Here is a 60,948-nt window from a genome sequence, read left to right on the forward strand (position 1 = left end):
CACCTTCTGCTTTGGATTTTAACATGATTCTACAAACAGTCTGACTAATGGTTGATTCAGTGGAAGCAAAACGGGTGGTAAACTACCCATCAATAACTCTTTAATGTGTGATGAATGAAAACCAAGCTTGTTTACTTGTTCCCTCTGATTCAACCCCAGACTGTGACATATCTCCCCTACAGCCCTGAGTGAGTGAGTTTTCGTTTTACGCCGCTTTTAGTAATATTCCAGCAATAACACGGCGGGAAAGACCAGAATTGGGCTTCAGACATTTTACCCATGTGGGGAATCGAACCCGGGTCTTCGGCGTGACAAGCGACCGCTTTAATCACCAGGCTACCCGACCGCCCCCTTAATGGTTGAGGAAGTGGCAGTAGAACGGGTGGAAAACTTCTCCTCAACAACTCTTTAAGAGGTCATGAATGAACACCACTTTTGTTTACTAGTTCCCACTGATTCAAGCCTACACTCTGAGACCACCTCCTCCACACGCCTGAACTTGATCGAAAGAGTTAATCGCTTGTAGTTCCCCGTGACGTTTATATTCACTATGTCAAGTCATTATATTCTGTAATCTGCTATTTGATGTACATCTAACGGGTCCATGCAGGTAGTAAGTATACCGTTACCCCATGGTCCCTCGTATTGTGATCACCCTTCAGTTGCTGGTGATCTTTTGCCCGTTTTTGTATTGTACTATTGTCTATAGTGATGTCGTGTGATGACAGCTTACTATTTAAGTTAAGATCTGTGATAGTCAAACAATTTATTGTCCGTCGACAACAGGTTTTACAGTTTCTTAATAAATTGTTCATTGCACAATATGGCTGAAATATTGCCGATTTGACGCTATTCATTAACTCACTCACCCACTCTAACGAGATTCCGCTTACTACTGAATTTGGTTTCTTGGCGACTAGACTGCCATCCGTTTCTGGAGTTTGTTTGGTATATTTCCAGGACCAGTGAAGCCGGGACTCCCAATGTAAAGGATGTGAAGTAGATACCGACACAAGTACTCAGTAGATCCGACGGAGAGTTGCTGATTAGTTCCCGATGTTAGAAGAGTGTGGCTAATGGTTGAGCATGTGGCGGTAGAACGGGTGGAAGTCTACCCTTCCCTCTCTCTGACTGAAAATCAGGACAATTCAGTGTTTCGGTCCACCACCCAGTACCCAAACGCCCTGCATAACACTGGAAACACATGTCATGTGACCGGACATATTACTGGGGCCTGTTTCACAAAGCGATCGTAGCACTACGACTGTCGTAAGTGTATGTCTAAGTATTGGAGTTACGATCACCTTAGCGCTACGACTGTCGTAAGTCTACGTCTAAGTATGGGAGTTACGATCACTTTAGCGCTACAATAGTCGTAAGACTATGTCTAAGTATGGGAGTTACGATTACCTTAGTGCTATGACTGTCGTAAGACATTAGAAAGTAATGACAAAATAATGTAGTATTTACTAAATATGTTTGTCACAGCTGGAGATGATTGCAAAACCACTTTGTTCATAGTTTAATTAATTCAATGTCATGCTTAACTGCTTCATATTCAAGAAATTATGTCACTAATCCCATACATAAAAAATGATAAATAAATGATTAAATAAATAAGACAGAATTTAAGAAATAACAATAAATAAAAAAGATAACGTCCACTCTTCAGTGATCGAAAACTGAACCCAAGATCGGGTTACAGCAGTAAAGCTAATCAAAAGTGGGTGTAGTGCACTCTACCTAGTAGTGCACTAACCCTAAGGATTAGAAGGGGTACCTAACATTAAGGATCAGAAAGAGTACCTTATCCTAAACCCTAACCATGAGGATTGTAGACTGGCAGCGAAGGGAGACGGAGCAGGTATAGCCATATAACGAGACAGCGCAGTAGCGTTATAGATTCCAGCGCGATAATTGCTAAGCAGCGTGCCTGCTTCACCTGGTAAATTTCACATTTGCCTCAAAAGCGAAGATGACAATATACATGGAGTTTGGGTGGTGTTTTTTTTAAACCATAAAGAGAACCAATTTTCATTATGCCACTATCAGGATCATTCGGTGGTCATTTTTACGATGTAAATGGATGGATGGCCCTTGATCTCCGGACCGTAGAACTTAGATTCACACAACACCCTATTTGAGCGCGATATAGCGAGGGCCATTTAGAACTTGGAATATACTGACAAGCTCGAATCTTTCCTCTTTCCTGTTACTGAAATTTGCAAATAATGAAACGTTCAGTAACAGGAACAAGGAAAGAGGAACAAGGAAAGAGGAACGAGGAACGAGTCCGTTGATCGATAGTATTTGTAAAAACGAATTGACAACAAAACACTGAAATTCTAACAAGGTTGTAACTGACACAAGATACGGCAATTTTACAAACTGACTGAGTGAATCAGGCAGTTTAGAAATTGTCTGATTTTCACACATTGACTATAAGACATATACGTTTTAGTTTGGCTGAAAGAAGATACCTTTTGAAAGACGGTCGAATCAGGTGCGTGTATATGTGTGAGTATGCGTGCTTTCGTGTCCGTGCGTACGTGCATGCGTGTGTATGTGAGTGTGAGTGTGTGTGTGAGAGAGAGAGAGAGAGATTGGTGATAGGGTACTAATAAGGCTTTCCGATCAGTAAGTTATGGCTTTTATACTTTTTGCTATGGAAATTGCATTACATATTCAATAACTGACCTCTGGTACACTGTTATATACGACATACAAGGCAGGCACTGCTCATTACAAAAAACACACAGACATTTGTATTCACAAAGTCTGGGCGTGAACCGTCAGTTCCGAAATTGTATTACACAATTGTATGAGTTATATGACTGACTATAGCTGCACAAATTTCACTAATTATACTTTCAAAGTATAATTACAATGCATTAGTGGTTCCCGGTGTAAAATACTGTTGTATATTGTAACCATGCACACCCTTGGTATAACCAGACATTCAGAATCCAGACATTATCCCATACGGACATACCCGTGAAGATCCGGGTTAGAATTGATCTTCAGAAACCAATACTTGTCGTGCTTGGATTGGGTGGTGAGGCTAACTGATCTGGTTGACACATGTCATTGTATCCCAATTGCGTAGGTCGTTGCTCATGTTGATATCTGGTTTGTCTGACCCAGACACGATTATTAACAGACCGCCGCCATATAGCTGGAATATTGATGAGTGCGGCGTAAAACAACAAACCAAATCCTAAAAATCCTATAAACATTTTGAAGTTAATTCAAATTCTAATCGTAGTTTAAAGAATAAGACAATGCATTGTCTGCCAAATTATTATTACTACGACCACCCTAGAGGATGTTTCACCTAAAGTTGCTTCTTCAAAGATAAAGAGAGCAATAGAATACGATGCTAGGTATGGCGGTACTACTTCAGATAATAATGCCTTCCGTAAATCTTAATAATCACTAATCGCTGGGTATCTGTACAATTATATGCGTCATGGAGGGGAACTCTTGTCGCTACCTTTCTCAATGATATAAATATATGTATGTAGAGAAAAAATTGCAGATACTTTTAGAAGAAAGTGTTTGCCTTAACTGTAAGAATGGTGTCTCGTGTCTATGACATGGAGATGATGTGACCTGTGGTAAATGGCATGTACTTTTATTCTCATCCGTGTGTGATGATACATATTGTTATCTGATGGTCTTATAGTTGCTAGTTTTATATCTATATCTGTGATAATCTAGTTGTTTTACTGTCCTTCGTCGGCAGAATTTTATAATTTCACTTAAATTGTTGATATATTTATAACTTGCTTTAGTCACGATATGGCTGAAATATTGCCGATGTGACTTAAAATCTTAACTCACTCACTCACTCACTGATGGTCTTAACGGGTTATCAGGTTGATGGTAATATTTAAAGATATCCGGTATTTCTTGTACTGCATTTTACAGTAAAATTCATCAAACCTTCTCCACACATGTCTGTCATTTATTTCATCGCGCGGTACCCCATCTCTACTGGACTGTAACTCGATACTTTAAATGGGTGGAGTTTCTGTGCACTGTGTCTAAGTGAGATCTCTTTAAGAAATGGATGGCCGCACGCTCAAGATCTTGAACCTTCATAAACTGGCAGTCTGGGGATGTTTATCCTTTTTCAGTACTTGTGCTAGAAACAATCATGTTATGTGTATATGGTCTTACAGGAAGGGCGGACTACATAATTCCCAAATGTACCTTGGAATGATGTTTTTTCTGTATGTAAAGTAACAGTTGAATCAGGTTTGTCACTATTGGCAGAGCATGAAATGTCGACGCAAATTTCGGAGGAATGTTAGAAAGACAGTGATACAGTTATCTCCGATGTTGTAGAAAACACTCCACATACTCAGGAAAACAATAACTCATCGATGTATTGCACTCATATCGGAATCGATACTTGGGGCACCTGTCAGATCTTGAACTTTAACACGAGAGGTCGTCTGCATCTTTGGCCGGCTGAAGGTCGACAGGATGTTCAGCAAACCTGGAACGTAGTTAGTCATGCGCCTGCTCCAAACAACGGAATGTATATCCAGTGAGAAGGATTTCTTCGACAGGGAAAACGACTGAGATTCAACATCCCCTTTACTTGTGCGACATTTGCCTTGGCGATCCGAGCTCGTGGATCGTCAATTCAAACGGATTGATAGACAGTCAAGGAATATTTCCAAATGGCACGGGGGTCCAACATTCCTATGATATGCTAAAAGAACGCTTGCCGCCATTTGAGGCATCGTCCTATGACACTCTGTCATAATCGCTGTACGGCATAAAACTCTTTTCGATTTCATGCTTCACAGAATAAGTCATTTGATATGAACTGGTTTTTTGTAAACTTTTGCGTTATTGAAACAAGTGTGGACTACCTTAATGTTAATATATTAAGTTATTACAGAAACAGCTTAGCAGAAGGAAAAATAACATGGTTCAGGCATTATCATAACAATGTAGTGCAAAACATTCCATTTATGTACTTACAGAGATGTACTTTATACAGCAGTGTTGCTCGAACTAAATAGACTATAATATGATAATGATACTTTATTACCCTGAAGGGCATTTGTTTTAAATGTAACAGACAGAGCAACACAATGAACACTCATGGTACACGAATACAACAATATACACCGTGAACATGTGAAAAGAAAAACAACAACAAAAACAAAATAAATACATAAATGAATAAACAAAACATACACACGAATAACTTAAAGGATTAATATAGGTTATGAGAAACTATACATTAAAGGGTTCCAGGTATATGGCATGCAAAAATAATCAAAACTATACACAGTGCTAAGGTAGCTAAAATTAGGCTGAAGAGTCATTTAACAGGGGAAAAAAGAACACTTTGCACGTTTAGTTGTAAGGTTTGGCACTTGATATCTGCGGCCTGATGACAGGAGGACATATGTCATGTTGAGAGCATGTGTTGGATCGGCTACTACTTTGCTAGCAAGGGAGAGGACTCTGTTGTAGTGCATGTCGTCTAGCCTGGCTACTGTTGTCGCGGGAATCTTGCTGCTGATGTTCAGGATCTTGTTCAGCTTGTTCCTGTTTTTCACTGAGAGAACCATACCAGACTTGTATGGAGAATGTCAGGACACTTTGTATGAAACACCTGTAGTATGAGAGCATTATTCTTGTCTCCGCTTGGAAAAATATAAGCTTGCGCATGAGAAACAGTCTCTGCTGGCACTTATTATACAAGGTGTTGGCGTTGGTGTTGGCGTTCCAGTTGAGCTTATTGTCTAAGACAGTGAATAGATACTTATACTCTGTGTTTATTGTCATGGGATGTAATGCCTCTTTCTTCATGCGAAAGTCTATTGCCATCTCTTTGGTTTTAGATATATTCAACTGTAGGTAGTGTCTCTCAACCCTGCGGGGCGCCGGTGTTAGAGGTTAAGATGGATGAGTGGACGTTATTCACGCGTACAACTGCTGGCGTTCTGTTAGGAAGTCCGATATCCACAAGACGGGTTTGGAGTTCACGTCTGTGTCAATAAGGTTCTGGGAGGAGCGTTAGAAGGTAGGGGAGGAGTGATCGCTTAAAGCATTTTCATTGCTAGGCTGGTCAAGGCAACAGGTCCATAGTCGTTTAACTGCATGCACTTTGTCCTCTTTGGCACAGGTATAATTTCGGATAGCTTCCAGAGTTTTGGAATAGTTTGAGTGTTCAGCGATTGTTGGTAGAGCTTACACAAGACAGGAGCAAGTTGATGACTACAACTCTTTAACACTTTACCTTGTATTCCATCAGGTCCACATGACTTCCGAATGTTTATTTTGTTGAACACATTTCTAACAGTGTCCACACTTTTACATATGTTGTCTGTATCACAGGATGGTAGCCTCCCCTTCTCATTCTGTAGTCCAGCAGAAAAGTCATGATTTTCGAAGCGAGGGTAGAAAGTGTTGAATTCATTTGCGAAAGACCTTTTGTACTGACTTGACTCCTTGTCCTCCCGGCACCGACCATGGTATCAACACCCTGTCATGCACCTCTCATGTTATTCCTATGAAACTCCCCTTTTCAACTTTCTCTTTGAAATCCATCTTGCATTTCCGGACATGAGTGTTAATGTCTCTCTGTGCATCTTTGAGCTACTGGATGTCACGTTGCTGGTACGCTATCTTCTTCAGATACGTCTTCATTTCTTTCGTGACCTACAGTGAATTATTCGGGTATATCTTTATGAGCTTTGTGGGTTTCATTGAGTCAACACAGAACTTGACGTATGAACGTAACACGTCTGTTTGAAAATACGAATTGGTGTGTCTCTGGTTTTTGGTTTGCTCCAGGAAAGAGAGGGCTATTCTATAGAGATAAATAGGGTACACATGCAAGGACAAGTTGGCATCATCACGTTTGTTCGCCACTGAAATGTTTAATCCCACAACACAAACACCTCACAATATTTGCCAAAAGTGCACACAAGGCGTAACTGATACTGGTAGCAAGAGCGAATGCAACTAAATAAGACGTCTTAGCTTGCATGATACTGCTTTCTTTGCTAGACTATTTAGGCGATATGACTGAGGTCACATGAACCTTGATTTCAAACGTACTAAAATGTGTAAAATAGAAGTTACAAGAACCAAGTGTTTCACATGGTGGAAACATATGACCATCGGGTTTGAACATAAACATATAAATATCTTTCATATACACAACATTCTTGATAGCCGCATGATGCATAAATATCTAAGCTGTCTAAACTTCAATTAGAAGGAAGGCATTGGAATTCCAATATGGTCACGTATTTGCTGGGGTATCTGGTTTTGTTTTTTTAATTCATGCCTGGAGCAAAAATGAGACAACATTAGATTCTTAATTTAAAATATTTGACATAAATTTATGAAAATTGTTACGCATGTACACAACACATTATTATCATTCACAATCAGTCAGTCCACCATCTCGCTCAAAATACTGTTCAGTCCGACCAGGCATGGAATTTACACGATTGTCTGTCAGTTCATCAGATAGCTCGTACCACGTTTCATGAATCACTCGTTCCACTCTGCAATGTCTTTGGTTCCAAGTTTTACACTTTGTCCTTGATAATTTGCCAAACATTTTCAGTGGGGTTCAGGTCTGGTGAAGTGGCAGGAAAATCCATTACTTGCAAGTGATTCTGACGAAGCCATGTTGTAGTGTGGGCGATGTGTGAACACGGGCATTGTTCTCTTGTATAACAAAGGGAATTCCACTTTGTCCAATATTTGAATCTAACAGTCCCTTTGTAAGAGCTTGCAGTATCAATGCGACCTGTAATTTCGAAGAGCGGCGTCAAGCCCAATTTCCCAATCCCACCCAACGTCATCACAGAAGGCGAGGACTTCGGGCACGTTTCTTCGCATTTTCCTTTTCGACACCACCTTTTCATCGTAATTCTGTAAAATTGGAACTTAGATTCGTCAATAAACATCCAGTTTGAAAAGTCAGTGTATCTATTACTCAAGATGCAGAAAGGAGACACATAAATTCGTCTTCTAGGAGTATGTCTGCCACGGCTCCATTGTTGAGTACTTCAACCCAAAGAGAGCTCAAAACACTGCCATTTTGAACTGAGGGATTGCTTCGATGGACGATTGTTTTTCTTTCCCGAGTGAATTGTCATGTGGTGTGTTCCTTACCACTATTTCTGTATATTTTGATTGTGTTTTGAAGTTTTTGATTGATCAGGAACAGTTGTGTCACAATTGTTGTAAGTATTGCTATACCTTGTATGTAAAATATCCAAGCATCTCAACTATAGTTACTGAAGTATTTTGTCATCAAGCAAAACTATTGAAGCATGCTGCACACACAACATTTCTAGGATGTATTCGAAGACATATAGATTTTGCAAAAGTTTTCAGACGCATTGTTCACTTAAAGAATCTTTGTTGAATAATGATACATTTTTGTTTCAGTATGTGGTAAAATGCAAGTCTATGTATATCATACCTCATGATAGTATTGCTCATTATTAAATAAAAACATAACAACATAAAAATAATAGTAATAATATATTCTATATAATATGTATCTATGCCATAGCATTCTCAAAACGCACAAGCAATCGTATATTTATTGGTCCCTATAACCCAAGCTGACTGTGAGGCGCTAGAAGGTTTATAGTCATATGACTTATACCAACGGGTGCTCAAGGGGTGAGACCACAGCTATCACATGTGCTTCGTTGTGGGGCAGGACTGAAGTCCCAGATACTCTCAGGAGACAAGCTGTCAAACACGGTAACACATCCAAGGACTCTCCTTGCTCAACGATGCTTAACTGCAACTTAATTGTGATTTGAGCTCTGTGCATAGGACCAAACATCACCACTGGGAACTTCGTTGAAAGATCGAAACACAACTACATCCCTCATTTCGATTACTGCTTCATTGTCTGTGTCATATCACTTTGTCTTGGCGTGTGAGTGAGTGAGTATGGTTTTATGCCGCTTTTAGCAATATTCCAGCAATATCACGGCGGGGGACACCAGAAAAGGACTTCACACATTGTACCAATGTGGGGAATCGAGCCCGGGTCTTTGGCGTGACGAGTCAACGCTTTAACGACTAGACTACCCCGCCGCCCCGTCCTGGCGTGTGACGCCACTGGAGCAGGATATGCTGACCTGTTGGATGCCATCATTACCTGTCAGTATTGATTCAGGAGGACATCCTCATGATATAGTCAAAATAGTATAATCGAAGAAAGTCCTCGTATTTATGCAATGCATTTTTATGCTTATATTCTTTTCAACAATTCGAGAGTGAACCCACGCTGTAGGTTTCAAATCAACTCAGCTTTCTGAAATACGAGCGTGCAGTGGATATGATTCGATGCACTTCAGAATTAATGCAATAAATGTATACATTTCAATTTTTAAAAAACCTTTAAATGACAATCCAAAAGCTACGTGATAACTGACACTGATTTACTTCAGACAGATAACAGTTATTGAGTGAATCAAAATATATACATACATTGGCAACAAAGCGACTACAAAAAGCCATAAAGCAATAACAACACATGTATACTGCATGGGAAAAAACAGCCCGAAACGGACAAAAACAACTAAGTAGGCTGCAAATGGTATCGAAACTATATTGTAAGCATTAAAGGCACTACATTCACCGGCAACACACCATACAAACATCGGAAGCTGAAGTTAGATCACAATGCCTTATAGGGACTTCCAGTACGTTTGTTATTTGTTGGTAATTATTTACATACAAAGCCGAACATCAACAGAACGGAAAAGAATTATATTATTAAAAGCGTGAAAGATACTTTAAATGACGTGGTCTTACGTATCTTTTTGACACAGTCATTTTACTCTACTTGAGGACATAGCAAGGGAATATCCACCAATATTCTCAGTTATCAAATTATTTCACCAAAAGGTATTTTGTTTCACGTGAAACAAATCAAACAATTATACAATGTTTCATAGCAGACATAAACCACAGTAGTTTGTGTACACCTGGTATTTAAACGTGTTTACAAATTAAGTAAGATAAATGTTCATGACTCATGAGTAGTTTCTCATCGATGACAACAGGTTACACAATCATAGATTCTCAGTTGGCGTCAAGGAAAATATCACCATCTAAATATATGTGATCAATGGAATACACATCTAGATAGGCTACAATAAATCATATCATGCAATAAATGTCCGTATTTACACTTCACTGTACTGGCTGGTGTCTTGATTCAGTGTTCTGACACAATTTGTAATGAACGAGAAACATATATATTGCCAAAAATTGCCAAGGCTGCTGGGTCTCAATACACGACCTACACGATGCAAAACAAAAAATATCTGTGACTATGAGACCTTAAATATTGATTATAGCGAGGATATAAGATGAAGTAGTTTGTTGACATATGATAATTAAATGTTGCATCTACGGTATCTCAGCCATGTATTGTGACGACAGCAGCTTATGCATTCAGACATGCACATGCAGTTACTCTTCTGGGACATATCACCAACTGTATATATGGTAGATGGAAGGCACACCTGTGTGTGCTGCAAGAGGTTCATGAAGTACAGGTAAATGTCAACAACTCACTGTACAGACCATGTTACTTGTGGTATCAGCTGCAGTGTCAGTCTCGGCGTCACCGTGAACGGATGTCTGGGATAAGGAAAGCCGCCTGCAAGACTGATTCAGTGTTCATGTTTGATAAATGATACTCTGATTTGCTTGCTCTCAGTACACAAGGGCAAATACATGTTCTTGTTTATATTTCACACAGGGCGATTCAATAAGACTGCGTCTGTCTTTGAATTACAAACTTTAACATGCTTCAATGTGGACTCAGTCCATCCCAAATGACGCTGGAGGATCATTGGTTTGAATGACCATAGTGTAGCTCAGTCTGAGGCCATTTCCACCCACTCATCAAATGACAACCTGACAAATGCTTTATAGTGGTTTTGGCCCATGGATTTGTTTTCAATTCTGAAGGACACTGGACATAAGGCATCAGTGAACATACATCCATTGACAGGTCTCATCGCCACCATCAATGATGCCGCGGTCTGTTCCAGTATCATGGATTTCAATCTGAAACACATCTTTTGGCTTTAGTGCAATATTCGAATATCTGTTTTTGAAAACAGCCATTTCTTTCTGCAGCTCTTGTGCAAGCACACTCTGCCATTCCTGTTTTCTTCCTTGCGAGGGAAACGGTACTCCATCCATATCAACTTCGGTGTTTGTACTTGTCTGGCCAACATACACAGATCCACCCTGCTTTCTCTTGGAAACGGATGTGACATATTCAGGTAGAGAACAACCATTGATGATATGATTCACCCATGCGCTTACGGAATATTGAGATGCATGCATGAAATTGTAAACATCATGGGCATCACCATTGTCAAGATAGATCTTTACAACACCAGCTTGGTTCATATGAGGCAATCCTTGCACAGTGGGCTCTGTCATTGATACAGTGCGTGGATATAGCAGAAGTGGCCTTAATTTCTCAAAAGATGCCCATACTTGATTATCTACGCGCCAAGCAGGCATCTTTGTTTTCATGTAGGCAGTCATAAACTTATCGGATTGCAAGACATTTATTTTGTACACATGTCCCTCTCCACTCTCTACACGATGCCATCTGAAGCCATCTGACATTATTTCATCGTCTGTTAACATTGTGCCCAATATTGGGACAACAGCCGATTGCAACAAATCCTTGACTGGTCCGAATCTGGTTCTGCAAGTATGCACAAACAGAGCACCACCATCCGAGTTTCTCATTGAAGAGAAAGCCTTCTTGAACCGATATTCTGTAGATTTATTCATCCTCATTTTTGCATAGACAAACTTCATCCAGTGTAGGTGAATAAGAATACATTACTATTTAGTCGCATGTGATTCTCTTCATCCCCCCAAAGCCGGGTGCTATTCTACAGTCATCTGAAACAATGAAACTGTTTTTTGTCAATACATCTTCGTTTGATATCATTACATTGACACTGCACAGAGCATTTTCCTTTCCACATGTCGTACTGTCTGTTTTGAGTGAATCGATGTTGACCTCACCCAGGCACATAGGAAATACCTAAAGGGATTTTCGACTAAAATCTGATATCTGACTGAATATTATGATACCAAGGATCGAAAGGTTAGAATGTATTAGAATACTTACACAACGGTAATGCAGAGGCCGGCAGTGGATGGAGATAGAGGGCGGCAATAGTCAGATTTATCTGCTAGTACGAAGTGACACAAATACACTTATCCATAAAAGGAGTGTTTTGATCATAACCTCAAGCTCATATAATGTTTCACAAGGTGGAATAATAGCCCTATTTCTCAATAATGTTGATTTATTTAGTGGATATGGCTTTACGCAGTATTTAGCAAAGTGCCAGCAATATCATGGCGGGGGACACCAGAAATGGGTTTCACACATTGTACCCATGTGGTGACTCGAACCCGGGTCTTCGGTGTGACAAGCGAACGCTTTAACCACTAAGCTACGCCACCGCCCCAGTTCTAAATAAATGAACAGCAGCATATATTATTATGATAGTGGATATCTTAACATACCACACAGCTTAGGGGATGCTGATTGCCAGATACACATTTTTTTTAACTCTGACAAAGTTTGTTACACATGACCATACACGGTTGACATCGTCTTCATTCACTGAGGACATATAATTGTCAGAAGCAACACAAAATAAATAAGCAACCTAAACGTCGTGTATACTTAACAGAGCTGCTCTGCACTACAAGCTTGTGAATTTCCCATCAAATGTAACAACTAACTAGTGGTTTTCAAATGAGTGAGTGAAGACATTTTAAAGGATTAAGGCTATACCCAAAATATCCGACGAGAAAGTCTTCCACTGGGCCAATGCGTAAGTGTATCCTCAGTTGTGAGGCCAACAAATGTTGTATGTACATGATTAATACCAAACGTCAAACCTTGGCTCGCTGGAAGAGTTGCGAAAGAAGATGACCAGTCGACATGACATTTTGATGAATCATAATAACATATCACTGTGCAGTTGTTCCACAACAAAGGATCACCGATGGTGTTACGTGAAAACCTCTACACATTCATTGAGATGCTGCAGATTAAGTAAGCTAATACCCCTGTTCATACACTTCACTCTTCATCATTAAAAGGGAGAAGGGACAACTTCTTGTCAAAGAGAAACAAGGGAACCATTATAACAATGCTGTTCTACTTTTGATGTGACTGCGAAAGACACAAAGAAAGTATTCTGTCAAAGAAAGTTGTATGTTTGTGTCACAAGTCGATATATATCCGTGTTTCCATAGTGTTTGTAATGACCACCCCAACTATAGACAAGCACGATGTAGATTTCGACTCGCAAACTGTCGTTCCAAAACAGAATACAAGCTACTTCCAAGTTGCTGCTGTTACTCACAACATAAGACCAAACCAAACATCAACGTGTGCGATGATTTTAGTTTTTGAGGGCGTAACAGAATCTGCAGAACCAGTACACATGGTAGTACATAGACAGCTGCGAAGAATCACATGAAACGTTTAGCCTAGCCTCACTGCGCAAGTACCTTTAGTGCATGCCCCCAAATATGAGAGTTTTGATAGCTGATCATTAAAATTGACCTCATGCAACAAGAAAGATTGTTATTGATTTACTTGCCCTTTAAAAAACCTTTTTAACTACCATTTACGAACAGAATATAACGTTATGATGTTGGTAACGTTATGTTCTGTTCGTAAATGGAATTTTAGTGATCAGCTATCAAAACCCTCATATTTGGGGGCATGCACTAAAGGTACGCTATATCAAACAAATTATTATACTGAATTTAGTTAGTTTTGAATTTAGCCAGTATGGGATATGTTTACTTACCTGAACATGCAAGGCTCTTTAGTGACACGAGGTGCCCCTCTCCCCCTCGTCGCAATAGGTACAACCTGTAATGATTCCAATACATCTGCGTCATAATGTGACTTTATTTATACATTCCCGCCACGATATTCCTGGAATATTGCTAAAAGCGGTGTAAAACCCAATTCACTATTTATACATTATCCGTCGAGCCAACAGCGCGAACAGTGGCTGGAAAGTCATGATGCAAATCTGCAACCCAAGTGAAACCTCATAATTTTTGCAATGAGCTTCATTTTATTTCTGACTTGAAAGTTTGGTTTCAAATTTATATTATGTCACGTGGTTGAAGTGCAATATCAGTGGTTAAAGGGAGGTTACTTGCTCTCATTACATTACACAAGCGAATGTAAATCCTGTACCATTCATATGTGTTGGGATTGTGTGTAAAGTGCATGTTTCAAGGCAGAATTTCTGGTGACATTGGCTAAATATCAAATGAATGGTGAGCTACTAGAAAACTATAACCTGTGAAGTAAAGGGTTTATTGGTCATTTACTTTTGTTCACCAGACCATAAACACGTGGGTAGACAGTCTTAATGGTTTTATCAATATGCCATTTTAGAAAGTGGTCGAATGTAACGTGAATGTTATATTTGGGATTACATTTTCTTAGTAAAGTACAGATCCTAGTACTTAGTGGGTTGAGTCCCATCCGAGATTCGAACCCACACTTTCAGAGTCAGACGCCTAGACCGCTCAGCCACCGCGGCTTCCACAAAATGGAAGTAGGACAACTGGTAGCCAAGACTGCTGGCTTTGTATACCCCTCTGATAAGTTTTGTGGAAGTCGCGGCAGCTGAGCAGGTTAGGCGGCTGAATTTGTGTGCTGCTACTTTTACGTAAACGTTTTCCTGCCTGACACAATTCAGAAATGTAACGACATTCCTAATAATTACAAAGAGGCCTCGACACTCTGTGAATTTAAAAACTTGATAACAAGATCTGACAACAAAATAATACGTCACAATTTAACTCTGACAACCCAAAATTCCAGAAACTCTCCGCACTGTGGCCTTTTGTGACAAAGGATTTTACACAATTATCATGAATATATACTGAGTCAAAATGGAAACTTCACAAAATATAATTTGAAAAATAATGAATAATTTTTTCTCTGATGATACATCTATGTATCCGAAATGGGATCGCTATCTTTCGACTCTAGAAATACGTTAGCAAAACCCACTCAAACCCATCCATTCGTCGTGCAAATGACGTTAGTGCCAAATCAGGTTTTGCACGTGCAGTCGATCACGTGATCTTCGCATCGAAGTTTTCTTCATATCCACGTGTTTGCATTGGCCTCACAAATTGCAAAAAACACTTTTAGACCACAGTTCTAACGGTACTTGAAATTCCACGATTGTCAAATGTGCAACGTGCACGTGCCGTTGACATGTTGCAAGCGGGAAGATCTGTTATTGACGTCGCAAGAGCAATGCGATGCAGCCGTCGTACTGTGTATGACTTGCGAGCTCGTCTACAACAAACTGGCACCACTTCTGATCGCCCAAGGTCGGGTCGTCCTCGTGTGAAGTTTCCATGTCATTTTGTAGATTAGATTATTGCAAATTTTCATGACTTTGTTGTTGTTTAGTCCAAATTGTCAACGTTCAGGAAACAATGGCGTTTAAGCTCTCCAACATGCATACTTATAGTGATGGTTGATCAGTTTCATGTCAATATGAAAAAATCGGGGGTGCTTAATTAGGTTCCATGTGTATAGTTTCGAATTGCATTTTTATGCACTTTCATATCTACGTTTGATTCTAGAGGACTTCTGCCTGTCTCAAACACACAACTTGTTTCTTTCATATTTTGTTTCCTGAAGTTTGTGATGCATTTACTGCAGATTTTGCGGTTTTGGGGGGGTCCAAGATAAGTCAAACAAAACGGGGATCATTCGGCTGGAACATGGCAATAGCAATGTGCTTGAGGTTGACAGATAATATGTAGAAAAATAAACCATAAAAAACAGCTGCATTTGTATAATTTCCTTGGTTAGGACGATAACCTTTGGGACGCCCCTCGTATTGTTCGTGATCGGGACTAGTATCCATGATTGGGGCTTGCATGTAGATTTGTATTACCAGCGGCCGTATGCACATGTCGGGCGTAGCTAACGTCGGGCATAACACACTACGTCGGGCTTAGCAGCGCCCTCCTCTTACACGTCATGCACAACAACGGTTAAGCCTAGGCGTTACTACGCCCGGCTTAACGGATTTACGTCGAGGCGCAGTGTGCTATTTTTAGATTTTCGAACGTTTTTAAACCACCGGTAAAAGGCGCGAAACAACTTCGCGGTACATCCCTTTCAGCCGTAATCATGGAAAGCCAAAGAAAACCGAGAAATCCCAACTTTACCGATGGATCCTGAGGGAGAAATAACATGGACTTTCAAAAAGGCTTCATCAGAAATGTCACCATTTTTCACACATTACAAAATCACGATTCACAGCGTTATTTGGTGTATGTTTTGAAATGGTCAAATCGGATAATTACTATTCAGAAGTATTGAATTTCAAAAATAGCATATTAATGATCACTGATATCAGGTTTTCATGAAATCACTAATGATAATTCTGAAAATACACTTACACGAACGCCGAAGTGCGCTTTCCGTCATAGAATCTATATAAGTGTTTACAAAATCACGTGTCGCGAAGGCCGGAATTGAGACGCCAACTATATCACGTAATCTATATATCATATTCAGCTGCGACAAATGCATCACTGAATTCCCCATACATTTTAGAATCAAATTGCAAATGGTCTTTGTCACCAATATCAACAGTCGTGATAAAATGAAACGAAAGATATTGGGTGTGAAAAGTCCAAACGAACGCTGTGCTCGAAAGGCTGCGCTTGTAAAGAAAGACAAATTCAGATTTTACACTACGTAGCATTCTCTGAAATTTTCCGACTTTCACGTCTGTTCATTGCTTGCAATCGCTCAATATCTTTAGAATATGCATGGAAAGAGTATCGCAGCAAGAAATGGGAAATTAATAACAGATACAGTTTGATTTGATATTTCATAAAAAATTGTAAAATTCCCGTGCAGCGTGACGCCATGACTGACGCAAAATCACGCAGAACGACAAAGGTAATTATCAGCATTTCTGGCTTCTTCTTTTACTTACAATGAAAACGATAAAACATATACAATTCACATATAGTCTGATTACTTACATCTCATATTTATGTTCAAACGATCCCTGAATTAAGGGAAAGGTCCTCGCAAAATCCTGTGTCCCCTTGTCAGCGAGGCGGCCATTTTATAAGAAATCGGGTGGCGGTAGTGATGTCATACGTCAACATTGTTGTACATGTTAGGCAATTTCTTTGAGATGAAGGTCGGTTGAACAAGAGTAAACACAATCGCCCTATCCTTCTGATTACGCTTTCAGTATTATGATGTACGGTACATTTTGCATATCGTTCAGATATTTTTTCATCAAACTAATTTCAGTATATACATTAAGCCTTGTTCAATACCATATTGTACGTGGATATAGGGTAGGTGTTTTTCTTCTTTGAAAGTTTTTGATTGTTTGAATAATATTTACATAAGAAATTGACACATTTAGTGTAGAATACCATATGTTAAACCTTTACACAAGTATTAGAAGATCACACATAGCCATAACTGCAAAATGTTTGGGCGTTGTGAATTTTTTTTTTTCATTTACGTTAAATTGGCGTAAATAGGTGCGCGTGTTGCTCAGAATAAGATACGCAGTCAAACCGTCCAATTATTGATATATTCAGGACACTATTTAATTGGTAAAATCATTCATGTAATGTTTTGCTAAAGAGAGTTTAATTTTGACATAGAAGCCGAGACCTTTAATACAATTAATGGAATTTAGGTAAGATATATACTAATCAGCAAACCAATGTCGTATTTTTCCGACGTCGCAAAATGCATAAAACAAGTCATGACGTCAACTAAAATGTTGTATTATTATCAGTAATTTCAGTACATTTGAAGATATGGCTAGTACTCCGTTAATAGTGATACAAAATTAGTCAAACTACATCTACACAAACAGGAGAATATGGGAATTTAAGAACTAACTTAATTACATATCGGATAGGGTCATCCAAATCGCTATTCTGCTTTATCAAGTAGTTCATTGCCATCTTTTCTTATAGATTGTGAAACACTGTGATCCGCTCGCATTGGGGAACTTTGTAATGGAATAGGTTGGTTCACCGTGCACACAGCATAACGACAATTCAGCGTCCGTACCCACAACAACTATTCTCCAAGTGATCTGAGTTACATTGACCTAGTGTTAAACATAGAGTTATATGCCCCTTATGTTTATACGTGTATGACCTCTCTGTCGTCGGTTGACGTCATAGAAGAAAATCCATTTTTGACACTTATTGCAAGTCATATTTAATGTTGAGCGTGTAACGTTATGCATTAGCACATAAACCCAATTCATATACACTTATGTCGTTCCGATATCAGGCTGTATTTTCTTCGCTCACACTTTCTGTAAAGATGCCAAATTAAAAAAATCGTAGCAGAGTGCTTTTATCGGTGCAAGACAAAAAGCTGAGAAACTGACAGTTTTATTACCGCGTAACAAAATTTTGGACAACATGTAGCAGTGTCTATTTCTCAAACCGCCAAGGTAGTCGCACTTATATTTATACCAACGAATAGGAAATTAAATATTCTACATTTCTGTGTACTTGTATAGCCGTACGCAGATCCAGGACCACAAGAGCGCAATTCTCGCACTACGTTCACTTTTCAAACCTTTTGAAAATGTGCGGCTGAGAAAAAACCTCCGCATACAGTGCCGCCACTACAGGGCTACGCCTGACTTACGCCTGCTGGGTAGGTGGCGTAAATATAGAGAGCTGCGACTGGCGTAACTTTAACTACGTCTAATATATGCATACCGGTTTACGTTACGTCCGGGCGCACGTTTTACTTACGCCCGGACTAGAATTTACGCCCGACATGTGCATACGGCCACTGGTGGGTATTCGTCGAGGACCTATTACAGTTGTCACGTTGGGTCACGTAAGATCAATTTTTTTGTGTTTGAAGGTAGGGAGGGAGTTGGGTTTAACGCCGCTTTTAGCAGTATTCCAACAATAACGCGGCAGGGGACACCAGAAATGGGCTTCACACATTGTACCCAGTGGTAGAAGGTAAGTGTGCATTTGTTTGGAACAGGAGCCGAAGTCACACCAGGCCTGTATAATACACCTTAAGCAGTTTTAATGTTTCAAGCGCCAGTGGAACCTTTCGAATATGCCTTTATACCCAAAGAAAACGCCCTCTAAGTTTGTTTTTTGTGTGTGGATACTCTACATACCACCTGACATAATATTACAAAAGGAAATGGTACCCTTGTCAAATCCCCAGCTCTCGGCCATCCATTATATTCAGTTCACTGTACATTCCGACATTCAAAACGTCTCTGCCGCGACGTAATCTCGATAGTCAACTACTGCAAGATATCCTGAATGGGATCACGAGAGACAAGGTGTAAGTGCGTTGTTGGTAATCACTCAGGTGTGCTATGCTGATTAGTTGTTGTGATATCAAGGACAAAGCCAGTGGTGTAGAGTATCAGGCTAGCGGCGTGGTTAGACGCCCAACGTGTGCATCTAGTTTCTATTACGAGACCGCATGATTGAGCGTGTAGCCTACTCGTTCTTCGGTCAGTCGCTCTTCAATGTGCTTTGCCGGGTGGCCCTCCAGGACCCAAAGCTTTATGACTGCTCTATACGCTCTCTATTATCTATTTCTGTCGTTTCAGTTGGGGTACATGTGATTAGATGTCACGTAACCAGAAACAAGCGACATGTGCATGTCAATATTACGTTTATGTGAATGATATAAACCATTCTACAATAGCATACAGTTATTTGTATCATGCATATATCCAGAACATTTTGATAGCCCGTCGTACACTAACCATGCGCATACATTCAAACCATCCTTGGATCAAGGGGTGTAAAAGAAATTAAACTGGTTTTGAGGTTTGTCATGAGTTGGCGCTCTCATGCCAACCAGGTTCAAACTGTTTTTCAGCAACCCATACGGATCAGACCCGTGAAGGTCCGGGTTAGAACTGATCTTCAGTAACCCATACTTGTCGTAAGAAGTGACTAACGGGATTGGGTGGTCAAGCTAGCGAAGCTGGTTGGCACATAGCAGCGTATTCCGACTGTGTAAATCAGTGGAAATAATGTTGTCTTCGGGAATTCCTTCCATTCTGAGCTGACACGGCGTTTATGGTTCAAAGGGCGAGTGGGTGAGTTTAATTTACTCCACTTTTAGCAATATTACATCAATATCTCGAGAGGGGACACCATGCATGGGCCTCACACATTTGGGAATCGAACACGGGTCTTCGGTGTGACGAACGAACGCTTTAACCACTAGGATACCCCATCGCCTCATAGTGCAAACAGGCGGTACACCAGCACCCTGCCTATATGCATTCGGAAGTCTATGATTTATTTACTTGTGAATGCATAAACATCCCAGGAGAAGACATGGCAACAAGTAGAGAACTGGGGTTGGGTAAGTTCTACATAAACTATCCTTGAACAAGTAACTGGCTATCAAAAATCTCTTAGTAAAGAATCTGTGAAGATTCACTGAATTATGAACAGTCAACGCTATGATAATTGAGTATTCATAATCAGGGACCGATTAAACAACTTATGAAAACAGTGTCACTATATTTCCATATTTCAATATACATTTGTTTCAACGAATGATTAAATTGTGATAAATGTGGCCGTTAATTAATCGAATATAGACCAAGTAAACAAATTATCGATATTAAGAGTAGCTTCCAAGGTGTCATGTGTATCAACAAAATAGCAAAGCTTGAGACAACTTCAGGACAAAGCAGTGTCGGTGTCCTCCCATTACGCAGACAGGCAGTTCGCAGACGCCTTAAAACAACAACATTTACGGTTCAATGAACAGATTAGCAGCTACCTGTTACCTGCACATTATAATGGATTAGTCCAAATAAAAACACAAGAAAAACCTCAAAGCTATATTATTTACTTTTAAAGATGGCCGAAAAGACATTAATTTGAATTTTGATTGCTGCAATATACAGCGATATGGGTTTAACCTTCCCGTCTAATGGGAGTTGGTGGCATCATATTTAAAACATTGTCAAAAAGACATCTAAACTGATGGAAGCATTTCAGAATTTAAAGTTCCTACAAAATTAAACAGCACCAGTTTTTCTTCACGATTTACTCCCACCTGTAATAGGCAACCGGACAAGCTATGAGTTAAGGAATTTTAGCCAATCATGTACAAGACTGATGTTCTCAACACCATCTTTTATTCCATCAGTGGTGTGGAATAATATTCCCGTAGCTACTAGAAATTAAGACTCTCTGACATCATTTAAATCTTATATCCACGTTAAAGAAAATGTGCACCTAAATATTATTCATATGGAATAAATGTTTTGCACACAGGATTAAGATATTCTGAACATCCAAATAAAGGCAACTCTGTTTTTAGTCACGTAATTATTATTCCTTTAGAAAATATATTACAAAAAAGTCACATCATCTCAATGGATGTGAGAATGTTTTTAATTTCTTCCTTGAATGTCCATTGTATACTATTCAAAGACATAAACTGTTACAATCTAACTAGAACATTGATTGATATTAATCTTTTTTTCATTTTAAACGTTTTCTCAGTTCAGTTGTACATATCCTATTATTAAGAGAGGGCTATCTAAGTTGGATAACTGAATCCTTTTCTTGAATGAATAACATATATTTCAATCAATAAACACAATCAAACCTCTCCGTAACAAACATGTTTTTATATTCGATATCAATGGATTGTAAAACAATTTTGGGAAGAGAAGACAGATTATCATTTAATCACAACAAAGTTCTATTTACACACATTCAAACTTCTCAGTAACGAACCTGTTTCAGGTTCACCCTACTCTGCTCACGAGACAGTGGACTGTTCCATTATACCCGTAGGTATTCGCCTAATTAACCTTCTAGTTCGGTGTCGGTCAATTGACTGTCTGTCAAATGGGTGTCGGTCAATTGGGAGATAACTGTTAATGTTTGGGTTAATGGCTAATCGATAACTGATTTCATGTGATATCACTTTAGGTGATATAGGGTGAAATGGGGCTTAATATCGTGTTATTCACATGTGTAACGCTCATACTTGTGTGTACGAGCTCCTGTCATAGTTCTAGTACCCGGGAAGAACCGGCTTAGAATTGATCCTCAGTAACCCATGCTTGTAAGAGGCGAGAAACAAGATCTGGTGGTGAGGCTCCCTGACTGGGTTGCGTAGATCGATGCTCATGATGTTGATCACTGGATTGTCTGGTCCAGACTCGATTATTTACAGACCGCCACTATATCGCTGGAATATTGCTGAGTGCAACGTAAAACTAAACTGACTCACTCACTCACTGACTCATAGTTGTAGGTCACTGAAATACATCATTGTCCCTGTGTACAAAGCTGAAATGTTAACAATGAAATCCACATTTTTATTGACATTACAAACAATAGGGGTCATCGGAGGTGATGTTCTTAGTCTATAATAATGATCATGCAGTCGTAGAAACCTGACTTTGCTCTTGGCCGAGGTTTTCTATGGTGTGTGGATTATTGTTTTCATTTTAATCATTATCATTTTTATTTATGTGTTATATTATGCATATACACTGACCAACACGAATGTAGAACTGGATCAGGGAGCTATGAAAATGAAATGCTGAAGAATCGCAATGGAGTGTACTTACAAAATACGTCACAGAATAGATTTTGCAATCGCCTGCCTTTTTCAGTCTTATGTAAGATCTCGAGTGAGTGAGTGAGTACTTCTGAATGAAGACTGTGTTGTGTCATTCAAGCAACACGCACACCCAACCATACCGACCATATACACCTCTAATGAGGTTAAACGTATGTAAAGAAGAACACAGTTAGGTGTATGGGAGATGAATGGAGGGTAGGGTTCGGCTGTAATTTGAGCCATGAAACACATTTAAACCTTCTGCAGACTGCTCTCAGCCGGGAAGGATCACCATAGCTGACGGGTAGTCTCTAAATATATATAATGAAATAGAAACATCAATTAAATAATTCCTTTTAAACTGAAAAGGAACCAGAGCGAGATGGGATATTGAAATCTAGACCAGTTTGGCCTTTCCATTGCAGAAAGGGCTGGGCGGAAGAGAAGCTGGTGTGGGTTGTCTGACAGACTAGGATTTATCCCAGCTCCAACTCAAACAGTCACTGTGACCCGAGTCTGGGGCAAGGTGGCCGTAGGGTGGTCCAATCCTAGGATCAAGTGACTCTAGAGGAAATTAAACCGACCATTGAGTTACCCGTTCTACACCAGACAGGATAACATCGGTTACTCATACAGTATATTAACTCTTTCATAATTGTGTGTGATATACCGATACATATCCCCAGATGAAAGGCATTTCCACCACTATGCTAGCATCACATAATGGTGTAAGAGTGAGGACAGAGGCAACTGACAATTTGTCAGTCGGGTCAAGAGGAGTGTAATTATATCCATAGACACAAACCGTAAAAATCCGCACTACTCGAGTCTCAGTCAATCGTTAGTAGTCTGTCTCACAGTCCCTGAATCGCATTATTTTCTATTCTGCCTAGCCCTTCCTGCGGTGCTAAAGCCCTAAATGAAGCAAGTCTAGATTTCCTAAGGTCCCAGGTTCTGAATCACCCATCACAGTGTGGCTCTTTCCAATTTATAAGGAATTGTTTGTTCCATCGTCGTTATATGTATAAATGTATTCAGAGACTGTCCGTAAGTCTAAGTCTATACTTACACGGACACTTCCCATGTGGCTCCTTTCCAATTTATAAGGAATTGTTTGTTCCATCATCGTTATATGTATAAATGTATTCAGAGACTGGCCGTAAGTCTAAGTCTATACTTACACGGACACTTCCCATGTGGGTCCGCGAGCATTCAGTCTTATGTCAACAGTGCCGATTGAGCGCTTTGTTCCTTGGAGTTATGCTATCCGAGCATCTCGAGTGTTTTCAGATCCAACGCTCTAAATCTCACCTGAATTGTGAAATGGCGTTCATGTTCAATCCGATCCGAATTATGTTAGAAATGTTTAATGTATTTTACCTGTTTTCAGCTCGATAGCGCACACAAAGAAGTAATGCCAATTGTATTCTATTTTCTCCAAATTCGTATTGATACAAGTTAAGGATCAAGTTACGAACACCATTTTGCCATTGTTAAAAACGTATGGGCATGGTGGCGTTTAACACACCAAAGGTTCCTGATGAAGAGTATGGCTATTGTATTGTATACTTATCATCAAAAGTTTAGACTCACTTAAAGCACTTTAAACGATATATTTTATGTATATATGGTTGATTCCAACGAAAAGTGTACACAGTATGTTTGGGCCCATAACAATTTAGCATTACTATCTTCACTTATTTCGGGGTGCCCATTATATCGGCGCAAGTGAGACGATTCGGGCCATATATAACATGACTATTTTTAATTGAAAATTAGGTTTATGGGAGTCAAAAACAGGTCATTTTTATCCATTTTGACTTATATTTTACAAATGTTTTGTTGAAAACATGTTGTGTGTTAAATACTATTCAAACTGCATGAACAGAAGTTTATAAATCTGATTGTCAAATATTTCGTGAATAAATCCCCTGAAATGATTTTGCCTAGGGCTTAATTCGTAATTTTGGTAATTTGTTTTCAAGTGATATTTTTTTGCTTTATCTAAGAATACAGTTTTCAATGACCCTGTCAATTTATGTAAATGCAACACAAGGTTATGTTTTGTATTACTTTTTACAGCATTAATATGTAAAGTACTCAAATGCAATGGCGTTACATAATATTTCTTACAAGTAATAATCTAAAAAATTGTTAGAAAATCAAAGTCTGATTTGGTAAAAAAATCACGTTACCTACATATACTATTAAATATGTTGCTGTTTCCACAGATGAACACATTAGTGAATGGTATCCTAAGGTTCAAGGGCCAAAGGGCTACATGGTATACGTATATATTTTCTGTGCTGTTTTTACGAAGATATCACACAAAATAACCTGTATTCGTAGGTAAATTTTCACTCCCAAATGTTACTTATAAGTGCCAACAACTGATCACATTCAAATAGATTGGTGGAATGACAACACGTGACATGTGCTCCATTTGGAAGACATCATAGATGAGACCATACAACATCTTAGTGATTACATTTTCTTTAAGAATGTTATATAAATAAACCCATGTCGCAATAACATAGATCAATATGACACTTGTTACAACAAACCATCGTTAATTATAGTGAGGTTTTAAGCCTATTATTGTAAATAAAGCCTCAGACTGGAAGTGGAATTGACGTGGGGGCTCAAATTGGTAAGACATGGCGTCCCGCTGGGATTTCCCCGGTTGTGGTTCACGATATTTGTACGTAACATGTATTCGTTGTTAACAAAATGAAATAGAGGACACAATACGCTACTATAACATAATTTATACTGAAGACAATTATTGCAGATCATAAATAAACTGATTAGGTACGCAGTACTGCATATTAATAGGTTGAAATGGTTCCTTGGAATTCCAAATGGCTACATAACTGAGCGTTCAATAAAATGTTCTATTCAGGGGTGCACTGCAATTCGTGGTTTAGACTTTATTATAGTGATACAATGAATTCTTTTTGAGTTAAATTTAAGAAAACAAGATGATTTTGGTGATAAAAGTAAAGGCTTGCATGATATCACGCGATAAACGGTAGATTAGTTGGTAACATGTGTATTCGTTGGTAACACTCCGTATTTATAGGTAACATCAGTCAGTGTGTTTGAAGTTGTAAGTCTTGTTCAGGGCTGTCACCTATGCACATGCGAACATAGGAGAATTGAGACTGTAGTCGAAGTTAGTTGCATGGGTTTAGTAATTAGATTTGTCGAAGGTATGTCGTATTCGTAGGTAGCTCGTTTTTGTAGTTAAAACTATCTGTAAATGTCTATCTAATATCAACATTGCAAAATATGGGTAACTAAAGCAGAGTTATAGTTCAGTAAGACGCATAATGTATTGGTGACATGTTTATCTGTACATAATGGTATATGGTATGCGGTAATAGTTCAAGCGTTTTAAACATTATTTTACAATGCATCAGTTCATGTGTAAACAGTACCTTTAAACAGTATTAAATATTTTGCAAAATGTAGTTTAGATCAGTTGACCGAAGTAAGTGGCTATATTTACACTAGTGAGTCTAAACTTTTGAAGGGAAGTATATCATCAACACGAGTTATCAGGGTGATTCATTTGTTATGTTTGCTATGGTCTTTTGTACCCACCACCATTTCTGGTCTCACCCGCCCTGATATTGCTGGGATATTGCTAAAAGCGGTGTAAAACGTAACTCACTCACTACACAGCGCTTGTGTTTCACAATTGTATAGTGTATACTGTACACTCTAAACTCGAGGGCTCATTGTGGTTATTTGACTATGATGACATGCAATATTCTATTGAAAACACTCGTCTGCTGGGAATTCCGGTTTCAACAAGCCCGTCAACACGACATACAAACGACGCGAACGATATCCTCGACGAGTTGCTGATCTGAGTGTACCGTGCCCGCCGTCTGTTCCACGTCAGTGCGTAGAACGCTGTCAATTGATTACTGACTGTAGGCGTAGCCCTTGTGTATGAAGTGGGTCAGGCTGACCCACACCGAGCGCATCACCTGGCGATTATTCTGTTGAGTGCATTTACTGGATCCTGCTCCCCAGGTGCACGTGATCGGGGTTGGCTGCTGCTGCATCTACAACTGCAACGTTTACGCGCAGTCCTTCTACTCAGATCACATCTGAAACCTCTAGCATAACTCGTGAAAATCCTGGTTAGATTTAGCCCTGACCAATCCATGCTTGCCCAGCCTGCCATACTGACCCCAAAACACCGTACACAGTACTATTCCAGCTATATGGCAAGTTTAAATTACTACAACCGGGAAGTCAAACTATTATATCTACTACTATATAACCAATCCATGCTTGCCCAGCCTGCCATACTGACCCCAAAACACCGTACACAGTACTATTACAGCCACATAGCAAGTCTACTTTACTACAACCGGGAAGTCAAACTATTATATCTACTACTATATAACCAATCCATGCTTGCCCAGCCTGCCATACCGACCCAAAACAAGGTACACAGTACTATTCCAGCTATATGGCAAGTCTACATGACTACAACCGGGAAGTCAAACTATTATACCTACTACTATATAACCAATCCATGTTTGCCCAGCCTGCCATACCGACCCCAAAACGCCGTGCACAGTACTATTCCAGCTATGTGGCAAGTCTACATTACTACATTTCACCTTGAAAATCAAAAAAGTTTCGAGAGACCTTTTTATGAAATTTAAGATCCATTTTCGGTAAAATATGATCATTTCAGAGACTAGGTTTGCAACCAGGAGGTCAAACTATTATATCTACTATTATAACCAATCCTGCTACTTCTACTACTTATGCGGTTATGTATCTACTTTATTATCTTTCTCCCCTGTGGATTCTGGTAAGGAATACGTGTCCTCCGTAACTTATGGCTATCGTAAGTGGTGAGTTGAAGGCTCCCGTGATCAGTCTCGTGTCTTGCGAGTCTACGTGCATGTCATTGTATCGATGCTGCGTAGATATATGTTTATGATGTCAAACATCTGATTGTCTGGTCCAGATTAATTACAGACCAATGTCATCCAACATGTAAAATTGCGTAAACTAAAGTCTTGCTATTTGTCACTAGATTGTCAGGTATATACACAAAGCCGCTATCGTAGAGGCTGCTTGTGGGATGACGCAAGATGTCATACTGTACCATTGAAATATTTTATACATTGCAATTGGTATTGACTGCCATTTGCCTCGTTTGTTTCTGACACATTACAGTTGGACGTGTTGGTTTCGTTGTTGTTTAACGCCGCACTCAGCAATATTCCAGCTATATGGCGACGGTCTATAAATAACCGAGTCTGGACCAGACAATCCAGTAATCAACAGCAGGAGCATCGATCTACGCAATTGGGATACAAAGACGTCTACCAAGTCAGTGAGCTTGACCACCCGATCCTGCTAGTTGCATCTTACGGCAAGCAGGGCTACTGAATATCACTTCTAACCCGGACAATCACGGGTTCACACCCGTATACAGATATCCATTCTCTACTGTTTATTAAACAAATGAATACGTGTGAAATCTCACGAACTGAAGTGTCATTGGATTATTTTAAGATACAACCAACACGTTGGTGTTTTTTTATGTTTACAGGGTAAACTTTAGGTGTTTGATGTTTGGTCCAATCAAGGGACAAGATGGAAACTCCTGTCGTTACAAGGGACCAGAGCCCATCAAGTGTGATGCATAGTCGTCATGGAGATGGTGTTCAGGGTGCTTCTGGAGGTGGTGAGGAGGGGCAAAATGTACATGGCGTACATGGAGGTCCTTCTGCTGCTTCCAACCACATTCGTACCAAAGAGACGGATGGGGCCTCTATCACGTCTTTAGATTCTGTAAAATCACGGGATAATTCTGAGGCTGAACATAAAACTGATCTGAGTGTAAGCAGTAAATGGAAAGTTACTGAAAGGCTTGATGAGAAACTTCTTGCCTCTCGCAAACCACCATTACTTGCTCCAATTGTTAAGTGGATGTGGACTATACTGATTGGAGTATTTCTTCCTCGCATGCCTGTCAGCCAGCAAGCTTTCCGTCGTGGGTCTGGCAGAAAGACTCAACAACTCTACCAAAGAAGCTATCTCTGCGAGCACCAGAGAGGGGAGGATAGAAGCTACTCGTGTGTTTCTGATGCTCGCCCTCATTTTACTGGTGCCGTACTGTTTCAATTTCCTAAGAGCTGTGATCCTCTCTTTATTCCGGAAGGACATGCCGTGGCCAAGCATCAAGTCTTTAATAATAGTGAGTATTTTCAGGTCTCTATCCCACATCTTGTTTCTAGTCTTGTTTTTCAACAATGTATGAATTCAAATGCTAATTGAAAAGTTAGTATTGTACACCCAAGGGCACTATTACATGGCCTGTGGAACCCTAAGAACTAAATATTGTCAATCAAGTACCCCTTTTCAGAGTTGGGCCCCACATGCGAGCCAGAAACCTGTGATCTTCCAAACGAACCCCACTTCTGATGACTATATGTCTTACATTCCCTTATGTCTCGACCATGGGATTTTGGCATGCTACGGGAGGCAACTCTGAAACATACGTTTTTGCATAATGAGGTGAGCTGATGTGAAACTGGGTTTAACGTCCGACTTGAGAATATTACGCTCATATGACGACGTGCATGCGTGTGTATGTGTATGTGCGGCTGCTTGTACTAGCCCACACTGAAGCTGGTTTTATAGTGCTAGCCCACTGAGATACCATGCCGCAGTGAAGCATGAATACCCCACTCAGATACATTATACAGACTCCATGCCATTAATGCCGAGCGCCAGACAGGGACCAAAAAGTACCATATTTTAACATCTTTTGGTATGACGCGGTCGGGGTTCAGAACCGCGACATTCCGCTCTCCGGGCGGACGCTCTTGCCACTACACCACGGAGGCGGTCTTTTGCAAAGCGGTGCCTTGGACATATGAACCACTTGTTACATCTTGAATTAACCTACCATTAAATAAGTCAAATGCTTACCGATGTCAAACGGAACTAACACACTCATTTAAGGATATATACTATATTTTTGCAGGGTATTGCTGCTGCTGTACTGGAATCGTTTGGAGTGTGTTTGTTTGCGTTGAAGGTTTTTTGTGAAATACAAAGGCTACCTCACCATACTTCTAATGAATGCTGTGCTCGTTGTTCCACTTGTTGTCAACACAGTTTTCTACGCAATCCACAGACGACGACATCGAAGGGGCACGGCAATCTGTGCCATTTCCGCGTTGGCGTGCGTGTTCCAAGTTGCTGGTTTTGGATTAGTTCTGTTTCTGGTTCTAGAACAGGACACGAATAGCGACATATGGCATGCCTTAGTTTCCATTGCTTGTCTCACTGTAGCTTGGGTCCCAGCCATACAGAAACTGACTGTAAAATCGAAACTTGAAACAGATGCCAGTTCCAGCTCAGGAGCTTACTCCAGGATAGGAGGCACCGAGACTCACTTTGCAGGACCCGGATTGCAGTCAGCCGGTTCATCATGGAAGATGGGAATCATATCCAACTTTGTCAAAGCTGTGTGTGTGTTGGTTTTCAGCTACATATTGTTTTACGTTGACGGCAACATCTATTCAACTGAAATGCTGTTGAAGAATGAGACGTATGAAGAATTCCTTGCGGCCTGGAAGTTTGTCATCAACAGTAACTGTAATTACTTCCTCACTAACATACATGCAACATTGGTCGGATACTTTCTTTCCTTACTTGCCTGTCAGACTGCTGTACACAAATGGGCCTTTGCTATCCCAATCTGTCTAACTTGCCCTCTGTTCGTGGTAGTTTTGCTGGTGAAAAGTTGCTGTTTAGTCGCCTTGCCTTTCTCTCCCGGGGCGTGTGTAGACGACAACAGGAACCTATGGGCTGTGATAGTAGCGACAGCTTGTTTCTGTCTCGCTCATCTTCATTGTACAACGTTGCTGATTTTCAGAAGCAAGTTCATCCCACCCCAAAAGGAATCATCAGTAAGTACTGTGACTTAATATACTATAACCGTTGCAGTAAATAGAAGAAATGCAAAAGAATACCAAATCCTGAATCTCAACAGAAAGATATTTCACGCCATGAAGGCACAATAAGATTTGTAAGTTTGATAACAAACGAAGAAGAAATAGTTTACCACCCATGCCCACCTCTTCTGATATTATTCAGACAAAGAAGATTTCGCCAAAGTGAACCTGAACGGTTGTAAGAATCTGAATATTCACGTCAGTATTTAAAAGGATTTGTGTCAACAGGTTAAATGTGTCATCAGGCCAAGGACATAGCAACAGTACAATTTACTGATTGATAAATCCAGCCAAGCAGCAGTGGGACCGTGCCTAAAATATAATTCATTTGATAGTTACTCGATTATTTACAATCTGCAGTAATACAGCCTACTTCGGTGGAAAGGAACGAATATCTCTAATACACACGACTGTTCAAGTCACACTTTAGAAACTGCATTACAAACGATATCCCCAATATATGCATTTATTGTAACTAATAGGAAAATAGACCACAAGTCACTTTTAATTTTCGATTTGGTTGAATGACACAAACTAAAAACATTGTCTAAGATACCCAATACAATAACTAAGAGATGCTCCAATACATGTATTGAAGTGAGCAGGCGTTCATGGTGATAATATTTTCATCATCAGATATTCTGGCTGCCATCCTACAATGGCGTTCTGCTGGAGCAGTGGTTGATCCTCAACAGGCAGACAGAGCCAAGAGAACAACCACGCCCAACCCACAGGAGGAGTCGAGTGTACATCTGTACGACCATGTACAGAGAGGTATTTTCTCTTGTGTCCAATTTTGTGTTTATATTTTTTGCCAACATATGCTTATGTCGAGAAGAAGCTATACAGGTTTTAAAAGAGTGTGCCCACATTCATGAAGTTCTACTGGATTTTAAGAGAGAACATAATGTTTTTGTCAATATGGTCAAGATATGAGAATACATCTCACAAAACCTACCTCTGAGATGATCGTAAATCCAATACTGTAACATCGTCTCACGAGAGTAAGTGATTCTACAGCTTTATGGAACGGGTATTAGTGATCCAGTCATATCATAGTCTATCATATTGTCTGTTGCTTCATCTGAAACTGTCAAAGAGCATAACGGAGACCGAGCATTAAGCGAATTTGAGGAGGACAAATGTCTCCCGCTCATGTTAGTGATAAAACAGTCTATTTTACCATCTAGGTGATATAAGTGCATTTTACTATTTTGGTTCTTCTTTGCCTCTGTATCACCAGACACAAGACGAGATGAGACAACTTCTCCAGTCCGTCAACCAAATCAACTTGGCTCGTTCTCATAATGACAGGTTCTTCGAGTCACATATCATGTTCGACAGTGGCATACGGAAGAAAAATATCTCAGAATTTCCTCTTCAGCTCCTGACTCTGATCCAAGACACTCTGGGCACGTATCTATCACAATGACTTTCCCATTTACACTGAGCTAGGATCCACCTTTGACCGATTTGTTTTACCGTAGGCGGTCCCAAAGACACTATATCACACCACACTTCTCTAAAAATATATAATGCATTTCTGTCAATAATATTATCAGCCCTCAGGGAAACTGCTATTTAAAATGGCGTAGTTAGATTACAATAATAGATTAAAAAGTTCGAACGAATGAATGCATCGCAGCAATACATCGACTCTCACGCCCTCTATTGGCACACACTGACAACATCGCGTGCGACAGTTTTCGATGCACGAAGCAATTGTTTACTTTCTATATATGGCAAGTATAGAAAGCTTGGAAGATACTTGCCTTGAAGTTTCAATTATCGAAATCAGGCAAGTCGTAAGGATAATTACTAATAGTCTTTTATTGCATTAATGGGAAGCTAAAGTGAGTGCATATGCTCCAATATGTAAAATATAGGGCAAAATATGTGGCATTGTGCCTTTAAAGCCAATAACGGTGGTTCCAGATCCATGACTGCTCTGGTTTCTTATTTATGGGGGGTAGAGGGGTGATGTAGCATCGGGAGGGACATATATACATTTGGCCGTGGTTGTCAGTCAAGTTGTGTAAGCCCTCAGAATATCCTCTTAGTCTGTAGAACAAGATTTTGGTTCCCTGTTTGAGATACACGTGTTATGTCCAACCTCGCACCTTATTCCATTCAGGTATCCTGACAGACAACTGCACGAAGGTGGAGACGCCATATGGGATGAAGCTGAGCTGGAACCTTCCACAGTCAGCTTCAGACGTCAGACCAATGACGTTTAACATACATCTTAAGGACGATCGCAAGGTAATCATTCATTCACACAAATCTTTAAGTTACGATGAGATTGCAAGTGATATGCTTGTTTGTATCTAAAAGTGAGGGAAAACGTTTTCATTTTCGTAAATTATTTAACCTTTTCTAAAGGAAAGGAAAAGTTAATTGTAGCGTCACTGGTATTATCAATGAATACTCAGTGCCAATGAGAAAGTGCTCAAATGTGTTTTATGGTATTACACTTTTCAGTAAATTACAGATTCTAGCACCTGCGTTGGGTCATCTGGTAATAAAAACTTGGTTAAACATCCTTCCTTAAACATCGTGTTTCCATTCTATCGAACCTCGGGTAGCTCAAACCATTATCTAAGGTCCCTTGAATTTCGATAGTTCCTCAAATGACATTACCCCAGTTCATCTAGTGTTAGTTGATCCAGCTTAAAACATGTCTTTCTGCAGGTTCGAAACAAGAAACGCTGGAGTCAAATCATGTACATGTCCTACGTGATCGACTTCCTGGTGACCTGTAAGTAGCCTAGACGACAGAATAGGTCAATGTACATGTGAGTGGCATGGAATGTATTTGGGGTAGGCTAATGGGTACCCGGTGGTATCAGTCATACGACTATTAACCTTCTAGCGCCGCATAAGTGGCCATGGCAAATTATTAGACAGGTCTGTCAGAGTAGAGAGATAGGTTCGAGTTCTAGACTGCAAGTTCCATATTTGATTATTTATGTATTATTTGTCAATTTCCCTCTATGCATGCTTTATCAAATACACAAATTAGAGCTTTCGTATCTGAGGGGCGGTGGGGTAGCCTTGTGGTTAAAGTGCTTGCTCCTGACGCCGAAGGCCCGGGTTCGATTCCCCACAAGGATAAAATGTGTGAAGCCCATTTCTGGTGTCCCCCGCCGTGAATTGCTGGAATATCGCTAGAAGCGGCGTAAAACAAAAGTCACTCACTCACTTTTGTGTCGGAAACATCCTTGAGTGCACACGCTGAAACTCATCATGATGGAGCTATAACATATGTCACTTAAAATGCGATTCGATCGTGTCGGACAAATTGGCTTTTCACAAAATGAACAGTCTTGAGATGAAAGAAAACTTACAGTTTCCTACTCCTGCGTCCGTGTTTTTCTGACTTTGTACATGACCTTATATCGTGATTGCTTTGACGGACGTTGAAAGAGTGGACTACCTGACCAGTTGAATTCTCAAAAGCTGCATACCACACCAGTGTTTATGTGTTAATCTATGCAGACTGGTTTCTTGGCAATGTTGGTGTTATAGATCTGTAATACCCTCTCATACTTTCAATTAGGTCATCTATGCCTCTGTTAACAAACAGCGCTGTTAACTTGTGTATATTTATCTATCAAAGGTACAGCAGTTAAGTACTTCCCTAAGATCCTTTTTATTATAACCTGTGTGTCATTGCCTGGTGTTATTAAATCAAACACTCTGGGACCTTTGAGGCATCGATTTGATTATCGATTAAAGAATTTAACCCAGGTTTCTTTATTTACATCCTATGTTGGATATGATATGGACTCGAATAATTTCCATTTATTGTTGGAATTAATATCAAGACAAAATTGAAAAGCAATCAAGTAATTAACAATATATTGCGTGTCAACATTGGAGAGCGGGCCTTGACTACCATGACCGCCATGTTTACAAAGGGAGGGAACTCTTTTCATATTATTTCCACATTTCTGATTGGTCAAATCCATACGATCCGTCACACAAGATAGGGACAGTTCGCGTTCAACAGGTTGAGAGCATGTCAACGTTGATACGACTAGGGTGTTCATACGTTGCAACTGAGGTCGATTCTACAAGTAGTTTCTGCAAGACGACGTGAAAATAGACCTTTGAGCACGCTAGGATTCAATAATAAAACATTTTAATTGGAGGTTCGCCCTTCTATGATTTCCGGTTTGTTATCCAAATTCATGTTCATGCACCTTTAACCAAATCAGTAAATGTATGTTAGTTTGTCCATGATATGTCTGCGTCACTGTGGAAATAATTTCACATACAGCTTACACACGATTGTCCATGCCAACTCGAAAGGATCAAACGTTTATGCGACGGCAGAGAGGATGGGTTTGTGATCACAACTATTAAACCACATACGTCTGTGATAACACACACACACACACACACGCGCGCACACACACCAACAAATCCTGGTATCACAGCTCAGAGATTTCAAATAACTCTCATGTGGGGGTGTGTCACTTCAATATACTTGGACCGCATTTTGCTCTATAAGATGTTTATTTTCCTTTCAGATCTAATTGTGGAACACTTGCAGTTTAGAGTTGTTTAACACTGATACTCGCGAGAGTATTAATGTGTTCTTCTTTGTTTGGTATCATCAGCGATTGATGAAGACTGCTTCATCCTGACGACGGATGGTGATGTCGCATTTACTCCAGAATCGGTGGAAGCGCTTCTTGATCTCATGACACTTGACCCCACTGTTGGTGCAGTATGCGCACGCACCCACCCAATCGGAAGTGGACCTCTGGTATGGTATCAAGTGTTCGAGTATGCAATAGGACACTGGTTTCAGAAGGTGGGTGTTTTGTAATCCTCACTGACATGCAGTTACATCAGACATTCCTGATATCCCACGAGTTAGCCAGTGGTTAGAGCGTTTACATCAAAGATATGAGTTCTATTACCGAGAATGGGTACAATGTGTGGAGGTAGTTTCTGATGAATATTGCTAAAGCGACGTACAATTAACCTCACTCTTATATGATGGACATACAAACACACGTGACATTCTTGTACCCTCACTCAGTCTTATATGATGGACATACAAACACACATGACACTCTTGTACCCTCACCCAGTCGTACATGATGGACATACAAACAAACATGACATTCTTGTACCCTCACTCAGTCTGATATGATGGACATACAAACACACATGACATTCTTGTACCCTCACTCAGTCTTACATGATGGACATACAAACACACATGACATTCTTGTACCCTCACTCACTCTTATATGATGGACATACAAACACACATGACATTCTTGTACCATCACTCAGTCTTACATGATGGACATACAAACACACATGACATTCTTGTACCCTCACTCAGTCTTATATGATGGATATACAAACACACATGACATTCTTGTCCCCTCAGCTGTGAACATTCCAGTGAAACATCCAAGCTTGACCAGCACGATCGGTTGTCAGTTTTTCTGACGTCATAGTGTGTTATAGAATCCTGATGCATGGATTGTTAATGACGTATTTAACTTCAGTAAATGTTGGTTGTCATACGACTAGTCAAGCGTAGGTTGTGATTGATTTAACAATGTTCAGTAAACTTTCTGGTATGAAACAAGTATACAGTAATGTGTATATATATATATATATATATACATACATTATATCTATACATTTTTTTATAAATAATGAAACTAAACATAATTGTTCAAACTGGGGCCAAATGTATTTTGGAAGACCATGATATCTTTCTCGGTAAATAACGAAGACATACTGTTTTGTGGGATATCATTGCTGAGAAAAGCGTCTGTTATTTCCAAATAAACCATGATGTATTGCAATTCTTAGGTGCAGAGGTGCAAGTGCTGTTGTCACTAGACTACACACTGGATTAACTCTTACACACTTTATTTCAAGGCAGCAGAACATGTTCTGGGGTCGGTGCTCTGTGCTCCGGGGTGTTTTAGTGTGTACCGCTGTGTCGCCCTCAAGGAGATCCTCACAGTATACTCCACCAATGTGGAACATGCGTTTGACTTCCTCACTAAAGACATGGGAGAGGATCGCTGGCTGTGTACACTCATGGTGAGCATGTGTTGAGATATATTAAGGAGTGAGTGAATGATTGTCGGTAAGGAATTATAATTTTGACACACGGTTTCTTCTGAAGAAACGTGGAAGCAGAAGAATTGCATAAAACCATATTTCACCGATCTAATCTTCACAGGCGTTCACGTTTCTGTTTAATGGTGTTTTATCTATTGTGATGGCTGGGGGTGTGGCACCTGACAATATACATGGCCATGAGACAATGAATGTTTTGCTGTCAAAGGGTTCAGTCATGTTGAATTAAGCTTAAAAGTTCGATTTCATGGTGGAGAGGGAAATCGGAATACCAGTACTGGAACCGCCACAGATGTGCATTATTAGTCATTTGTTTTTATCCGTTCCCACACAAATCGTAACATTTCAGATTCAGAGCGGCTGGAGAATTGAGTACTGCGCAGCCTCAAAGAACTCCACACACTGCCCTAGTGACTTTGAGGAGTTCTACAAACAGCGTCGACGTTGGATCGCCTCCACCATTGCCAACTTAATGCTACTGATCAAACAGTGGAAGGTCATTCGGCTGTTGAACTACCGAGTGTCACCGCTGTTTATTGCTTACCAGATTGCTCTTCTCGTGTCAACTCTGATTGGTCCAAGCATGGTCATCTTAATTGTTTCAGGTACGATAATAATTATCATTGAATTTTCTGTTCCCCTTCACAACAGTGTGATTGGCAAGATTCAGGAAAAGCATGCTAAATACACAGACCTCGCCTTTGAAATGTCTCGCTTGCACCCCAACTACACTGTCTTTAGCCTTAACATTGTTCCCTGTGCCCTTGGTAGGGTACCTCCTGATCTCTTGGCGCAGATCAGGAGAGTGCCCAGGCTCTCCACCCGGAGCACAGCCCTTCTGACATTCTCTGGAAACTTCCCTGTGTGTTGGACTAGACAGAGTTTAAGCCCCATTCGCTGTCTTCGCTGCGTGTAGAAGGGGCAAGGGCCTTGAGACAGTCTTACCAGACTGATAATGCCAGGATCACCCGAACGCTCTCTGCTGCATTTGTGTCTTAATCTGGAAAACATAATAATACTGCACTGACTTTTCAGGAATTGTTGCATCAATAGAGTTACTGACAGCGCTACCTGTTCTGCAGAATTCATACACATATGTGGGCATGATTCGCAATGTAGCTTATGCCTCGTGTGAACCAATTCAAGGTGTCAGTGACAGTGTTACTGAGTTACTTTAGGGTACTTTGTTTTGACAAGGTATTATGGCATCAAATATATTGTTGAGGTGACTTCTTTATTATATTCTACAAATGAATAACTTGTTTCCTATAAATTTGCTATAATGTTAAATGTTGATAATGAATATGTTGTTTTACTCTGAAGGTGACTATGCTCTTATATCATAAATGTCATTGTGTTCTGGGTAACGTGTGATTCTTCTATTTTGTCATAAAGGCGGTTTGTCATTCGCCTGGGACGTGGCTCCTGTACTCTCAGGGCTGCTTCAGCTCAGCATCGCTGCCAGCTTCACCTTCATCTGTCTCTTCACGTCGGAGAAGACGCAGCTTCTGGTAAACACACATCATTACTACATCCTTCTGATCACACTGACAGAGAGGGTATTTGTATGGGAATCATCTGCACGAAATTTGAATTGTGCATGTTGTACCGCGTGGGAGACGCGAGGCCGATATAACGTTATGTCATTCTTGAGTATTATCAGAGAGTTTTGTATATGGCAAAACATCTGCACGAAATTTGAATTGTGTATGCTTTATTGCATTGCGGGTGATGTGAGGGCGATAACCATGTAATGTCATTCCCTGGCTACTATCAGAGAGCGTTTGTAGGTCGCAAACATCTGCACGCAATTTGAATTGTGCATGTTATACCGTGAGAGAGACGTGAGAACTAAAATCATGTAATGTCATTCTTGAGTATTATCAGAAGCGTTTATGTGTCGCAAACATCTGCTGGAAAATATGAATTGTGAAGGTTGCACCGTATAGACAACATGAGGACGAAAATTTCCTAATCATTTAATGTCATTCTTGAAGTAACCCATGTCTGTGACGTACTGATACACCGTGAAGTCGCTTAAGACGCTTTGGATGAACCCTGCAGGCGAATGAGCATTACCGTGTGTTGTAGAGTGCAAAATGATATGCATCCATCGATCTCTGAAGTAAAATCTGCATGAGGAAACTCTTATCTTATTTTGTTGCTACACATATTGGGTCTTTCGCGAAGGTCCTGCCAAGATATCTCATTTCCTTATGTATCGTCCTGAGGTGCTTATATGTTAGTATTGGTTCCTCTGTCAATGATATTATAACTACATATATATATGACAAAATCTGGCAATGAGTAATGGCACCACCGATTTTACCGTAATGCGTGGATGATGGTGTCTGAGATGACTTGATCGAGTCACGAATATAGTTCGCATTTATGAAACACCAATGAGATAACTGTTTTGTCGAATGCATTTGGGTATATTCCAAACCATTCCCGAAACGTTGCATCTACATTTTGCAGACTGCGAAGCTGCTGACGTTCGTCTATGCTGTTGTGATGGCGGTGGTGATTATAGGGGCGGCCATAAACATAGCAGATGAGCTGAACAAAAGTAAGTTGGGTATAATTCTAATTTTCACGAGGACGGTGTCCCGGGTAAGCGGATGTCAGGCCTTAAGTCAGTGGTCATGATGCTTTTTGGCGCAGTATCAAAGCCATTAGAGTTGAACCTTTTGTCAGGAAAATAATCTTGAAAATACTTTTAAAGTGATCCATTCAGAGCTAGTTTCCCCTCTTGCACCAAAGGGATATTCTTGGGATAGTAAAGGCTGGATATTCGTTTGGTCTGGTATCTATCTATCTATCTATCTATATATATATATATATATTAGTCAATAACAAATTCATTGAACAGAGTTACCTGCATTACTTGTTCAGTATAAAGTGTCTTTTTAGGTGAAAGAAAAAACACAAGAAGAAAGAGTTGACATTTATGTGTTCTGTGATACTGTAAACGCTGCATTTACCGACACAGAATATATAAGTAAACACTGCGTTTACTGATATAAATTACATAAGTAAACACTGCAATTACTGTCACAGAATACATAAGTAAACGCTCGTTTACTTTCTTTGAGAGGCGTTTACTGACACAGAATATATAAGACTATCATGTCAATATAAAATGTGTGGCCGTTAGCTCCCATGGTCCCTGGTTTGCTGGCCTAACCTTGGCTACTTGTGATCTACAGCCCACTTTAAGATTGTAATATTATAAAGAGTCACATAATATTATTTGCATACTGAATTCATGAAATCAGTCATTTTATTACTTAGATTCGATCTACCAGCAGTTTGTTTCCCCAGTTTGGTCTGTTTCCTTTCTACTTTCACTCCCGTTTAAAGTGTGACTCAATGATCACTTAAGTTCCCGAGGATGCAATGGTGTTGGGATTACTCTCTGTGTACACTACTGTCCTGCGATATGTATTTCCCTTGTTAATCATACCGTTTTGGTTGACACTCTGATGCGATTTAGTGGCATTCAGTCGATAGATAAACACCTCTCTAGAATAGTACTTTGTCTTTGTCAGGAGCCTGCAATTTCATATCCTGAACTATTTTTTAAAAGTACCAACGATGAATAAATTATAAATATTTCCTTTTACGAAGTGAATCTTTTATTTATTTTTGTTTTGTGGATGGGCTAGCAAGTTATCATATGAAATGAAAAGAGGAGTATGTATACCTAAAATAACACCATCAGAGATCCATGGGTGTTGATGCTGTTTTAGCGGCGAATTGCTTCACAATTCCTGATGCGGCTTAAAAACATGTACTTATTTCTTAACGTTACGTTTATGAAATGTTATTAATGCTATTCTTCAGATGATGGACCTGGATTTCAAGTATTAACGGAGAACTTTCAACTTTTTGGCAATGGATCGGGTACCCAAAAGCCTCCAGGGGAAGCTTTTCTTTCCGCCGACAATGGGAGCAGTACGAAAGTGTCACCAACCACAATCTATCTGTGGTCAATCTTTTCCGTGTTTGTCCTCGCTGCCGTGCTTCACCCTGGAGAGTTTCTGTGCCTCATATATGGCATATGTTACCTTCTGTGTCTACCATCCGGGTACCTGCTGTTGATGATCTACAGCGTGTGCAACATTCCAGACAAGAGTTGGGGTATACTTCACGTTGAATGAGTTTGATTTTACGTCGCTTTAAGCAGTGTTTTAATTATATCACGGCATGAAAGTTGGCTGTTCGAGATAGGATGAACAGTGTTCGTGAAACTAGCCAGCACAAGATTGGTGCTAAGCACACAGAAACACGAATCAGGGATGCAAACTGAATATTGTCACAGTCTTGAGGTACCCACCCAATGTTGTGCCTTATGCAACCAAGCCTGACCACTATATACCTTGATATATGTAGGGCTAGTGGTCCTGTAAGTGCCGGCATGATAACGGTTGTCAAGATTCCCATTCTGCATCAGATTGGTGCTTCTTGCATCAATATTGTGATACTGTCGTGCCGAAACCAAACACTATCGAGTATAAACAATTCCTTTTAAAAAGTCATCAGTTCTTGTGAGCACAACTTCTTGGTGAAGTAGAGATTCTAGTACTTTAAGAGATCCTGACCCACATTCCCACAGTGAGGCAGTGGTTTAACAAGAACTGTGACCTACTTACACTGAGACCTGTGAGGATCCGGGTTAGAATTGGTCTTCAGTTACCAATGCTGGTAACTAGTGGGATCGGGGTGGTCAGGCTCGCTGACTTGGTGGACACATGTGAACGGTTCCCAATTGCGTGGATCGAGGCTCATGCTGTTGACCACTGGATTTCTGGTCCAGACACTATTGTTATTTAAAGCTGGAATATTGCTGAGAGTCAAGCTGAACACAGTCACACACCCACTTACTTACACTGCATCTAATACACATGACTAAAATATATTCGGGATTAAATGTTTAATAATATACAGTGCCACACATTGTTTAGAGGAGGGTGTCATGATTGCCATTGGTTTTGATTTCCGAGATTTAGATTTACAACCCACTGGCCTCAACCAGGACTATATTCAAGGTTTAAGGTTGTTATGTCTGCACTTCCATTCGCTATACATATTCAGCACTGTTAATCTAATGCTGTGCACTGATTCTTGGTGTCTGCAGGAACCCGAGAGAAGAAAAACTACGGAGACGTTATGGGCGAACCGGGATACAAGCGACTTCAGAAGATAATGGAGATCCTATGTTTGTAAGTGGGTTTGTGAGTGAGTGAGTGAGTGTGATTTTACGCCGCGTTTAGCAATATTTGTGAGTCATCGGCTTGACGACGGAGGCTTTGACCAATAGTCGACCCTCCTCGCCTCGATGTGTGCTTCTTAGACAATGACTTTGTACCGTTAATATTTCTCATGCAGTGACTACGCAGAATATATGCAGCAGTTCTGGACCTAACATTTCAGTTTCACTTTCAATATCAATGCGTCAAAACTCATAGACTCATTTCCTGTCGATTTATTGTAATATGAAAGAAGCTAGCCGATCAGCAATGAATGTGAAGTTATGTCTAATAAAAATCCAGATAGTGATGTTTAATGTGCCTGTTTGTCAGCAGTAGCCTCGGTATTTCTCAGCGAACTGGACATAACTGAGTATTGTCCGCCATGTTGAGGATCCAGTCCAGCAAACCTGTAAGCCACCATTGTAAGTCTGGAACTGTTTGTCAAGATTCCACTACCAGTTGGTTTTCATAAGTTTAAAAACATTCGTCTTCTTTCTGATCACGTGATTCAGTTGCTGTATCAAACGGGGAATCTCCACTGACAAGACCCTCAAAATTGAAGTGCCTCCGTTTGAGAAATGGGCATCTAACGAGGATCTAAGTAAGTGCACGCACTTCACCGTTACTACTCAATAGAATGCATTACTACCTCAGCTCACTGGCATGTCATTCCTTGGCCATGTGGAACTTTGTCAAGGAGGTATGGTTTCATCTCTATCTCCAACAGTTCAAGTCAAAACTGAGTCATCTGAAGCATCACGAGAAAACAATACACTGTATATGGAAATCGCGGCTTCCTCACCACATCTATGTTTTATAGAAACTTCTTGCTGGTCCTTTTCTTAGATGAGTATCATCACTTAGTAGAAGGGAATCTCGCTAACTAGGCGCCAGTTATACCGATCGATATAATCAATACAATTCAACATTCCAGTGTTTGGCCTACCGGAACTATAGTGAGTGAGTGAATTTAGCTTTACGCCGCACTCAGCAACAATCCAGCATTATGGCGGCAGTCTGTAAATAATCGTTTTTGGACCAGACAATCCATTGATCAAAAGCATGATCATCGATCTCCGCAACTGGGATACGATGACATGTATCAACCAAGACGAGCCTGTCCACCCGATCCCGTTAGTCGCCTCATACAAGCACGGGTTACTGAAGACATTCCAATTGTCAGCATCTACTATATGTGGAGTAACCCTGTTCTATTGTCGGCTTCATCCTATGACTTTTGACGGGCAACTGATGTTGCATTTTTAAATATTCCCAAAAGCAGGCTGCTACTTTCTCTGAAGATATTTCATTATGCTAGCATCATGCAAACTTCAAGTAAAATGTTCACAAGTTATGTTAGACTGGTGTCGACATTCCACAATTAACGCTTCGATGACAACACATCTATGACTCAGTTCCTCTTGACCTACACCTTACCTTACTGCCTTTATTCATGTAAACAGGCATATTGAGAACTTAGTCTAACTACTTAGATGTTACATCTTTCATTAACGCAGCTATACAGCCTGAATAACTGCTGCGTGCGACGTTAAACAAAAACAAGAAATAACATTTAATGTAAAATCTGTTAAGCTAGACTTGCTGTTTCATACAGAGCCTGGCGCCAGCAGTGAACCACGGTCGGCGGATGTCGATGACGATGACGACCAAGATGAGTACCTGTCCATCCCAGTTGAGGAGTGGCTTCCCACGGAACTAAAGGTAAGGAATATCACACACGTGTGTCTCTATAGTGACGTACAGAGTAAGACCAGATACACGTGTGTCTCCACTGAGAGTCAGCAGAGCCGGAGCAGACCCACTGGTGTATCTCAAGAAAGATTCACAGTATGAATGCACGTGTGTCTCAAACCAGTGAGTGAGTGAGTTAATATTTAACGTCACATCGGCAATATTTCAGCCATATCGTGACGAGAACATGCCATATTAGAATGAAATATATGTAGATTATAAAAAACCTGCCGACGAAGGACAGTAAAAATACTAGATAATCACAGCTATTAATATAAAACTAGCGAAAAAAGCTAAAACATTCCAATTAAAGAAGACAATACAATGTAAAAATGGGCTATAGATCGCCAACAACTGAAGGTAGATCACCATACTAGAGACCATGGGGACTTACAGTGCCTTTGCTACCTGCATGGACCCTAGTTGGATTTACACCATCCCTTCAGCCATTGGCGACATAAGAGAAATCGAGCCATAAATTAAAAACACACTTATTCTACGATTAAAAACCGGTACACTTAAATTGACTTTGAAAGTTTTGGGACTTACGTACCCCCTCAGGAGGACAATAATTTTACGCTACGTCAACCCCCTTTGAGGGTGCAGCCACTAACAATCTCAGTTACTAATTTAAACTACCAATAATAAAATATATACCTATTTACAAATCAGTCAACAAATCTAGTTTTTTTAAAAATGCAAGAATTAAACGAGAACTGACATTATTAAAAAGATCCTTCAGTGTTTTGGATGTGAAATAGATATCCCTTGTGATGGAATATTCGATGCAGTCAAGCAAGACATGCTTGACTGTGATCCTTTCATCACAAGGGATACAAAACGGAGGATCTTCGCCTTTCAATAAATATTCATGAGTATATCTGGTATGGCCAATGCGACATCGTCGCATAATGACCTCCTCAAATCTGGACTGACAACCCAAGTAGGTGTAACCGATGTAGGGTTTTATTGCATGTAATTTATTAATACCTACTTGGGGGTCCCACTTCTTTTGCATCAGATCACGGATATAAGATCTTATAGCAGCTTTGTAATCCGAGTAAGGAATAAGAAGTGGTGTCTGGCAGCAAGATCGGCCATTGTATTCCCAGAAATGCCAACGTGGCTGGGTAACCAACAAAAGACGATGTCGCATTGGCCAGTAGCAAGCTCATTATATAATTCAATAATTTCTAATAAAAGTGGATGTTTACAAGAAAGATTTTTAATAGCCTGAAGGCAAGAAAGAGAGTCAGAAAAGATGATATATTGTTGATATTTAGTGTGTTTTTTAATATATTTTAAGGCTGTTAATATGGCGTTTGCTTCAGCTGTAAAAATAGAGCTGTTATCTGGTAAACGAGAGGAGATTGTTCTGGATCCAATGACAGTGGCACATGCCACCGCACCACCATCCTTGGACCCATCTGTAAATAAGGATTTGTATGTATTATATTTACTTTTTAATTGATTATATTCTTGTTTATATTGTAATTCATTAGTTTGAGATTTCTTAAACTTTGTCAGAGCTAGGTCAACTTCAGGCCTCACCAGTTGCCAAGGAGGAGAAGAAAGAAGACGGGAAGGAGCTATATTTTCCAGCTCAATGCCGGCTGCAGAAATGAAAGGCTTAATTCTGTGCCCAAGAGGCGGAACAAGAGAAGGTTTTTTATTGTATAAATCCTCATAGACGGGATGAAAGACACAGTTAAATGCAGGGTTAGACTCGCTAGAATATAGTTTAGTAATGTATTGTAAGGATAATTTTGTCCGACGTTGTGTAAGAGAAGGCTCATCTGCTTCAACATAGAGACTATCAATAGGAGAGGTTCTAAAGGACCCAAGACAAAGTCTTAGGCCTTGTTGGTGTACAGAATCAAGAAGTTTTAAGTTGCTTTTGCAGGCTCCACCATATACGATGGAGCCGTAATCAAGCTTCGAGCGTACCAATGATCGATATAGGTGGAGCAGAGTAGCTTGATCCCCTCCCCACTTTGAGTTGGAAACAACTTTCAACAAATCAAGTGCCTTCAGGCATTTAGCTTTAAGTGATTTAATATGTGGCAAAAAGGTTAAATGGGAGTCGAAGATTAGACCCAAGAATTTGGCCTCCTTAACAACTTTGATGGGAGTGCCATTTAAAGATAGTTCTGGATCTTTATGCGGCTTATATTTTCTACAAAAGTGTAGACAATTAGTTTTGGACTTGGAAAATTTAAAGCCGTTTTCAAGACACCATTTATTTATTTTATTTAAACACAACTGCAATTGCCGTTCAATAGTATGCATATTTTTACCACGACAAGAAATATTAAAATCATCCACAAAAAGTGATCCATCAATTGAATCGTTTAAAACCTTGGATAAACTGTTTATCTTGATACTAAACAATGTGACAGACAAAATACTGCCTTGAGGGACACCCTGATCCTGATTATAATGATCAGACAGGGTTGAACCCACTCGGACTTGAAATTGTCTGTCTTTTAAAAACTGTGATATAAAAAGAGGCAAACGGCCTCTCAAACCAAAGTCATGTAAATCCTTCAAAATGCCATGCTTCCAGGTCGTATCATAAGCTTTCTCGAGATCAAAGAAAATTGAGACAGCATGTTGTTTACTTACTATAGCATTCTTAACAAAGGATTCTAAACGTACCAAATGATCAATGGTACTACGATTTTTCCTGAAACCACATTGAATAGCTGTTATAAGGTTATTGGTTTCAAGATACCAAGTTAATCTATTATTCACCATACGTTCCATGGTTTTACAAACACTGCTAGTTAGAAAGATCGGTCTGTAATTAGACGGATCGGTATGATCCTTGCCAGGTTTTGGTATTGGGACTACAATGGCATTACGCCATGAAGGAGGAAATTCTCCAGACGTCCATATTTTGTCAAAGATATCTAAAAGTGTCATCAGACATGGTTCCGGTATGTGTTTCAGTAGCTGGTAATGTATATTGTCATCACCCGCTGCAGTGTCATGAGCTTGCTCAAGAGCAGTATGTAGCTCATGTAATGAAAACACTTCATTATAATCTTCACCGTTATGCGAGTCAAAATTAAGTTTCGTCTTTTCCTGTTGTTTCTGATATCTCTGAAACTCAGGGACATAATTTGCCGATGATGAATTTTTGGCAAGAGTTTCGCCAATTTTATTTGCAATATTGCATTTGTCAGTTATTAAATTGTCACCATCTTTAAGATGATGAACAGCAGATTTGGAACCTTTGCCTTTTATTCTCTGAACCATGTTCCACACCTTAGACATTGGCGTGCGTGAATTAATATTGGAGACATATTTCCTCCAAGATTGTCGTTTGTTTTGTTTGAACGTACGACGTGCCTTTGCATTGAGTATTTTGAATTTATTTAAATTATGGACCGTTGGATGGTGGCGGAAATAATGTTCTGCCTTCTTCCTCGCCTTTCTGGCTTGTCTACAGTCTGTATTAAACCATGGTTTCCGTACATGTGGAGTTGTAGAGGATTTCGGTATACACTCGTCAGCTATTTCATTTAAAACATCAGCAAAAATCTGAATGGGATCAGTTATATCACTGAAACATTCAGGTCGCAATTTAGATTTACATAAAGTTTGATATAAAGACCAGTTCGCCTTCGAAAAGTTCCATCTTGTATACGATGGAGAATCAGATGGAGTTATTTCTGAAAGTATAGTTGGGAAGTGGTCACTTCCACAAAGGTCATTATGAACAGACCAATCAAATTCCTTCAGGAGGGTAGAATCTGCAAGAGACAAATCTAGAGAAGAATAAGTGCCAGTTGCTGGATGCAGATAGGTGCTTGAATCATCATTAAATATGCACAGGTCATTATTGGAAATGAAGTCTTCAATTATTTTACCTTTAGTATTAATGTTAGTACTGCCCCAGAGTGGATTGTGACCGTTTAGGTCACCCATGATAACACATGGCTTCGGGAGTTGATCATAGAGTGATTGAAGATCAGTCAGATGAAGTGTCGATGAAGGCGGAATATACAGAGAGCATAACGTAAATGCTACACCCAGAGTAAGTCGCACTGCAACAGCTTGGAGATTAGTGTTAAGAGTAACAGGGCTGTGAATAACATTCTGTCGTATAAGGATAGTAGAACCTCCAGTGGCTCTATCACCTGGAGGGGAAAAATAATGATACGGTTCAAACTGACGTAAGTTAAAATTATCCGTCTGTTTCAGATACGTCTCTTGCAGACAGAACGCTGATGGTGTTAAATCCTGGATTAATAGCTGTATTTCATTCAAATTTGTCCGGAGTACTCTACAGTTCCACTGCACGATATTGGGAAATATACCTATTTTTTAGGCGGATTAATTTGGGATCTACCCCGCACCGTTTTCGAGGGCGACAAGCTATGTGCCCTAGAATGGACGTTTTCGGACACGTCCATGTCCTCAATTGATCCGTATTTGTTAAACAATTTGATTTTATCATCTGCCCCTTTTGGGGCTCTGCCACTTTGTTTCTTCAAAGCATCTGGCTTTGGTTTGCCTTTGTTTTTAACTATTTGTTGAACGTTTGACGTTAATTTAGACCTTTGATTCGACTGAGAAGATGTGTCACGGTCATAAGATGGTTCTGATTGGAGTTGGGGTGTGTCAGGAAGTGTATCTGCAGTTTGTGTAGATATTGCAGGTGTCAAAGTCTTCGGAGAATCTGTTCTTATCCAAGTCAAGTTCGTCTGACAGCTGACAGATGATGTAGTTACTGATGGGGCTCTGTCTGAAGATGTTTTGGCTTTGGAAGCATTAAGTTTCCTGAATTTCCGATCTCAAGACAAGCTTTTGGCATCAACAAAACTGATATTTTGAGTAAACTTGATCTCATTTATCTCCATCTGCTGTTTCCAAATGGGACAATCCTTTGAGAACGATGAGTGATCACCTGCACAATTGGTACACTTCTTAAAGGTACTCACACAATCTTCTGTTGTATGCGTCTTCTCACCACAGTGAGCACACACAACAGACAATGTGCAAAGTATTAACACCGTGTCCGTATTTCTGACATTTGAAACACCGCAGAGGACTTGGGATGTACACATCAACTTTACATTGCAGTAACCTGCCTTGACTGATGGTGGAGGATTCGGGGCAGAGAAAGAAAAGAGATATGTATTGGTTTGCACAGTTTCATTATTTTTACGGGTTGTAAACCTTTTCACGTAAAGGACTCCTTGATCTTTCATCTCCGTGACAATGTCAATTTCCGTCATATCTGCAAAGAGACGATCTCGGTCTCGTACAATACCCTTACTGGTGTTAAGTGTTCTGTGTGCAGAGACCATAACCGGAACTCCGACAAACAGCTCTGTGGACAGCAGGTTAGTTGCTTGCTGCTTTCTGTGACACTCGAGCAATAAAGCTCCTGTACGCAAGCGTTTAACGTTTTTCATTTCACCTGCTATGCCTTGGATACCTTTTGATACCGCAAAGGGATTGAGCTTCAATGGAGTTTTATCAAGAGTCTCAAGAACGAGGAAACGTGGCCAGTAATCAACGGATTTTGAGGGTCGCTGTTCGTCATCATCAGTATCGAGTGGACGCTTCGTTTTTTTGTTAGGGTTTCGTAAGCCATGTTGAGTTTATTTTGATCTGTCATCCGAGCTCCCCACCCACCACGGAGTTATCATAAAGACAATGCTGATCGCAAGTGGATTTCCAACTTGCAGCACCAAGGATACCCGGATGATATACTCAAGCAGAATAATCAACAAGTAATTATTCCACCAGATTGGTCCATGAGCCACTGCCTTCTGGACATAGGACTCTTGGCAACATATTAAATTGGAGTTGTACAGTCAAAATACAAATATAATATCATAGAGCCGAGACACCTGACAAAATGATTCTAAATAATTTTCAAAATTTGTACAGCGAAATTTACATGTACAGGGCTTAGCATGACCAGCCGATTGATAGAACCGGGCCAGTTCTACCACCCGTCTAGGTGAAGTAAGGGGCGAAGTGGTGTGTTGGGCAAAGGAACACTGTTCCTGGAACCAGTGCCCTCAACCACCAGCCCCCCGTCCTCCACCGACACAGGGGCGCAACCCACGGCAAACGGGTTGGTGGACCAAATATCCCCCCGGGTCCACAACGGGGGGTTGAAGGGCGCTTGGCGTTACCCAGCACCCACCACGAGGAGGTGGCCCTTCATGGGTGCCCTCAAACCAGAGACAACAAAGTAAGGACAGACACAGGCATCTCTCTCCATGGTGGCTGAACAGAAACAGACCCACACTTGTCTCCGTAGAGGTAAACAAATTCCAAGGAGGGTCAATAATGTCAGAACAGAAACACGCGTGTCTCCATAGCGATGTAAGAAAAGAGGGCTTATACATAGTGAGATCAGACACAGCCGAGTAAAAGAAGCCTTATAAACATGAACGGGGACAGTGTAATAGATAGAACAACATTTATCTTTACGAACGATACAAATAGATTGGGCGAAATGTACCACCATAGAACGGGAACAGAGTGCGTACAAATAGTATAACATATTCTCTGTAGAAAGTGAAAAGAGTACAACATTCGTCACAAAGAAGGCGTATAGCACTTTGTGAAATAACTTACATATTAAAGTGAAAAGAGTATAACATACCTCACACAGGTGGTGTATATCACTTGAGAAATAACTTACAGATTAAAATGAAAGAGTATACCATACGTCGCACGGAAGGTGTATATTACTTTGAGAAATAACTTTCATATTAAAGTGAAAATAGTACAACATACCTTACACAGGTGGTGTATATCACTTGAGAAATAACTTACATGTTAAAGTGAAAGAGTATAACATACGTCACACAGAAGGTGTAAATTACTTTGAGAAATAACGTACACATTAAAGTGAAAGTGGATTTATAAAAAATCATAAATAATTGATTTTAGTGATTACAAATAACGAATTGAATTGATCATGGGATACGGTTCGATTCGCCGCAAATGCGAGTAAACCTAAACCCAGTTCAGCTGCACATATGTGAGAACAAAAATACTAGAATGCGTACTTTACTCAGAAAGTGTAATCCCATATGTAACATATGTTGCCCAAACAGCTGTTTAGTGTGGTTCCATGCTTTTTTTAAGGAGTACAGCACATTGTTCAGACAGTATGGGTATGACTGCACTCTCTTCATATCTGGTATGACTGAGAAAGAGCTGTATAACATCGGCATCAAGGACAAGGGGGCGCGCCAGGATCTGCTGCAGATGATCGAGATACTGCCTGCATTTGAGATAGAGTACGGAGTACCGGTAAGTAGGCTGAGAGAGTACGGGTAGAGGTTGGTGTTCATAGTGTTTAACTATTGACGGGCTGGAACATTACTGAGTGCAAAGTTACACAACAAAAACACAATCAAGCAGAACTGTAAATTGGGTTTAACACTGCTCTGAGTAGTATACCAGTTGTTTGTTGGGACTATGATGTCAAAGGGAATCGATCACGCCGACTGATCTTTGAAGTTTACTTCATTTCTGAAACTCACAGCACAGGTGATAACAAATATGCAGCCAAAATAATATCATAACTGCAATAAACAATCTTAGGTTTCTGCAACGTCAAAGGGCAATAACTCTGATTTTCATATGCATCATATAGAGATATATTTTACTAATTTTGTGAAATAACTTGACAAACCAGTGCTGGATATTGCGAACAACGATCAGAGAAATCCAGTACGATTACCACTGAACACCTGGTCCATCTTACGATTTGTAAGGGCAGACAACTTCTGTATCGCTATGTATGCAGCGTCTCGGCGTAGATGCTGACACTGTTATCAAGCATCACTTGCTTCCACACCGAAACGTCGCACCCACTGCAGTAAAGGTGTTGTCTATCCATACAAGATCGCCCCTGTTCATCATACCAGCTTCAAAATGCCACTCAAAGGAGAAGATATCTTGTAGAATGTGTCAAATAATAGTTCAACCATGACTTCGTAAACTACTCGAATACGATTGGACAGTCAATAAATCCAATCAATTAGACACTATCAATTTGGATTGAAAATGCGTCTGATTTTATCACCGGTTCAGTGCTCACGTATACATTACCGCCTCAATACTTCCGCTACGTGTTTCAAATGAAATCTAGAGAGTATCAATTCGGTCAAACATTTACCTTATGTTCAATTCTAATTCAACTTAGTATGTAACACGAGTTCTGATTGATCAATGCTGTAAATTTCCGACCATATAATCAGCATATACGGTCGCAATTTGAAAACCGATTCACCAAAACCTTTGAATGTATCCCTACACTATTGGGGTAATGCTGTGTTTCAGGGCATTGTCTTTTGCAGAAGCCCTAGCTAAATTGACTCCCCTATCCAGCTAAAATGGGTGTAATTCGTGTTGAAAAATGACAAAGCAGTCTCAGAAATATAATTTGAAGTTCAAACAACTTAATCGCAAGGGGCTGTTGACCCAACACTGTTAGATCATGAAACAAGATTTATGACGTCATTATGGAGCGTGACGTCATTTGGAAACTGAACTGATAATGGCCCGTAGTTGAGGAATCAGGGGGCCGCTCATTTCTGATAACTAGGGGGCGGTTTCATCATAATTCCGTCCATTTTATGCATAACACTATGTTTTATTCATCATTGTCAGATTTAGTCAGTGTGCACATAATAAACGTGATGATGTTTGAAAAGGCAACTACTTTTTTTCTGGCGATGGTGTAAGTTCAAGGAGTGATATGATTAACCTTTGACCTAGAGGAACTTTGACCTGGTGTAAATAGATATAACTAAATTTGCGGCTATATAACCACCAGTATACGACCCCAATTCGTCAAACACAGTACAGTTATACCCTAAACATAGTACATTTGTCTCCTAATTCTACGAAACGAATACAACTTTTAGGTTTTCTATGACACAGTTGTGCCATACGGCAATTGTGTTTCAGAATAGTGTTATGGAATGGCTGGAGACTATATGCCTGGCTGAGTATGAGCAGAACTTCAAGAGGAACCGCATCAAAAAGGCCAAGGATCTCAGCATACTGAAGTCATACGGGAGAAAGGAGGTAGAGAAGGAACTGAGGATTACTATGGCCGGTGAGAGAGTAACATATAAGTAGTAGCTCTAGTTGCTCCAAAAGACAAGAAGGAAACATCTTTCACCATACACATCCAATGTTTTTCTCTCTCTCTCTCTGCCTGCCTCTCTCTCTCTCTCTCTGTCTCTCTCTCTCTCTCTCTCTCTGAACCTTGATGCCTTGAACCCGCTACCATAATTGTCAACCTCCAACATTGGATATATAAAGATTCAGAAAAGTGTAAACGATGTATCCAGTACGAGGGACTGTGTGACGGCAATCACGTCATCTCTCACCACAAACATAGATGATTGAGGACAAAGGCTTACCCATAACACCAATAACAATGCCTTAGGTATTAAAAACCCTAACGCTCTATTTCTATCTCTGCAGGTCACATCAAACGGTTGCTGTATGCTATACAGAAGCTGAGGGAACCAACTAACGGTAAACCATGTGATTGACACATGTCATCGTATCCCAATTGCGCAGACAGATGCTCATGCTGTTGACCACTTGATTTTCTGGTCCTGACTGTTATTTACAGACCGCCGCCATATAGCTGGAATATATAGGAGGCGGCGTAAAACTAAACTCACTCACTCCAAATGGTCAAAAACAAATGCCCTCACGCTCTGTTTATGATAACTTTGTCTCCAATGTGTGAAACCCATCTTGGTCTCCTTTGGAGTGTTATTGCTGGAATGTTGCTAAAAGAGGCGTAAAACCATAGTCACTCATTTACTCATTCAAATTGTCTTCAGACGATTCAGTGCGGTACTCAGTGATGGAAAAGAAAAAATTCTGACATGCACATTATAAGTTGATCACTTGTCACGAGGGGGGCATGGGTTGATGTACCCTCGATGTTTGTTTATGTTCCCCGAGCCCGAAGTACTTATCTTACCGAACACCTTAATGTTAATTTTGAACGGTTTGAATCACGGGTACAAATCTTTTTGTAGCCATCGCTAGATTTTGCTGACAAGAAAAACAGATTTAGAGTTATCTCCCTTCCATCGATTTGCATTCGCAAAACATCATACGTGTTTAAATGTAATTCGAGATAAAGAATTACTACCGCGAAGTACCAAATGAGTTGCCATTGACATCGGGGTACATTGATATGTTACTCGCTTGTAAGCGGGGTACATTGGAAATAATAATAGAGCACTCAGCCAATCAGAAAGCGACATTTATGTGTGAGGTAAGATAATATTCGAACCAAACTGTATGAAGTGTAATACAATAACTCACTTGTCTTGTGAGGTCAGAATTGTCAAAACGATGTTCATGACATCAGAGTTTGTGCGCTGATCTCTGCACAAGCAAAGACCGTGTCTGGAGATAGTGATCAGTAAACTGCAGACATGTGCGGACATACATATAATTCAGGTATAGTGGTAATTGAATACCACAATGTTGAAGAATGCTTCGGGAACATATTCTATATGATCGTGAAAACAACGGAATGGCGAATCAAATCAGCGATGTTAGACCATCTTCCCTTCCATCAGCCCTTGTCACTCTCACAATGATCACGAAGGCGTACACGTACAATGGTAAAGAATGATCAAATGTATGGCTTGTATCTAATTAAAGGCCCAATGTTACACATGTTCGACAATATTTTGGCCTATGTTTAATATATTTGGGGCATATGCACTCACTTTAGCTTCCTGTTGATGCAATAACATACATATTATCCCTTACGACTTGCCTGAAATCTATAACTGAAACTTCGTGGCGAACAGCTTTCACACAGATATTACTTGCCATACACGGAATGTAAACGATTGCTCCGCACATCGCAAACTGTCGCACGCGGTGTTGTCGGTGTTTGCCGAACTTGCCTCAATCACAAGTTGTGTAATACGATATTCGTAAAGACCGCTCCAAAGGACATAACTCTGTGGAGTTTGCTTGAAATAATGATCAACCTGTAGAGGGCGCGAGAGTCTATCTAATGCAACATTTATTTAATCATTCGAACATTTTACTTTATTGTATTCTAATTACATTTTTTTTTCTGAATAAAATAATTGGTAGCGTCCCTGAGGGCTGATAGTTGATATTATTGAGATAAATGCATTAATTTATGTCTGTTTCGAAAAATGAGTTTTAAAATTGTGCCTTTAAGCAGATCTGATCTCGCATGCCCTCTGAACATCATCAAAAAGTGACTGACTACTTTGGCACTTGTCCCATTGCAGCTGAGGAGAAGGCTGCCGAGATGAAAGCTCTTGTTGACAGTTCACAAAAACAACTGCTCAGACATGTCAACACAGCCGAGTGTGATTTCTGGAGACAGCTGATCGACAAGTGCCTGAAACCAACCAGCAAAACATTCGGTATTGAGGCCGAGCTGAAAGGTGAGATATTGGTACTACATATGCTGGCAGAAGGCCGTAACCGAGACAAAATCAAGATATTATTGACTTTACAGGTTCAGTACTGTTTTTCTTTGACCCGTGGAAATCATGGCTAGAACTGGTCGTCAGCAACCAATGCTTGTCGTAAGATGCGATTAAGAGGTGGTCAGAATCACTGAAGTAGTTGACACAGGTCATCGAATCCCAGTTCCATAGATCGATGCTTATGCTGTTGATCACTGGACTGTCTGATCCAGGCTGGACCAATATTACTGTCTGCCTTATAGCTGGAGATTTGCTGAGTGGGACACAAACAAATCAAACCAATCTTATATGATAATTATGATTATGTTTTTTTGTAACGAAGGTGATTCATCTGTTTTGCTATTAACATGGTTTGTCATTCGACCGGGGCGTGGATCCTGAACTCTCCGGGCTGATACAGGTCAGCATCGCTATCGTGCTTCAGCATCATTTGCCTCTTCAGGTTCATACGTATCATTGTAGAGCAATTGCGTAGATCGATACGTATAATGTCAATCACGTAATTGTCTGGTTCAGACCGAGATTATGTACAGACCACTGGCATGTAGCTATTGTATTGCTTAATGCACGCAAGTCAAATGGCCAGGCTCGGTAATTTCATCTATTGTTTGTCATCGTCATCTTACAAATATATATCACTGGTTTGACTAGATCCAGAGTCTGGGTGATGTTAGTGCAAGAGTACACAGAGGATTCCCCCATGGTTATGATACATGTTGTCGGGTTTCAGGAGTTTGAAACATATTGCGACACTTTATTAACCCAAGAGAGAGGCGCGACCATCCAAACTGAAGTACACAACTTCGGTTAGCCGCCGTGGTGGGGCGGGTTAGACTTCTGACTTGTGTGCTGACGATTAGGTTCCTGACTCTTATGGTGTGGGTTCGAATCCCGGATGGGACTCAGTCTAACAAAAGGGTTAAAATATGTTATTTACTAAGAATGTGTTGCCCCAAATATAACTTCAGTTAGTGTTCCTCTAGATCGTTGAGCGCATATTTTTTTTCCAAACCGGTTAAAATTGCATACAACCACAGCACATCCTGGGAATCCTGCAACGAACTGAAGTGCCGTAATACTTTGATGACCAGCGAAGTTGCTGGTGGTCTATAGCCCAGTTGTATTTCATACTAAATAACACACTGGTAAAGTTGTTGTTTTAAATTATTTTGATTTGGTTTGTTAAATACCTAAACTTTGACAGAGAAGAGCCGATTTACTATTCTTGATCGACAGACATTTAATGATAGGTGAGGTGAGGTGAAATTGGGTTGAACGTCGTGCTTGAGAATATCTCGCTCATATGAAGACGTGCATACGTGTGTATGTGTATGTGCGGCTGCTTGTACTAGCCCTGACTGAATCTGGTTTTATAGTGCTAGCCCACTGAGATACCATGCCGCAGTGAAGCATGAATACCCCACTCAGACACATTATACTGACTCCGAGCCGACCAGTCCTTGTTGTACCCATTAATGCCGAGCGCCAGGCAGGGACCAACACGTACCATATTTAACGTCTTTTGGTGTAATTCACATGTTGAATAGCTACTTAGCCATTTAAGAGTTAAAACTTAACGTCACATCAGCAATATCTCAGCCATATAATGACAAGATACGTTTTGCATATTCTACATTTAAGTTGTTAAAATTCGAGTGATCAAAGGACTGCAAAATAGCTAGAGCGTCACACATGGTATTTATAACTAGCATGGAAATCTAAAACCCCTTTACTATTGAAGACAATACAACAACTAAATTATCACAGGAATACATTTAAAACTAGTAATTAAATCTAAAATATTTTAACTATAGATACATTACAATATAGAAACAGGCTATTTGTCGCTAACAGCTGAAGGTAGATCACAACACTAGGTACCATGGGGACTTACCGACAGTTTTATGAATGTCAGCTTCTTTGGAGTATATCCTTACTCCTCGTCATCATTCACCTGATATGGAGTAAGGAGTAAGTATATGCTACGAAACATTGTGTTCCTCACAGTAAAGAAGTTGACATCCATAAACCCACCTTCTTATCTGAATCACTTCTAGATTTAATTCAAGAACCTCAAAGTATGTAAGCTAAAAGTGCCATATATTTGTGATCATTTATACATTCTGTCAGATATATTACACTTTGTTCTAATTTGATTTCTGCAGGTAGACTAGGAGAGCTGAGGAACTCGTGGCTCATGGTTCTGGCTGTCAGCAACTCACTGTGGCTCATTCTCATCATCACTTTGGCAGCTAAAACCCAGTTCAAAATCTTTGGTGCGAACTCATTAGGTGCGTATACCATAATATGTGATGATGATCTAAAGACAGGTCGTGAAGGACACTTATTGGATCTGGTTGTCTCGTTACGCATACTATCAACCTCTTGGTTGTCAGGTTCAGAAATGAATGCTTACTTGATATGGAATGACCAATTCGGTACCCGTCAAGATCCGGGTTAGAATTGGTATTTAGCAAGCCATGCTTGTCGAAAGAGGCGACTAACAGGTTCAGGTGGTCAGGCTCGCTGACTAGCTTGCCACTCGTCATTGTATCCCAACTGCGTAGATCAATGCTCATGCTGTTGATCACTGGCTTGCCTGGTCAAGATTCGATTATTTACTGACCGCCGGCATAAAACTGGAATATTTCTGAGTGCTACATTAAACAACCAACCAACAACCAACCAACCTTGACCATTTCGGTGTTGGGGCATACAGAACTACTGACAACAAATATAGATTGTCATATTTTCGCAATTTCGGAAATCTATGCTATGTTGACATACTTACATCACTGTTTTATTCTTCAGCATAGTAAACTATTTGTGTATTCTGAACGGAGTATTTAGGACTAAACATTATACTTTCCCAGAACGAAAAGATTTCTTTATCTCACATAGGGTAGCCCAGTCGTAAGCTTGAGTCGTCACGTCGAATGTCCGGGTTCGACTCCTACATCAGTGTCATGGCCGTGACATTGGTGGGATATTACTAAAAGCCTCGCAACAACATACCCACACACCCTTCATTCGAGCAAAATCTCTGATTAGAGGAAGTATCCAAATTAGCATAATGTCCCTTGTATCAGCGAAATTACCGAACGCACTCTCGTGTGAGTGGGTATTTTGGTCATTCTGCCACTTGCGTACACCTGTTTTCTTATCACTGTTTTTAATGACTCATTCACATAATTTCACAGTCATTTTTCACTTTCACCAAATAGAATTCATTGAAGACTACACTGATTAGCATTGATGTTTCATAGTTAGAAGTCGAATTCGGCATTCTCTGTGTTGTTCACTTCTAGATTCCATTCGAGAACCTCAAAGTATGTAAACTAAAAATGCCATATATTTGTGATCATGTATACATTTCTGTCAGATATACACTTTGTTCTAATTTGATTGTTCAAATAGTGTTGTTTCTATACCTGCCTTGTATTAACTGTATTTCCAGGTCTGAGCTTCCTGCTGATATTCGGCACCCTGCTGGTGATACAGTTCCTGGCCATGATCATCCACCGCATCTCAACTCTCGTCCATTTCTTGGCAAGGGCACCGTTCAAATATGGCGAACCGATGGCGACCTCCTGGTCCTTCCAAAGCCAGCTCGTGTCTCATGATCCCGAGTTGCAAGATGACGTGGAGACCATAAGAGCAGTAACGGATGATGAGTCAAGACACCAGGATGCAGAAAGGAGACATATAGACTCTTCTTCTGGGAGTATTTCTGCCACAGCTCCATTGTTGAGTACTTCAACCCAAAGAGAGCTCAAAACACCGCCCTTTTGAACTGATGAGGGCTAAGCTTCGATGAACGATTGTTTTTCTTTCCCGAGTGAATTATCATGTGGTGCGTGCCTTACCGCTGTTTCTGTATATTTTGATTGTTTTCACCTGTCAAGAACAGTAGTGTAGCAAGTATTGCTATACCTCAGTATGTAGAATATACATGCATCAAAACTACAATTGCTGAAGTATTTTTGTCATCCAGCATAATACTGTATCAGGTGGAGCACAATCCGGCCTTCCTTAAACTCTTTGTTATAGTGGTCGGACATTACAACTTCCACACGTGGAGACTATTTGCTGTACTCACATGTCTATGGTCTATTGGGAAGGCACATGTAATTGCAAAGTTTTCAGACGTACTCTTGTTTGAATATACATTCTTGTTTCACTCCGTCATGGCTTATAACGACTTATTTTCACTATGTGGTAAAATGTAGGTCCATGTGTTTCATATCACATACTACTACTGCTCATAACTCCATACAAACAAAACATAACAACTTCTTCTTTTAAGTCCGATAAAACACAAAGAGTTAAACTGAGAAAAAAGGATGGCGTTAGTTTCTTTTGTGTGGACAAGCTAGCACGATCATAATTGTCTACAAGGTTGTTATCCACAGGGTCCTTGCCATAAACAAAAACCTTTACCTATACAAACTAAAGGTGCATTCACTGTTAAACACGTAAACCACATAGGTAGATAGACACAGTTATCTTCAAAATATCTGAAAGATCTATCCTACTGATAGACACACTGGAAAAGTACACGTGTGTGTTATAACATTTCCCGAAGTTTTCAAAGACGAACTGTTAGAATTTTCTATTTATAGCTGTGTGATAACATAACCACCTTCAAATGGCTGTCTCCCCATCCATCATTACAATTGCAAAATGTGTCATATGTATTCCACCCAATTGTTCACGTATATGTCCTGGATTTCAATGATGTTTTAATACATAATCTTCCTTTCTACTTGATTATTTTGACATGATGTGCCTTACGATACCGTTCTTGTTCCACAAATACCTTCTATTGATTCATTTCGCTTCAACAACCAAATCTTCATGTGGTAGTAAAGCGCGACTAACGGGATCGGGTAGTCAATTACTGGAATGTCTGGTCCAGACGCGATTATTTACAGATCGCCGCTATGTAGCTGGAATATTGCTGAGTGCGGCGTGAAACAACAATCAATCAGTCATTGTACAACAGAAATATTGTTTAAAGAACGAAACACAATTGCCTCCCTCATTTCTGGTACTTACCCGTGAAAGTCCGGTTTAGAATATTGGACTTCTGTAACCCATGCTTGTCGTAAGAGGCGATTAACGGGATTGGGTAGTCAGGCTGGCTGACTTGGTTGACACATGTCATCGGTTCCCAATCGCCCATGCTGTTGATCACTGGATTGTCTGGTCCAGACTCGATTATTTCCAGATCGCCGCCTTGTAGGTGGAAAATTGCTGAGTGCGGCGTTTAACTTCACTCACTCATTACGGCTACTGCCTCCCTGTCTGTGTTTCATATATCTTTGTCTGTGACGTGTACCACCACTAAAGCGGGTTACGCTTACATCATTACCTTTCGATATTGATTCAGGAAGACATGGTCATGTTATAGTATAATTCCAAAGATTCCTTGTCAATCTAGAATGCATTTGTTGCTAATATTCTGTTCATCAATTCGATAGTAAACCAACGCTGTAGTTTTCAAACAAACTTTAGCTGACTGAAATAAGAGAGTGGCAGTGGATATAATTCGCTGTGCGTGAGAATTA

The 60,948-nt window shown here is 40.1% G+C and overlaps 1 protein-coding gene and 1 long non-coding RNA gene across 2 annotated transcripts in view; both read left to right on the forward strand.

Annotated features, from left to right (window-relative positions):
- LOC124265059 overlaps positions 1 to 1,295 on the forward strand; it is a 5,526-nt gene extending 4,231 nt beyond the window's left edge. Inside the window, exon 3 of the long non-coding RNA XR_006895330.1 lies at positions 961 to 1,295. This is a non-coding gene — a long non-coding RNA (uncharacterized LOC124265059). The remainder of the gene's footprint in view (positions 1 to 960) is intronic.
- Positions 1,296 to 28,742: 27,447 nt separating this feature from the next.
- On the forward strand, positions 28,743 to 60,162 carry LOC124265054. The gene is made up of 21 exons (XM_046699849.1): positions 28,743 to 28,976; positions 29,769 to 30,699; positions 31,381 to 31,518; positions 31,988 to 32,156; positions 32,879 to 33,006; positions 33,436 to 33,502; positions 35,370 to 35,566; positions 36,661 to 36,828; positions 37,217 to 37,472; positions 38,263 to 38,378; positions 39,346 to 39,436; positions 40,714 to 41,010; positions 42,008 to 42,092; positions 42,635 to 42,723; positions 43,738 to 43,844; positions 50,997 to 51,164; positions 52,830 to 52,980; positions 53,355 to 53,408; positions 55,175 to 55,333; positions 57,544 to 57,669; positions 58,836 to 60,162. The coding sequence occupies exons 2-21, from the start codon at positions 29,863 to 29,865 to the stop codon at positions 59,168 to 59,170; spliced, it is 3,738 nt and encodes a 1,245-aa protein (XP_046555805.1). The 5' UTR covers positions 28,743 to 28,976; positions 29,769 to 29,862; the 3' UTR covers positions 59,171 to 60,162.
- Positions 60,163 to 60,948: the final 786 nt, after the last annotated feature.

This window comes from Haliotis rubra, unplaced genomic scaffold (assembly GCF_003918875.1).
Source record: "Haliotis rubra isolate DU_JTF1 unplaced genomic scaffold, ASM391887v1 Scf96, whole genome shotgun sequence".
In the NCBI taxonomy this organism is placed as follows: domain Eukaryota; kingdom Metazoa; phylum Mollusca; class Gastropoda; order Lepetellida; family Haliotidae; genus Haliotis; species Haliotis rubra.

Excerpts from the sequence above, each read along its gene's own strand:
- LOC124265054 (XM_046699849.1), top strand. The coding sequence starts at position 29,863 with ATGAATGCTGTGCTCGTTGTTCCACTTGTTGTCAACACAGTTTTCTAC. Across the intron at positions 31,519-31,987 it reads GTACGACCATGTACAGAGAG|ACACAAGACGAGATGAGACA; the intron begins GTATTTTCTCTT and ends CTGTATCACCAG. Across the intron at positions 33,007-33,435 it reads ATCTTAAGGACGATCGCAAG|GTTCGAAACAAGAAACGCTG; the intron begins GTAATCATTCAT and ends GTCTTTCTGCAG.